At 37.2% G+C, this 72,089-nt stretch overlaps 2 long non-coding RNA genes across 3 annotated transcripts; one reads left to right on the plus strand and one right to left on the minus strand.

Annotated features, from left to right (window-relative positions):
* Positions 1-9,908: 9,908 nt before the first annotated feature.
* On the minus strand, positions 9,909-13,791 carry LOC128809490 (uncharacterized). Its single transcript, XR_008437743.1, has 4 exons — positions 13,686-13,791; positions 12,634-12,794; positions 11,419-11,510; positions 9,909-10,125 (listed from the first exon to the last, which is right to left on the minus strand). It is a non-coding gene; the product is annotated as an uncharacterized LOC128809490 (long non-coding RNA).
* An 862-nt stretch (positions 13,792-14,653) lies between these two features.
* On the plus strand, positions 14,654-29,564 carry LOC128809489 (uncharacterized). Of its 2 annotated transcripts, none has more exons than XR_008437742.1 (5): positions 14,654-14,776; positions 19,138-19,376; positions 28,182-28,221; positions 28,971-29,052; positions 29,393-29,564. It is a non-coding gene; the product is annotated as an uncharacterized LOC128809489 (long non-coding RNA). The 2 variants fall into 2 exon arrangements; XR_008437741.1 differs by having other exon boundaries at positions 19,159-19,376.
* Positions 29,565-72,089: the final 42,525 nt, after the last annotated feature.

Here is a 72,089-nt window from a genome sequence, read left to right on the forward strand (position 1 = left end):
AAACTGCTTTTCAAAATGTGGGAGTACAGTACTGTTGCTTTTCTGTCTATTTCTTATTTTAAACCAAGGGATTGTACCTCCTGGCTTCTCTAAATTAGGCTTGGAGCCTTCAGCTGTGATTGAAATGAAGATGAAGGCTTAAGTGCTGGGATTAGACAGCTAAGATGAGGGTTTAGAAATTACCCATTTTTGCCACGAGATAATTTTGTGATATTTCTGTAAAGAAGGCTCTTCAACAAAAGCTGGAAGGAATTCGGCCATGAGGAATTCCAGCAGTGAGAATTTGAGATGTTTGGGAAATCAGGAGCAAACTGAAACTGAGGTCTTAGAAATGGTGGTATTTTTTTTTCTGGTGCCAAAAGGCAAGCCAAGTTATTTTGTCCTGAACAATCTGTAGATTTAATCTCTCTTGAAGTGCCCAAGGGGTTCTCTGACAGAGTTTTGGAATCTGTGGTTCTCCTTGGTGCTGCTGTGTTTTACAGTTTCATAACAAAACATTGAAGCTGATTTCTGTAATGGATAAAGTGGAGTTCAGTATATATTTGATCTCTTTCAATAACTAGAAACCTTAACCATTTTGTAAACAAAGACTCAGCCCAGTGTGAATATGCCTAAAAAAAGAGAAATTTTATTGGATTGTGGAAGTAGTGTATCTTGTATCTTCTTCACTTATTAAAACATAAGGCCTTAATTTCAGAGTTAGGAATAAGAAAGATGACAAAGATTAGCACTAAATTGGAAACTATGAAGCCTGTGCCTAACTCCAGTGAAAACAGTTATGGCTGAGTCATTTTGATGAAAGCATGTACAGCCAATAAATTCAATGAATAGATATATGTAAACCCACGGAGACAATGATTATATGAGGAAACTTGAGAACAATATTTTAACGTGTATAACATTTTTTCATTTGCCATGAAGATGTCTACTATTGTATGGATTTCCTTTCTCTTTCCCACACTCTATGTAAAGCTGAGGACAGAAACAGCTTCAAGCTTGAACATAGTATATCTTTAAAATCCAGCCATTCTCATGCACATCTGCCAGTTGTGGACATTGACCTTTTCTTTCCTGCTCTGGGAAGATGTCATTCAATTCAGGAAATATCAGAGAAGTGACACAGCTCTGGCTTAGCACAACAGTGACCCTATGAAATGTGGCCTTGAAAATCTTATTGTGCTGGCAAGCCAGAATCTCTGAGCATTCCCACTGCATACAGTCTTTGGCATGGTTAGCAATGGTAGTGACAGGTTAATCTTTGCCCTTCTCCTTTAGCTATAGATATGACTAACAGTGGGAGAAGCTAATGAGCAGATGATCAGCAGATGTTTTGAACTTTCAGTATTTCTGAGATATTTAGGTAAAGTGAGGTAGGGCAAAGTTTTGTATAAAGAGGTAACGTCTTTTACTATGTGAAATGATAGAACTGGAAAGAAACAGCAACTCTCACTTGGTGAAAGCTTTTCACTTTTTCCCAACTTTAACATCAGTTGCTCCAGTGATGTCTGCAGCCAGGTAAAATCACTGTTTTTTTGTTACCATTAGTTATTTATTAAGTTTAAAGGCAGAAGACAAAATAACATAGCCATGTGCTTTGTGTGGATGTTGCAATGTGAAGCAATCCTGAGGAATATACTCTTGTGTAAACTGATACTGTCTTTTAATTTGTGTATCTATCATAAAAAGTATTTAGACTGAACATCAAAAAATTTGGAACTGTGATATTTTACTAGGAATATGTGTTCTCAAATGTATATTCAGGTGAGGATGAAACATATCAACAGTGTGATATTTTTATCAGGTTACCCTTATTGTGCAAACTACCTGAAGTTATGTTTCTCACCCCATCACTACCATGTGCCATCATAGAAATCCAGTTTCTCTGAAGTGTTAAGTTCTCTGCTATTCAGGAAACTGTTTCTTTGAATTCCCTTTTCTCTGTTTTTAATAAATCTTGGTTTTGGCTAAGATCACTCTTGCCTAGGTAATTTTACAGAAATGCCTGTAGAATGCTGAGAAGCTAATCAGCTTTATGAAGAAGACCTTCAGACTTTCTAGAACTTAAAAGTTCCTCTCAGTGCTAATCATTAGACAGGAAAGAGGTTATTCTGTTATTTTTTAGTAAATTTTGCCTGCTGTCAGGCTTCAGTGGACAAACAAACAAAATCATACAGAATCTTGAAGACTAAAAGAAGGCTAAAAATTGGTGTTGGTGGGTGGCCATATAATATTAAAAAAAAAGATGAAAACTGTTTAATTTATTCTTGGCTCTTGCAGTGCATGAGGAATGCCATCCCTTAGCCATTGTGTCATTTGGAGCATTAGTCACAAAAGGAGCTATGTTATTTGCTGATAATATCTGCATATGGGAAATCCTCAGAGGATTTGTTAGGACACATCCATGACTGGCTGGACTCTCATGAGCTGTCTGAGACAACCAAAGCATGTTGTGTGGACAGCTCTCTATCTGCACTAAGGTAATTTTGGCCTGTGAAAAAAGCTGCCAGACATGCTAGACTCCTGTGTTGCAGGTGGTGTTTCAAATGCTGCAGTACCTGGATGGCAAAGCCCTTAGAAGTGATTCAGTGGGTTAAACCCAGAAATCTGAGTTTGCCAAGTATTGTCACAGATGAATTCTTTCAGCAGTTGTTCTAAGACAGCTTATTAAAACATAAGGCCTTAATTTCAGAGTTAGGAATAAGAAAGATGACAAAGAATAGCACTGAATTGGAAACGGTGAAGCCTGTGCTTGACTCCAGTGAAAATAGTTACGGCTGAGTCATTTTGATGAAAGCATGTACAGTGCTAAGACAGTGGCTGAGACAGAAACTAATGGCTTCAGAAAATGAATTAAAAAGAATTCTTACTTCTATTAGAAAAAAGGCATTATGTCTGATGTCCTATCTGTAAAAAAATTCTCAGAATAAACACGGCTGTTTAATATCTTAAGGTAGAAAACCAATGTCTTCTTCATGTTTTCTGATCTATAAATTTAGTATTTCAGGCCCCTTGCATAGTAGCTCATAAGCATTTTCCACTAAGCCAGGTTGCATAGTGTACTTGAAGATGAAGTTTAAAGTATCTGTTCCAAAGGCAACTTTCAGCCTGTTTGACAGACATTTGTATGGGGTAAAACGCACAGCATAATTTCTGGCTGGTCTTTCAACAGTAAAAACCTAACATCAAATTCATAACTGTATTAACTTTAATTACTTTGTGGCCTAATCCTACTAGCTAGGACCAGGTTGGGTTCAGGCAGGGGACATGATGCACTGGTTATAGGACACATTGGCCACCTGATATCCACGTGTAATATGATGTGTGACGTGAGCTAGAATTATATATGTGAACACCACATTTGGGGAGAAGCACACTTCCTAAAACATGGAAAATGAGAAGTTAACCTTAATGTTTTTCTTCTGTAGATATACTTGGACTTAGTAACTTACTAAACTGAACTTAAATAAACAAATAAGATTTAATTTGTACTTGGTAGAAAGTTCCAGCCTCTTTTCAGTGAAAACTTTGCCATTAGGTCTCAATGAATAATTAATTTTCCCCTTTACTTTCTGAACTAAAAAAAAAACTAAGAAATTATTTCAGGTTGACTCATAGTGAAAAAAATTTGTTTATCTCACTGTTATGAAAAATCCAAATATAATGCAAATAAAATATTGTTTCTGCTTACATTAAACATTTTCTGCACCAAAATGCTTTATTTCATATACTTGTGGGATTTATCATTCTCCTTAGTTTTAAGTACATTTTTAAATAAAACAATTATTTTGAAAAGTCAAACCATTAAAAACAAACAAATATTTTCAAGGCTTTTATGTAGCTCTCTGCTATCATCCTAGCTACATTTTATAGCAAATAATCTACTAAGTGGGTTGTTTTTTTTTTTTTAGTGTTGATTTATAAATGATTCCTTTAGCTGTCCTGGTCATTTTCTGATGGCTGCTTGCCATGGTGTGATGTGTTTCGCAAAGTTTTCAGAGAATTGTGGTGCATACAGTTTGTGCACCTGAAAAATAAATATGGATAAATACATGTGAAGGCCCTTCCTTATCTGGGGTTGGTGCAGGCTGCAGGCTAGGCTTGTCTTAATCTTAAACATCTTTAATTTCCATGGGGTAAGTGAACCTTTAGGCTTCGTTTTCTGTGCTTGGAAGGGAATCAGACTAACACCGTGTTATCTAATTCTTCATCTCTACATTTCAGGTCTCCATTTAGTTGATTTTGGAAAGCATGAAGTGTTTGAGAGGATTAGAGACAGCAGAAGAGGAGGAATTCAGAGTATGTATTGAGTAAGGGATGTTGACTGTGGAGGGAGATTTTGGAGCTTGTTGTGTTTATGGACAGCTACATTGCAGAGTTCATTTGAATGCTCTGGGGTTCATAAACTTGTGTAGCCTGGAAGGCAGGGCCCATTGGAAGGAGTCAGAATTTCAGTGCAAATGATTTACTCAGCTGTTAAGATAACAATTAAAGAGTTAGTGGTAAGATAATTTTTTTTAAAAGGTCTAATTTAAATTGACAAACACACTGAAAACTGCAGATGGGCTCAAGCTGAAAAGTAGAGTGTGTGAATCCTTTCCAAGCTCAGGCAGGTTGTAATCCAAACCTTCTCCTACTGCTCTGGCTTTTGGTTGCTTTTAAATTCCTCTTTGGTTCTTTTTTTATGTCTTGTGTAAATCTAAGATGGTGGGAACATCTGGTTGCAAGGGATTTATAATTGTTTGGGTGGGTATGTAATGAGAATTCACTTTTTCTCAAGCAGAGCCCTGATTCCTGAGCCAAGATCAGTGTATCTAAGTAATGCCTAAAAGTGTATCTAAGTATCTAAGTGATGCCTACATTGATGCCTGAAAGTTTGCTGACTAGCTCACAGCTCCAGCTAGGACTAGTTCAGTTCTACTAAATTTTCAGTATCCAAAGTACTTGACTTTTCAAAGGTTTTGCTTCAGTCATTTCACTGCAGGGCTGGTCTGCTCTCAGCCCCAGTGTGATGGCTTGCAGTGAAGAGGCCTCAACAGTTGTTCTGTGTATTTTTGGACAGGGCAGAAATATTATTATTGTTAGACACATATAATGCCATTCAACTCTTCATGCTGCAGAATTGACAATTATCTGAGTGCTGCTTTTCTTCTTGAACAGTATTGAAGCAGTAACTAAAAGTTGGACCAGTAGCCAGGAAATCTGCAATTGATAGAGTGACAAATACAAAAGCCTGTTTTGATTTCATCATTCCTCACTTGACAAGTGTTTACCTAGACACTGTGTAGTCAAAATGAATTGTCATTTTTTGCCACCCCAAGTATTTGATGTGTCAAAACTCCTATGAAAATAGATAAACAAAATCTGAAATTTCCAGATGGACAGATGTACTGCAAGCAATCTACCCATGATTCAAGTTTGAGAATGATTTGAATCACTTGTTGCAATGCAAGCATATGTCTTAAAATATTAGGACTTGTATCATGGGAGACTTGCTGTAATAGTGAAAACAATCTTAGTTTCTATTCAAATAGGTTATGTGTTTTGATTTTGGTGGATCTGATTTTATGTACTTCTCCACATTTTCTTAGATGCCCTGCCAAAAGAAGGCAGTGGAAAATGTTCCCCAATAAGCCCAACACAGGCAGATAGACCAAAACTGCCCTTGGCAGTGGAGGTCTGCTGTATTCATGTTCTGGTGAAATTGTGAAGAATGCTGTCGAATATATTTCCTGTGACTTGTAAACTTCTTATACTTTTCGGTGATGAGTACCTTGAGAAGCAGCCTAAATGCCCAAAGCTTGATTTTTCAGAGGAAGTTACATGTGCCCTCTAGCAGTCTTTGAGATTTTACATACTTTAAAGTGCAATCTGAAGTTAAGTACTGTAGCTGTTCTGTATGTGGTTTGAGAAATGTGGTTTGCAGATATTTTAAATCTCATGTGTGGACCTTAAAAGTGTAGATGCCTGGAAGTGGAAAGTGTACTTAATTTCCAAATCTTTTTTTTCCTCCCTCCTTCATTCCTATTCACCTGTGTATGTCACATGTGCCTACCAAGTATAGATGCAGAAATACACATGTAATGTGCAAGTTCCATATTAGCTCTTTCTGAATGAGCCATACAAGCTCTGTAACTCTGCTCATTACCTGGAATGGGCAAGCTATTTTTTGTGTAGACTAGAGAGGAAGTTTACATCAAGATGATAATCTTGAGTTTAACTGAGGTCAGAAGGGCATTGGCTCAAGCACTGAGATTCTGATACTGGTCATGACATTGCAATAGTTTGTATTATTTTGTATATTACTAATGAAAAGTTCACCCAAACAGCTTCTTGAATTTTAGAGAAAATCTTCCCTGTTTCTCTATGAGCTCAACCTTGAAATTTCTTACAGTTATGCCAGTTTTACATAGCTTTCTTTGCTGAATTTGGTCCTCATATGTAGAGTATAAAGAAAGACTCATATTCTGTGTGAAAGGGAAACTACATCACACCGGAACCTCAATCCATACCTCATTTCTTGTCCTTATGCAACAAGAGCTACTACCCCTACAGTAAAGGAAAGTTGAAATATCTCAGCATCTGTCAAAATGAATAGCAGAAATTAAGAAATTATTTTCTGACCCCATACACTCAGACACTTATTTCCTGAAAAACGCAATTTTGACGGTGAGTTCATTGTTCTGTCTTGCACAGCTACAGAAATTTTTAGTGGCCATAAATGTTTCATTCCTTTTAAATGTCCACTGACTCAGTGACAGCAAGGAGCAGTTTGTTCCTCAGGTCCACCATAGATAACACAAAAAAAGTCTTCAGTGTTTTTAAGCTTTGTAACATTTGTGACAACAATATCTGAAAAAAACTTTACCCATACACAGCATTGTGTGTGGTATAGGATTTGCCTTTGAGCTAGAGGAGAAAGAAGCACATTATGTAGTGCATTATTCCCTTTTAAACATAGCCTAAATTATATGTGTCTAAGTTAACACCTATTTTCATCTCTGCTTTCTAAATGTGACCCTTTCTTTTTATTTAATGTCCATGTTTTAAACTGAAGGTAAGAGGAAGAAAGAATGAAAGAATGGACTGAAAAAATATAATCTCCATTGTAAAGAGAGTGGTATTTGATACTAGTTGGTGCTACATAGATTTTGCTCATATTTCCACATTTTCTGTAGTGTAGGTCTTGTGAATCTTACTATATGCAGTGCAAAAAAATTCTAACATATTAAACAATTTATATAAACATTTATATAAATCACTACAGCTTTGTACACTATGTAGAGGACTAAGTATTAAGTATATTGGGGGGTTGGAATAGGATCTCTAAAGTCCCTCCCAACCCAAACCATTCTATAATTCTGTGTGCTATATTATGCAGGTATTAATTTTTGTGTGTGAGTAGCTTGGTATCTATTGATGAAAATTTGCTTCTTAGATACACTTAATAATTTTATGTGGACTTTGAACAGGGGAAGGATTTTAGTGGATCATTATTTGGAGTCTTCTGCACTGGGGATGAACTGCATCATGTAGTCCCATCTCTGACCTCATTATCTTTCATCATTAATTTCATCAATTACTTTTTGCTCCTGCACTTCTTTCAAGGAGCTCTTTCAAGGCTTTGTGCATCTGATTGTAAGGAAACTTGTTATTTTTTTCTTTCCTAAATAAATTCAGGCCACTTTATTTCCCTCCCAACATAACCATGTAGTTAGTCCTCCAATTCTTACGTCATGCTAACACAATTCATAGAGAGCAGCCACATTTCATCTGTGCTCCCAGTTTTGTCTGTCCTCCCAAAGTAGACTCAGTTCCCTACAAGGATGACTGGACCTTCCTTCCACCTGTTCTGGTCTGAGTTCATCTTTGCACAGAGCATAACACACAGCACTGTCTTCAGTTTACTGTAATCTTTTATAATGATATTAATACATCCCAATTTCTATTGGAAATACTTTGCTTTTGCCATGGGCTAGTATCACATTGTGCTTTATCATCACTCTGGTGACTCACTGTAATCTTGTGATTAAATTCTATTCCCAGGTCTTCTGCTTGATCTTTCATTTCCAGCTGACCAGAACATTTTTTTGTAATGGTACCTATTAGTCACAGTACATTTAGTGAAGAAATATGTTTGCTATCACATTCAGGAATAAGTAGGTCCTACCATAATTGGTAGCATGTTTTTTCCAATATGTCTTGGAAATTTATGTGTCCACACAATTATACAATTTCTGATAGCCATTTTCCTTCCAATAAAATATTAATGAGGTCCTCATCCATGTTCAGATTTGATCCATGTGAGGCAATGGTAAACTTCTGACCCTAATTAATTTTAAAGTCCTTCATTCAAATTGATTTTGACCTTAAAAGCTATGGTTTTGTCCATGCTACTACAAAATTTTATTTGCAGAAACAGTCTTTATTAAACTATGGCAGTATTCTACTCCTGATTTTATTTCTAGCTTTCAGAAGATTATCATATATTTCCATATCCACTTTCCAGTAATGAATGTTAATCCACCAAGTCTTGTTATGGCTGTACTGTGTAATTCAGGTCCTCCCCTGTTAGTTTCACTTCCTATGGTTTGTAACCTTGCCACTTTTCATTGGTTTCCAAATATCAAAGTTGTCTCTGTGTTACCTCAACCATTTCAACTCAATCCTTTATAATTCTTTCAGTAACTGAACTGTCACCATGACTACTCCTATATTCTCTGCTTATATTTTTCTCTTTGCTGCTTCTGCTGATATTTTTTTCTTTTTACTGAACCTTTTCAACTGTTTTTCATTTGCCTATGTAGCAAAGTGGGATTTGGAGAGTTGAACATTACTTTTTTCCAGTTTCCTTCCTTGGGTCTCTTAGCTTCTGAATGGTGATGCTAGTTTGAATCTTACAAAATCAGTCCCTCAGGAACTCTGGTAGAGGATGTTTCATGTGAGCATTTTCTCCAAATGCTACCTTGTATATTTATTTTATTATATAATTTTATTTAAGGCATATGTCAGACCTGAATCATAACATTATTTGGTTCTTTTTTTTTCCCTGTGGAAAGAGGTTAGAATATTTGTAGAAATATTGTCATTTGCCATAAAGGGATGTAAACAATTTATTTCCCCCTGTTCAAGAAACAGGCCCTGAAGAGAGTGTACAAAGTCAAGAATCTTGATTTGGCAGCAGAGGTATTCAATGTAAATCTCATGTAAGCCACAAAGCCATTTTGGCTGCCACTTCTCAGAAAGCTGCTTGTGGATGTAGTGTACACACTGACAAATTTTCTCCTTCCTGTCATCCTGATTCAAAGAAATGTCCCTATGGAAATACTTCTAGAGAGATACATGATCTTCAACTGGCAATCCTTTTTTTCTTTGGATGCCTGGCTTTTTGCCAGGAAAGACCATTTCTTGATTAATCTGAAGGCAGTATGTATTTGTCCTATTTCTGATTTCTTCAGATGCCTCTCACTGCACATTCCAGCTGACTGGACAGCTGGCTTATTCTGAACAGAGCCAGGTAATGCTTCTTTGTGGAGCAGATGTCATTGAACACAATCAGTCCATTCCATTAAGTCTGCCAGATATCTCTGACTTAGTCAATAATTTTCTGTATCATTTAAGGAGTTTGGGAGGGTATAGGGGATCCACCAATGTAAGAATGCATTTTAAAAGAAATACAGTCATGTTTAGGTTCATCCCCTAAATCCAGTCAAGTCTCCAGACAATTCTAAAATCACAACTATTTGGTTGTCAGCCTTCCAATTAATTAGTTTCAAGAAGTCTTACTGGTTCCAGTAGATGCTACATCTCTCCCAATGTTTAGCAGTGGGTCATCAAGTTTTAGAAGAATTCTGGAGTAGAAGATTCTGACACTTTATGATCACTTTTTGCCCTCTGTCTTTAACGATTGGTTCATTAGGTCATACAAGAACTTGTGCTTACCTTTGAAAGTGCAACTATTATCACAAAACACAGAGATTATATTTCCTTATGTGCAAATTGCCAGAGCAGATGTAAGCTGAGAGTTTATATTGTGGATGAAATTTGCATAGATTTTCATTTCTTATATATTTGAAAGTTTTGACATCCAGAACACTGGAGAACAAAAAATTCCTCTTGTACTTCTTTCTGTGGAAAAAAAAAAAAAAAAAAAAAAGAAGAATAAAAAAGGAAAAAAAAAAAGTGGGGACTGAACATTTTCCACTGGTTTGTTTTCTGTCTTTGTTCCCATCTACTTACACTCAGACATTTTCATGTGGCACTTTGGCATATACAGGTGTATAATTCATGCTGATTCCTTTGTCTGCTTGAAACAGACTTCTGTCTTTGGAAAATTTAGCCCTATCTATTCATGGACATTTTTGACAACTCTATTTTTTTTTCCTGTTGTTTCAATAACCTCTCGGTTGGCCAAAGGGACACTGTGTTGACACTACATTGGCCAAAAAACCTCCTGCAGTTTCAATTGGCAGGGTTATTTTCCAATTCCTTCTCTTGATTCCTGGGACATGCAGCTAACTTTATGCAGCTTCTTTGTTTCAGCCAAAAGATGGGAATGTTTTGTGGAGAGAGAAAAGTGTGCCCTCTTTGCATTCTGTTTATTTTACATTTGAGGTGTCCTTGAGGGAGGATGTTCTACATCACTTCATATTTTTAATAAGGAAGCTGTCAGATTTTATTTAACTGAGCATTATTAAGTGAAAGGATACAAATACTTCAGTCCAAACATCTTTATACATATTTTCCAGCAGCTTGCTTCACCACATCAGTTTTTCAGAATCTCTAAATGTAACACATTTTAATGACACATAATGGGATCATAATGTGATGTAATGAAAAGCTTGTTAGTCTTCAGCACAAGTAAATAAAAGAAAGCAACTCAAAACCCTTGAATTTAATTTGTGTTTTTTACTTGCATGTTTTTCTGTGCATATCTTACCATCTACTGCATATTCCTCTCTTGCCTACTCCTATTTTTTTCAGTGGTGCTTTTCCTGATGTACTCTGTGAGCTTGGAAATAAATGGGTAGAGGGGAGAGGAGGTAAACTGGGAAGAAAGAGTTCCTGTCTTGTATTTACCACTTACGAAAGTGGAGACTGGCCCCTTTCTGATACACTGTTTTAATTTATTTTTTAATCTGCTTTCATGGTAATTTTTCTGAATAGCTTATTCCCTCCAGCTGAAACACTGAAGGCAACAACTTCAATGCTCTGAGAAATCACTTGGCACTGAGAAACGACCAATTACTTGTTAAAACAAGGACAGGCAGACCGTACTGGGGCAAATCCATTGCCATAACAATGAATTTTGGCTGATTAGAGTTTCGGCTTTTTTTCGTTGCATATATATTTTTGTAACAATATCTGCATCTATATTTTGTTAAAAGCTCAACACCCCTATCCTTGTCTTGTTTGTCTTACCTTCTAAAAGATCTGCTTTCTTCACATTCTGGTTTCTAAATCTTGTAAAAACTGTCTCAGCATAACATAAGTCTCACACATATGAAATGTTCCTGTTAATGTTCAAAAAACGAAATGCAGTTAAACAAGTCAAAAGTGGCTATCTAGCTACTTGCAGAGTAATAAATAAACTACACTACTTTGGTATAGGAAGTTTATTTTACCTATGAGAAGGGTAATGTGAATGTTAGCTAAATTCTAGGATTGCTGAAGACCACTCATTCCGATTCATAAAAATAAATACCTTTCATTCAATATCAAGCAGCTGAAATTGTTGACAGCAGATCCCTTTTAAGGTCAAAACAATGTATCTTTCTCCTCTCCTAGTTTTTAATGATATCAGGGATTTCAAAAGAACCTATGGGATTTAGCAACAATTTCCCTTTAAAGGGCACTTGGATTTGGAAGTCTAACTCTTCTAGGTTCTTTAAAAAATACAAGCTGTTATTAATAAACTATCATCCAATGCCTGTAACATTACATCAGACTTCAGATTTTTTTTAAGTCCAGGAGACCATATGGGTAATTTATTCTCAACCACTTCTAGGAACTTCTAGCTATCTTACCAAATATTTAAGAAAATTTGTTTAGGAGTGAGAGATCACTGGTAATTTGTCGTCCATTCGAGGAATTCAGACAGAGAGGGAGCACTCATTATTTACTGAACTGCTTTAATGAGCTGCTCACCACTGTAATGGTGATCTGATTTTACTGTGAAGGTGTTCTTATAAAGAGAGATTACATTGGTTTTAATTTATCTATTTCCTCATATCTAAATGATTTGAAAGGAAAGACCTACATCGTAAGTAAATGGGAGTAATTTTATAACAATATTTTCCATGAGTAACTGGGAAATCATGATACCTTTTGGAGATATTCAAAGACATCTTCCTAATGGTAATGTGCTAATATGAAATGTGCTAATATGAAACCATTATGAAATCCTATTTTACACCCCTCATATCACTTTTCTATGAGAAACTGCTTTTACCAGGTTGTGTCTAGATTTATTGAGGAGAAAAAGTGAAAGGGTTTCAAAAAAATCTGTCAAATAATTTTGCAGTTAAAACCTGATTGACACAATTTCAGGACTGATTCTTCAAGTGTATGCTTTGCACTTTAGAGGGATGATTCTTGAAATAGTAATCTTTCAATTAAAGAGAAAAAAATACTCACATTATTAGATTTCTTAGGTTAGGTCTCATGGACAGCAGTTGTGAATTCAGAGTCTCCTTCTGTATGATATTACTGTGATTGAGGCAATCATATTGTTGAGACAGGTCCTGCAAATGTTTCCTCACTGTGATTGCTACCAAATCCTAGCTGCCTGCTGCCTCCTAGAATAAACATATGGTAGGAAAGCTGCTGGTGGAAATTTTGTTTTATATTCAGTGTAACAGGGTAACAATGGTAACAGTTGCCACTGTTCAAAGGGAAACGACTTATTCAAAACAAAACCTTAACCTGGCAACCTGTCAGAGCGAGACAAGCAGTGATGCCAGTCAAAACAGCAAAGGCTGTACTGTTCCTCCTCCCTCGGTCTTTCTCCCACTATGAAAGGCTGTATTATGTTTACAGTGTTTATTTTATCTCTGAACCTTTTGCTGATGCAGTTCTCCAGTGCTTTTTTTATAGTCAGTTCCTGCTTAGGTGGAATTCTTGAAGAAGTTGTCAGTCTGTTCTGTCTGTTGCTGTCATGCCTGGGTTGCACTTCAGTACCTAAGGTTTTACTGCGTGTTACACAAAGCTTCTGCCTTGACTGGAATTGGAGAAGCTGCTCCAAGCAAGGGGTGGGATGTAGCTGTACCATGTTGGGAATAGGTAAGAGAAGGAGCTGTGACAGCCAACAGCTGCAGGGTGAACTATGGTAGGGCATCTGACAACATCTGGCAGCATCTGGTGAGGCATCTGACACAACCCCTCTCATCCCCTCTATCAAGTGGACAGAAGGAGGTTTTGGTTGGGTCAGGGTGGGACTGCACACCAGGCAGCTGAGTTCTTGACTAAGGCTGTTATAATCCAGCAGTATGGGCCCTCAGATCCCTCAGATCCTGCACTGTGGCAGAAGGAGGAGGAGCCAGGTGCCGCCCTGGGGCACCCCAGCTTTGAGGCAGAGAAGCAGATGACCAATGTTATAACTCGGCAGCCTAAGCATAGAGCAGCAACATGAAAATTAAACTTATCAATACCTCTTGTGTGGAAGGTCAGTCACCTTACAATGATACTACTTTCTGTGCATAGATTGGATAATGCCTTTACTGCCAAGGAGATCCTGAAGTGAAGCAGTCAGCTGCTGTCACCTGATCAGCATTCTGCACTGCAGTGTGCCGTGCTCCTTACAACACACTTCAGCAGTGACTATAGCCCAGAGCAGAATAAAAAGAGATGAGCATAAGTCAAATTGTCAGTCATTAACTCTTTGAAAATAAGGTCTTCCATGTTGGTAAGGGCAATAAACAAATTAATTACCCAAAAAAGAATCACAGATACTATCTGCATTCATTGGAGCCAGTAGTTCTGAAATAACCTTCTTAAGCCAGGAAGAAACTTAGCCAAAGTGCACCCAAAAGCCTGACCTTTGCCCAGCACCTCCCATACCTTGGTGAGTGACTTTGGCCAGGAATGAAGCAGAGAAACATTGGCATTTCTTCTGTCAAAATATTATTCTGCCTCCATGGATGTAGACAGTCTTTTCAAAATATATTCAATTTTTATCTGCAAAACAACAAAAAAATTTCCTCACAAGAAGAAACTTTAAAATCAACTACTCAGAAAAACAGTTTATTTGAACCAGACTATTTACAAATCCAAACAAATATGCTTGGCCAGAATACCAAGATGGAGGCAAATAAATATTTCTCCTACAACTGCAGGGTTTTAGATTTAATATCCTTATGCCTCGTTTGGTGAATTTTGTGGTTTCTTTTGCTGCTGCTGTTATCTTCTTGTCCAGTGCATTTGCTTGTTAGGGATGGACCATAAATTTGAATGGCCTGTGTAATGGAAGGGCAGGAGGAAGATGCCAGATGTAACCATATCAGTGAGGAAAAGATAATTGCAAAGTTAGTGTGGTACCTCCCTGAAGTACAAGTACAGCTTCATGTGGAACTCTCTCTGTTATGATGTCAGGGAATCGACCACTGGTGCAAGGCTACTGTCCCAAGTTCTCCACAGATGTCTTTTGATAAAAGCCTTTCACTTCATAGGGTCTGATGCCACCTGATAATACAGACCAAGAAAAACGTCAAGCCCTTGCAGCTGTACCAGTTTTTACCAGGAAAGAGTTGGTCATGAGTATTTAATGTGGCAGATAGAGACTGTGAGTGAAAGAGGCTATTTTCTGGATAGCCAGGGTCTCCCTCCTCCTATTCTCATTGCAGTCATTTTACTTATTAATTTTCAGCTGAAAATTTTTATTTGGAGCACAGTAATGCTGTGGTTACTTTCCCCACCAGCCTTCTTGTACCCATGCTAGGAGGGCCTGTCTCCTTGCTATAAAGACTTTTTCTAACATCTAATCTAAGTCATCTCTCACACATGAAGCTAATTATTTCTTGCCATCCTTTGATGGAAACAGGATATGTGATGAATTTAGAATTTTTAAAGTCAACATTGGCTGATATTTATAATTCTGTCTTCAGTCTTCTGTTTTTTTTCCTGATAGCTCACATTTTATAATTTTCCCCTTGTTCTTTGTTCTCCTCAGGACTCTTTCCAGTTTACCACATCTTTCTTAAAATTGAGAGACCAAAATAGATGTAGCAGAGGCTTTACCAGTCATTAGTAGAGTGGATAATTTCCTTCCATGTTTTATGTAGAGCTTTATTTTTAATAAACACAGAATTATATTATTCTGTTTTGAAACGTTCATCTACAGTTGACTCATTCACTCTGTGATCCAACTTACCCAGTTGTTTCTTTTCCAGCCTTCCCTTTTCGATACTGTATATTTGAGTTTTTTCTTTTATTGCAGAACTTTGAACTTCATAAAATTTCATCTAAGTGATTTCATTCCCCTCTCCCCACTAATTTATCACACTTACTTTGGATCTTCTCTTTCAAATTGCTTTCAGTCTCTTTCACTTCTCTTTGCCCAAGTTTTAGGACTATTTCCTGTTCCATCGAGTTATTAAGGACTTCAACTGTTCTGAGGCCTTCTCAAGCATAATCTAGTTTAAAAATGAGACATTGGCCTTCACTTTTTTCCATAGAATTGTATACTCAAATTATAGCAATAATATCTAGATAATGTTCCACTAGTTCTCTTAGTGAAGAAATTGTTTTTGAGAGAATATATATATATATTTATTTCCCTAAATTTATCCTTTCTATTTTTTTCCTGTAATATAGTTATTCTAAAATATTTAAAAATTGTTCTTTGCATTTCACTTATTTGCTTTCTAATCATCTTGGATCAAATTCTTCAGCTGGTGGTTAATTGAGTTCAGCTATAACACAAATAATTTTCTGGTGAATAAGATTCCTGGTTGGTGTTTGTTCTTTACACTTTGGCGAGCCAAGGGAACACTTTGTACAAAATGAAGTGCGTTGCTTCTAAAAGTACATGCCTGCCTATCACATTGTCATTCCTGTGCTCTTTCAGTTAGGACTATACAGTTTTCTCTGGTTTACAGTATTTTTTTAAATTGCATTTCTTTCATCTGATGTTTTTTGCTGCTTGCTTTCTTTTCCTACAAGCCTAGCTTTTGAACTACTTATTTTTAAAATGGCCACTGTAGATTGAAATGTTTAGATTATCATATTTATCAAAATAGACTCTGGATTTTCCTTGAATATGGGTGGGCTTAAATGTTTCAGTTTTTTTAACTGTCCATTTTATTTGTCTATCTACTTATTTAATTTAGTCACCTTGGATAATATGGGGCCCATATTGTATTTCTCCCCTAGCATCAATAAAGTTTCAGATTTCAGTAAAGTTCCACAAGTAAAGTGCAATATTAAAATATGTTAAATATAAAGAAATATATATATTGCTAATTTTCATAAATATTATTTTCCCTGGCTCCACTAAATCTTCTATATAAAGAACCATTGACTTCAATAGTGCTGGGGTATTTTCTAGTTACGTAGATAGATACATCTAGTAATTTTTGTGGTGATTTTGTAGAGCAAGGCTTTACTGTGTAAGAGTTTGAATATTGGGATATGACTGTTAATATAAATACAGTAATGCACAGATAATATAATGCATAGTACTTTTTCAGGTCCTAATTTTAATGAAGCTTTTCTGAGGCATTGAAAAATAACTTCCACAGTGGTTACATTGCTAACTCAGTGCAAATACACTTGGGCATTAGACAATGCTCTCTGTTGCGTGGGTTTTTTTTTTCAACATTATGTCTTCTTCAAATAAGATTTAGTGAGAAGAACTTTTGTACTACTGTGAGACCAAAGCCAATGTCTAGAATGTGTTCTATTTTTTGTTGAACACTGGCTTTTAAGAACTACTGCCTTTTATTAATGATAATAGCCTTCCTCAGGGGTCCAGATGGCACCAGTGCTGTCTGACATCTTCGTTGGTGACAGGGACAGTGGGATTGAGGGCACCCTCAGCAAATCTGAAGATGACATGAAGCTGTGTGGTGCAGCTGACATGTTGGAGGAAAGGGTTTCATCTCTCTTGTGAAGACAGGCTGAGAGAGTTGGGGATGCTCAGCCTGGAGAAGGGAAGGCTCCAGGGAGAACTTTTTGTACCTTCCAGTACCTAAAGGAGCCATAAGATAACAGGAGAGGGCTTATTTACAATGGCATGGAGTGATAAGAAAACAGGGAATGACATCAAATATGCTAAAGAGAGTAGATAGGAGATGTTTAGATCAGGTACGAGGAAGAAATTCTCTGCTGTGAGCCTGATGAGGTGCTGGCACAGGTCACCCAGAGAAGCTGTGGCTGCCCCATCCCTGGTAGTGTTGAAGCCCAGGCTGGATGGGGCTTTGAGCAACCTGGTTAAGTGGAAGGTGTTGGAACGAGGTGATCTTTAAGGTCCCTTCTAACCCAAACCATTCTGTGATTCTATGATAGTATATGATATGAAATAAAGGCAGTTAATTGAAAGTAATCTGCTGCATCAGACATTAAAAATCATGAATCAGATTAATCTCAGTATCAATTTGTTTGTCCCAACAAACAAATTATTATTATTTGGTTTTAATTGCATTCTGGTTTCTGATTTTTTAAAAAACATTTTCTTAATTTTGTAAAGCTTGTTTTTCAGTTGTGACAACTTGAGATCTAGTAATTTCATTTGAAATGAAATTTCCTATTCTTTAGGATTCTTAAGACCAGGAGATTGAAGGAAAAAACAAAATCATTGTAAACTATTCAATAATTTATTCCATTATTATCTTATTTTTAAGCTCCTGGTAGGAAATATTTGTATTAATACCTCTCTGTGTTTTACTTCTGTGTGTGCCACTTAGTTTCTGTTTGATTCTGAACAGTCATTATGTCTCTTGAGTATAAAAAAGTCTAGGCAAAATGAAACAAATCACATTTATGAGTTGTAACAAATATTTCACAAATAATAAGGGATAAGGGCTCACTTCAGTTTAAAATATCATATATCTCTAATGTCACATAGTTTAAAAATTACTCTTTCCATATTTAAGATGTATTGAGTTTATTGAAATCTCTGTTTTGCAGCAAAATAGGCTCTGTTGCAGGTTATCTACTGATTAACTGATTCACTAGATGGACTAGAATGGGACAAAAGGATTTGAAGAGCTAATATTTGTGTCATGGTTTCTAAAGTAACTGAGTCTCAGGCTGCAATCCAAATTAAAGACTCCTACTTTCTTGCAAAATTTCATATCAGTATTCAAAAATGTTGTATTTATACTCTCTAATAACTATCTTTTTCTTCAAAAATTTATAATACCCTTTTCTTTCCAGAAAGCCTATTATTTCAGTGGTGTCAAATAACTTATTTTTTAAGCTACATTATATGTTTTTATTTGAAGATTTGTTAGGTTAAGTGGTTTCTTCAGACTACATTTATTTTCTTTGATATGTGACATTATCCTAATGATAGCCTTTGTGTTGAAGTCCTATGTTTGACTAAGTGATTTTGCTGAAACTGTAAGCTAAGATCAGACAAGGTTTCTTCTCAAGCAATAATTCTAGTAATTGAATCTGTTTGTGTGACATGTATTGGCAGAACAGAATGACTAATCTTGCAATGAATAATTTAGTTGATAAATGTAGATTCTCACTTTATTTTACTACATTTTAAGAACAAAGCAGATATTTTTAATTATTCATTATTCAGATTTAACAAATTTTATAATTAAAAAAATATTCTTATTGATAATTTCCCTGGGAGTATTGATTCAGATAAATTTGAAATTCAAGTATAACTCTAAGTGTTTAATTTCTGGTGCATGTTAAAGATGGCTTCTGCTAAAAAATTGGATAAATTTTTGAGTGAACTTCATCATGAAGTTTTAAAATATGGTTTCTATGAATATTTGTGCATCAGTTCAGAAGCTCACTTATATATATAGTATTTGTGCCATATGATTGCCTGAGCATTTGTGGAAAGCACCTATAAACAATATTTGAGCATATCCAAGGTGTATTTGTTTATAAATACATGGGAAGGGAAACAAACGATTAATTTTATATTATTTTGGCTGACCTTAGAAATTATGTAATTTGTAGCTGCATTCTGTTGCATTTCAGACCTGCTGGCTTCAGTGGAGGAAGGCTTTGCACCAAGTGCAGAACTGGGGGACTATTGGATCCCTGGATGCTGAGATTTCTACAAGCGACAGGTGACAATATGGAAAGATCAGCCACAGCTTTCTACTCTTCCAGCTCAACCTTTTGGCTCTGGTTCTTCTCCTGAGTCTGTCTGCTTTGTGCTTCGTCAGTGGAAAACTCTCCCAGAGCTACTCCCGGTGAGGCATCCCAGTAACAGGTCTGTGCTTCTCCTTGCATGATCTACAGCTTAAGGAGATTCATCAAAAATCTCACTCACCTTGAAATTGGGCAGCAATTTACTGGAAGTGCCAGGATTTGTCTCCCAGGATGACAAATAAAAATTATATCTCTGCTTCCATCTTTTGCTTGTAGTTTACCAGAAGAAGGTGTGAAGATTTCAGGTCATGACAAAATCTTTCAGGAAGACAATGGGGTGTGAAGTGTTGGCCCTGGGAGTCTGTTTGCTGTAATTGGATTGGTGGGAGAGATTTTCGCTCCTGCAGTGCTTGTTTTCTGAAGGGAACTTTGTATATAGCAGATAAAAACAAATTATCTTAAAATAGGAATTTCTATCTGGAAAAGTTAGAAATGCAATTCAGTCTTCAGCTATTCAAATGCAGGTCAAATCAGAACATATTCAGAACTTTGTGGATAGAAAAGAATAAGTGCAAGGTCTCTATTATGCTAGAAATAATATTCCTGAAGAAAAGAAGAATTGATTTCCATCTAAACAGACAATACATACTGCACATATTTTTAGTATTTGTGGGAACATCAGGACTACTTCCAGCAAAAAAAGTTAATGTAATTTAGTGGCTCATTTTAGGTTTGTTTAGTTTGAGACAGACATGCTGATCCTCAGTAAAAACTTCAGTGCTAAAAACGGTAAATAATCGAACATATTTTGTGGTAAATATTTTAAGAATTTCATCTGAGTTCTTTAGACCTCACCTCAACTCTCAGTATTGTTAGTATCCTGATAAAAATGTGTTTTCAATCTCCAGCATTCCAAGTTTGTAAGTAAATAATTCTGTCCTTGAACCAGAGTGCAGATTAATTACTAGTTGGACATAGTTCCTCTTGACCAGAGAATATGAAAGTTTTTAACAAAGGGAATATTCATTAATCTTGTGAGATGTTTTTTTTGGAAGACAGATAAGTATTTCTGAGGGGAAAGAAACACTTACAAGGTTTAAACAAAGGGCCAAATTTTCTGTATACTTGTATATCACATGTTTCCCAAACAAGATGATATAATAGCTGTGTGTCCTTGTAATGTCAAGTGCAATGTCTGGCTACTATGAACCAGAATATTTATTTTGAGATATTAAAGGATTAAATATGTATTATCAGGCCAAATCAGACAGCCCTGTTTTAACAAGACGCTTGAAAAAAATCAATTGCTAACAGTCTGAAGAAAATGATTTAAAGAAAAACAATGAAAATATGTAGTAAAGTAGACAGACATGCATCACTGATGGGCTGTGTAATTAAAATCAGTAGCTTCTCTACAAGGAAGTTTAATCAATTTAGGAGGGGGATGGAAAAAAACCAGATGTATATATGGGTACCTTTATTAGAGTTTCCTACTTTTTAAAAAACTTCACTTAGTGTGTTTTAGTCATGTTACTTCAGCATTAGGTGGAGCACTGTCAGTGTAGCTCTGGCTTGCTTGCAACATGAGGAATGTTGCTCCAGAATGTTGCCTTATCTGAGGGAATGCCCTGGGTTCTCTTTAACTTGCTTTATTATTTAATTCCTATGAGGTACTATGGTGTGTGTGTATTATATGTATGTTCCTTTGATCCACAGCATATCTGAATCTGTTATAAGTTGTAGGTGGCAAGTTTGGTTCAAAACCTTTAATTTTAGAGCACTACATTGGTCATAGGAATCCTCAGAGCAGTTTCTCTTATCTACAAAAGTAGTGAATGCTTCACAAATACTAAGGAACTTTTGAACTGTAGACTAATCTAAATTTTTCCACTGCTCATTTCTCAATGGAGTAAAATTAGATAATTTTCCTGTGTAGTGGCAAACCCCACTTTTCATTCGAATTTAAAGGGCAGAAATTCCTTCTGACACAGAATAATTAGAAATACACAAAATCTTTCTTGAACAGCTCTAAAGCTGGTACTTTGGATCAGATAAGTTGTAAAACATCAGAGGTTGAAAAAATCTAAAAAAAAAAAAAAAAAGATAGAAATTTTCAGGACCACTAAAGACTCTAGATCCTAAAAGCTAAAATTATGAGAAAGGAAAAATATCACAATAGGAAAGAGTAGAAATAAAGGGCCACTTAATAAAGTGAGACTTAATGAATGAGTTTGGCACTGATTTATGTCCACTAGAAGGGCTGTGCTTGACACTCCTTAACAACGCTGTTTGCCATAGAAGTATTTTTGTGTACAGTTGTGTATGCAGTACAATAAATATTTGGTCATTATGACTAGAGCCAACAGCAGAGTTCAGGGCCATGGGTATTAGGAGAACATTGTGAGAGCAGGAGTGTTTTTGGATGCCATCAAGTGCTCACAATAACCAAGCCCACAAACCCATATCTTTAACAGTTCCTGCCAGGTAATGCTGAGCAGTAATACTGGCAGCAAATGCTTGAAATGAATTTCTTGCTGCCATCTTGTGTCTAAAGGCTAAATGGCAAGGAAATTTCTGGAGTTCCAAGTACTGATTTTACATTCAACATCAGGTTGTTCCTCTTATTTCTCTTAACGCCAAAGCATGGACAGAGGCTTGTCCTAAAATTAAAGTTTTCAAGGTTTGTTCTTATGAAGAATGGGAAAGTGCAATTTAGCTTATGTAAGAGATTTTGTGAATTTTTTGTGAGAAATATTTACTAGAGTGGCAGTTCAGGTGTTAAAAGTTGCTTTCCCCAAACGTATTCCCAGCAGAACAGAATTATGAGGTGCCAGAAGAAATAATTAATAATATTACTTCCATGATAGACAGGGTGGAGACTGTGTTTGCAATATTGGCCTCCGTATTCATTTTCTTCTTGAACCCATACATGGGACACCTTCTAGCAGCGTTCTGCGGTGCTCCAGAAAGACCCCAAAGGGCTATTACACTGGTATATGTAAAATCTAAAAGAACAACATTGTAGCATACAATAGTGCTTTTCAGGAGTATCCACAAAACTTTGATGAAGATGACATTACCTGTTACATAATTTTTTAATTAATTCCTCTCATGGTTTTTTTCTTCGTTCCAACTATTGTTCATGAACCTTTGCTTCCCTGTGTTCCCTCTCTTATATCCCATCCAAACTTTAACTGCAAGTCCCATCCAAACTTTAACTCTTTCCCTTCTCAGCTGTACTGGAGCTTTTGGCTGATGTGAAGGGCTGTTACTCTGTGCTTGTTTACAGGAAAGCAGTGCCATTTCCATTTGTTTGCTAGAAGGCCATCTGTGAGAGACAAGCAGAAGCTGACTGCATCTGTGGCAGTTTTGGAGTTAGGATTGTTTGCAGTAACTGCTGACTGCAATGATGATGAACCCACCCCACAGAGACATTCACTGCAACAGCTTTATTGCAAACATCTGGCAAGAAATTATTGAAGACAATTCAAAATCAGTTCACCTGAGTTAGTAGGTTGGTGGGAAGACATTTCCAAAGCAGAAGAACGGGATGATCTTACATTGAGATCAACCACCCTCTGTGTTCCTTAGTCCATGCTAAACTTATTATCTAGATCATTCAGTTCTTTAGCAAATGCTTGACTTTCTTTCCAAGCTGTATCTGCCCCATCATGAGTTTTTTTGTCAACAATGTATGACTATGCCTTTTTGGGTAATTTTTTGAGGATTCGTATTTTCCCTGCTGTCTGCACACCCAAGCATCCTCAGTCCTTTTCCAATTGAAACAGTTCAGCATAAGAAATTGGTCCACCTCTTCCTACTCCCTGTCAAACAAGTAAACATCTTAGGGATTCTTGGTGTGAGAAAAAAATTTGACTATATTAAAAGTAAATACAGTCAGTGAAACTTAAAGTTTCTGGCTTAAATCAGTGATGACTGAGGTCTGTTGACTTTAATGAATTTCTGTCGGCAAAGATGAGAGCTGGAATTATATAAGTGCAAAAAATATCTCTTCATTCTGTAGGCTCTGGAAATACTGTTGGCGTAAACCACTGGAACAAACTACGCAGAATTGAATTCTTTCTCTCTTGACATTTCTAAATAAGACAAAATGCCTTTATGGAGGATATATTTTGTTCAAACAGAAATTATATGGCTCAGTGCAAAAGTACCTGGATGAAACTCTGTGGCCTCTGTTATACAATCAGATGTCTTTTTGGATCTCAGATCTAGTGATCTTCAAAGTTTTCTTTGTCTTGCTTGTTGCAGTCTCATGTTGTTGGTTATATTTCCTGCTTTTTAGCTAAGACTGTAGGCTTTTGGGGAGCCAAAGCCTTTCTGGAAAATTGCCTACAGAAGGACTGTAGAGAAGCTAGTATGTGGTTGAGGGCTACTGTCCCACTCTCAGTAATTCTGAATAGTTATTGACATTGAGTGACTGAAATAAGAAGTAATTCTCAAAAGAATATGGAAATCACTCTAACATGCTTAAGACGTAGAATATATACATAAAACATATGTGAAATAGCAGACATTCACTAGACATGGGCTGTTATTAGGGTTCAGTGCTGACTTGGTTTGAGGTGACTTTCAGGTTCTACTTCTCAAAAGCTGTTTGCATTTTTAAAGTTGTGGTTTTTTTGGTTTGTTTTTTTTTTTTTTTTTTAATTTTTTTATTTGCAGCTTCAGTCATGCATTGGAAAGTCAGATAATATTTGATTCTGAATTTATAACTTATCCTTACAACTCTGAACCTTGGACATTCGCATATTTTTTGGAGCGCAAAGCTGGCATAGAAGAAAACAATCTCCGGAAAAAAATGTCTGGACTTGAAATCCATTCTCAAATTGGATCAGTTTAACATTGGCAAGTGGCCATTGGTAATCAATCTTCTGATGAAACAGGGATAGAGTGTCTCCTTTCCTTGGGTTAAATAACTCAAACCAAGATTTGGTATCAGTCCCTTGGTGCATAAGTATCAATCTGTAAATAGAGTTGGCCACATTTCTACGAGGAGGTATTTTGACAAATACAGTGTTGTCTGCAGATCTAAATAGAGTCTGAGGGGAAGGGCAGAATTTACATTTCAGCTGACCTTAAGGAAAGAATTTATGTCACACAGGATACAGATAACTTAATGCTCCAGGAATGCACTTGCTAGGGATGCACTTTCTGATGAAAGATTGTCATGGAGTACAAATGGAGACAGCTAGATGCCCTAGGGCATGTATTCTTCACTGATATAATTTCAGCATAGTGAGGTAAACGCTTTGCTAATGTAATGCTTAGATGTGTCCTCTGTCAGAGTACAAAATCCTAAACTTTTGTGCTGAACTGTGGGGGCTGTTATTATTACATTTTAATGTATTTCAGAAAAAAACCTCAGTGACCTAAGAGGAACTGTAATGTGCTAAACAATCATGTTGTAAAAGCAGTACATAATAAACACAGTTTCCATACAAACTCAAATCCATGGGAACTCACAAGGTTTTTAGTGACATTATGATGACATATAATAGCAATAATAGTTCCTGTGTCATCCTTATGCATGCTGTACATGTTTTGATTTCCTGATATTGTTTTTCAGAATGAAATCTGGAATATATTTCTTCATGTCAGAAATGAAGGAGTACTCTTTGTATACACTTCCTTGAATTTCTGCAAATTTATTCTTATTATTCAAAGAAAATTTCCTTAAAAAGAAGTACAGACTAAAAAGTTTGGGATTAATTTGTAATTAATCCCAAAGGATTAATTCTTGGAAATCTTCTTGCTGCAGGTTCCAGTTTTAATCCAGGCCAGACCAGTAGTGAAAGTCTTTTAGAGCTAGTAAGAAAATATCTTTCATAGCTGAAAAGACAATAGCAGATGTTCTGAGAAGAAATTGGACACATTGGATCATGGAACCATGGTCACCCTGCAGTGAGGGTGACCTTTCCTAATCTCCTTTTACTGATCTGAGGGTGACTTGACAACATCCCTGTATTTGGTTCCTACTCACGCTGGACAACTCCTGATATCTAGGTTGCACTCAGTAAGCTGGCAATCCCTCTTCCCTCTGCTGGAATCTGCATGATATCACAATTTGCAACCTGTGTTACTGTGCTGATTATTTTGATGTGACCAAAGCAGGCAGGAGTGAAAAAACCCTTGAAGGTTGTCCAGCCTTCTAGGAGAGGATGGACTGATGCATCTTTAGTATTGGGAGCTGCTCTGGAATATGATCTTCTGGCCCAGTCAAGCCTCTTGCAAGGGTAAATGTCCCTGTTTGCCTGCCTAAATTTCTTCTCGCTCTTCCTTTACCTTATGTGTGCAGATGGCTCTATCTGGAGTATGTATCTACATTATTGACATATTTATTAATAAGTGCATTTTTCCTCAGTGTTGTATTTAAGGAATGCATAAGGATCACTTGTATGTCTCTCCATCCACAGCAGTGCACAAAGTCATATGTTGCTCTTCAGGTAATGGACCTTACCTGACTTGTAAACCAGTTCTTTAACAGAATAACAGAATTGATTCTCAAATATAATTTTGAAGTCTTTGTCTCCTAATGGGGTAGATTTCCTTTGAGACTTCCCCTTAAAGAGAAATCCTTTGTTTTCTCAGTGTGACAGACCCATTTGATAATATGTGTCAATGAAAATAAACATCATGTACTTTATTTGTGTTTCTACGCATTTAACTGTGGAGGGAGGTGAGGTCAGACATTGAATATACAAGGCAACAATTGGCAATGTAATGTACAGCATTTGCTTAGTGTCCAGCCAAGGATTTGCAATGTTTTTAAAATGGTACAGTACATAGCAACTATTTGATGTGCCAAACCACAGAAGATGGTTGATGATGCTTATGGAGTGGAAGATACTCTGTAAGTAGTCCCTGTAGTGTATTTACTATACTGTACATTTTGCACGTGCTATTTGTTATACTGCTTGTTTGTAGTAATTTTTTTTTTTTCCTGATAGTATATATTATCATGATCAGGGACCCATTGGGAGAGTTTTACTTACTGTGAAATAGGAATTGTGCTTCTTACTGCCTCCTTCTTCCATAAAATAATTTTCAGGAATGGACAATGCCGAAGCATTTGACTACCATATAGAAGAGTGTACTGGAAGCAAAATTAGATGTAACAATATCAAAAAACCCCAAACAGCCCACACAAAAAACCCAGAGTAACATGCCAAACACAAAGAGAATTGTAGTCTTCAGGGAAAGGGAAAAACATAAGGGAAAGCTCATGTTTTAAACATCTTTTATTCTCCATAAATTACCTTTCTTATTTCCCCATTAATTTTTCACTCCCCATCCCATCCCATCCCATCCCATCCCATCCCATCCCATCCCATCCCATCCCTCCCCACATTTCTTTTGTATTGACTTTTCTCATCCTGACATGTCTACACTTCAGTCTTCTGCTGCAATGAAGACGTGATCTGGCTAGATGTGAACTCACCAACTCACTTGCCATGAGCAATGCCAGAACCCAGCATATGCTGGACAACCTGGAGGTGGTCCTCACACAGGGGAGTGCAACTGCTGTGTTCTAATAATGTCTACACTGGATGCTACATCCCAATGGTGTGAAAACATCTGAAAGCTTCCAAGGGGCTGCCAGTGTGATTTGTTGTCCAAATTTGTCAGATCCTTGGGACAAGAGGTGACTTGGCTTTTGTTTTGTCTGTGGCCAGATACCCTGGAGCAGAACTGAGTGCTTGCCATATAAATCTGATCCTCCATAAAAACTCTGTGAGAAATCCTAAATTTTTCAATTTTTTTCCCTGTAAGTTATCCTGAATGATTCCTTAAGTTCTGTTCTGTTTTCACTTGCACTGGTAGACCTAAGCAAATCAGTTGAATTCTATTACAGGGGAGCTAATGTGTTTTTAATGTTACCCTCAAAACCAATTAAAACCAAAAAAGTTTGTTTGGTGTTGCCTGATTTGAATTATTGCAGAAATATCTAAGGTCTACATGTGGGTTAGTTTTCAGTATGAAAAAAACCTACAGGACTGAGACTTCTGTTCTTCAAGTTCTTAGGCAACTACTTACCGTTAACCATGTGAGTGTCCAGTTTGAAGGTGGAACTCTTGCTTAATATTAAACAGTTATGTAAGAGTTTGTCAGGCTGAAGTCTGCAACTACCTTCTTCTCCATGGGTTACTCTGTGTGTTTGCTAAGCAACTTAGCAATGCACCTTTATTCTGTTTACATCAGCTATGGATCCATTTCCCTCTGTTTGTGGAAATCCACATGTGGCATTATCAGAAATGTCTGAGCCAAGTTCAAACCTCAGTGTTTGGATATAGGGTGATGGTAGACACATGTCTTGTCAGTTCCCCAGTTTTGTTATTTTTTAAAATGTATTTGATTATGCACTGGGTTTATATAATGAAAACAAAACTTTCATTATTCTGGTTTGAGAGGGACTCCGGTTGAAAATGGGAAAGAGAAAAGGATCATGGGGAGGGAGGGAGGGAAGGTTGAGGGAAGACAAACAACCAATGGTGTTACAGCCAGTGAGGGGAAAAAGTCTGGAGCAGCATTTCAGAGATTGTTCAAGGGCTGGGTCCCTCCAGCTCCCTTGGAGAAGTGAACTGGTATGCAGATGTGTTTCTGAGTCTGGGCTGCAGTTTCCTTTGTGTCTCTCCATGAGACACCCTGAGACACCTCAGGCTTTGGAAGCCTGAGAATCCTAGAGCTGTACCTTTTAAAGGCTCCTTTCCTCTTACGCTTGCAACTTCCCTGTGGTCAGAAGAACATACCCGATCCCTGCTGTAGCTGGGCTCCTCTGTTTTTCAGGGAGCTAGAAGGATCAAACTGAATGGGAAATAGTAGTACGTTCAAGACTGCATTTTAGATTAAATTAAAATTATTTCATTTTGATACTAAGATTTTTATAGATTTGATGGCGCCGTGGGACCTGATCAATGGACAGCTGGGGTGAGCAAAACCTGTCCATATTTATTGTTGCTAAAGACAGAACTGAAACACTGAGTAATTAAAATATGTGGATCTTAGCCAGACAGGCTTGGACAGAGTGGCTGACCAGTCACATCTGTTCTGTGCCTTCTCCACAATACCTCTTCTGAGGTTAGGAGAAGTAATGAACTTAAACCAAAACGGATTATTTATGGTGATATGCAGAGCATGAAAGGAAAGTAGGTTGTGGTTTTCCTAAGCCTAGAAAGACAGAGAAACTAAACTGTAGGTGAAATCTCTCTCTCTGAAGATGAAGGGCAAGATTCTCAATTGATGTACATCTCTGCAACTTGGCATCAGTGAAGCTATGTTGATTTGCACCAGCTGAAAAATCTGGAAGGGAACAATGCACTTTTTGTTTAATTTTTATGTGATCGTCAGACCATCCGTCACATTCACTTGAAGAGGAATAACATTTGGTAGATGTTTAGTCTTGATTTTTTTTTTCCCTGAAATGGGAAGTGAATTAAATGAAGTGAAGACAGAATAAGGCATTTTTATTATTTGAGCTAGCTGAACAGTCTGAAAAATATTAAATTAAAAAAATCATCAAATAAAGTATTTGACATCACAGCAAAATACAGTTAAATGAATTATTTCTTAAAAGAATTGTTAATAGGAATTTAGAGAAATCAGTTGTGCTGGACATGACTGGATTTACAAAGAGTTGGCTGTATGAAACTGTCTGGCTAAATCCATCTCTTTCACAGCATATGTTATATAGCCCCTGACTGTTGCACATGTATCATCCACTGGCATCACTCAGTGCTGAATGTCATCAGAAGACCCAAGGTACAAGTATTATCAGTTCTGTTTTAGGGACTGGAATGAGATTTGGACAGGTGTCTGTGTCTACCTGCTGAGCTCATTTTGCCATGGTGGTGGGAGCCGTGCATGTGTTGCTGCGTACCCTTTGCAAAGGGCTTGCCCTGAAGGGAGGGTGGTACAATGGTGGCTTAGTCAGACAGAGGCACGGTGCCAAGGCATCAGAAATGATTTATGGACTAAGGTCCCAGCTCACCCAAAGAAACAAGTGATTGTAAGGGGCTGCTATCTCTTTCTGCCTAAGCCTGTTGTCAAAGGTGATAGGGATGAACAGGCACTGCCAAACTGCTCTCTGTCTCCTGTACAGGTAATGTTTGACTGTAAACAACACTGAAGACCTGGCAGACTTTTTGTCCATCACTAGACGTGCATCAATTTTGGCACAGACCAGGAAAGGATTGGTGCAGCAAAAGTTTTGGAGCAGGTCATTTCCCTGTTTCATTGAATTGAAACTCTGGGAGTTCCCATTTGGGACTTGTTCTGCTGCTGGGGAATACATATATTAAATTACCATTATTCCAACCTGATGCTAGGTTACAGTCCTACCTCTATTACCTTAAAAAAACCAGTTTTTTTAGGGTGCTGCAGTTTAATATGGAAAAAATATTCCTCATGTATTACTCTCAAGGCTACCAGCCAAGCTGTGTAAACCCTTGCAGTCAATGGCAAGTAGTAGTGTGGGAAATGTACTTCCTCTTTCATAGACAATTTTGTAATTTCTAATAATGATAATGTGCATCCAAAACCAGAAAAGAATACAAGTATGTGGTGTTTTCAGTAAGGCATATGTTAAAAATCCCCAAATCTGATCTGGGAAAATCTCAGTGGATTTGGAAACACTGAAAAAGCCAGGCCTACCTCCGAAGCAGCATGGCTAGGACAAAGAGCTGGGGAGTCCAGGAACAGACCACCTTACTACTTAGCAAGGCAGGTGGGGCAGGGTAATAGTGAACCATCCACCAACCAGCCTTCATATCAGGTTCTTCATTTCAGATTCTCAATCTGAAAGAAATTTACCCTCTGTGAACATGAGGTTAACCCAGTGTGAACTGTAGTGGGAGAGGAAATGCCAGTGAGAACAAACCCCTTTTCTTCAGCACAGGGAACTGATGCTAGAAAAACAAGGAGATTTTTCTGGCAAATTCCTTCTTGAAGAAAATGGAGGATAAATGTTCTTCTCTGGCTTCTCATGATAGGTGAGCAAAATTTTAGTGTGCACCTTATTTGACCTACAAACTGCATGTGGAATGTGTATTTTCTTGTGCAAGTGTGGAAGGAAATTTAATGTTATGCCCTTTACCAAGAGAGGCAGTTCATCTGGGTTGAAAGTGGAGAGTTTCTTCATGTAATATAGCAGCTGAAGTGAGTGAATATTATGTGGGTTGTGCTGGTACACATTAGTACACCAAATGTTGCTCACACAGCTTTAGAGGTGTTCAGTCTAATTCAGTGGCTGCCCAACAGGTTTAGTGCCAGAGACCTATATAAGAATATCCTGCTCTTGGACACATAGTTCCTGAAAACATAAGAATTGTAATCCTGTGTGTGGTTACTGCACAACCAGCATCTGACTCATTGCTTCGCAAAGCACTTTTAGTTGCTTGGGAAACATGAGGATATGCACTATACAAACCCAGTAACTGCAGTACTCATGTAGCAGTCTACAATCTTGGAGCTGTCAAGAAAACTTTGTTCTCTGTTACCCACACCACAGCCACTAGGAACTTCATGTGACAACCTACACAGAGCCCTGTATCTCCAGCCCTGTATCTCCAGCCACTCTGAATCCATCCCCTTGGTGTTCCAGCTGATGGGGAGCCCTCAAGAGGTGTTAGTAGCACAGTCCACATCTATTGCACAGTTTTCTTTCCATACAGCAGGGGGTAGTAAAATACTCAGAGACTACATGTGCAAGAAAAGAGCATCAAATAGTAGAGCAACTGAATGGAAAACAAACAAAATGTCTATTTTTAAGCTGAGCTAAATCCATATAATTTACAATAGGGAACCTTTTGAGTCCTTGTAAAACAAGTTCCTTAAGGGCTTGAATGATGCTATTTAAATGTGTAATGACTTGGCCTGTTAAAAACCCAACATATTGATTGCTGCACTTTGAGGATGAAAGTATTAAACATTTTAATCGTGCTGTGCATGTTTAGGATGCAAACAAAAGTCCTCATTGTGAACCTGCCAATTAAAGTAGCTGCCAATAGGGAAAGGAGACATGCCTGTGGCTTTCTTTGGGTTAGCTGAGGTCATGGCTACAACTAATGCAAAGGTTCTTAAAGAAGTTTGGCATCTGAATGCATGAAAATCCCAAGCAATATTCCTCTCTTTCTATTAAAGATTTTGGAGCTGTTTTGGACTGACAACAATGTTTACAGAACAAGATCAAGGTTTTTTTTTTTTTTTTTCCCTTATATTATTAAGAAATAGACTACACTTAAGAATGCAAAAGACAGTCTGAGATGTTAGTGCTAGAAACCCAGTTACAGGACTGCTCTTGAACTTCAGAATACTGTACATGCTCATTATATTGTCCAACAGGGAGCTCATAAACCATTGAGAAACCCAGGGGAAGCTGGTGGGAATAGTTATGTACTTCTAGTCAAGGAGTGTTTTTGAACTTCACTTAGAGTTTTGAAGTAACAATTTAATATCTATTAAGTCATTGCCTCCATATTTCTACAGTACCATTTAGCAGTACACAGAGTAACATCACATTTCTCTTCCAAACTGTGCAGAAAAAAAATCAAACTTCTTGTTTCCTTAAGGATTTCATAGAAATGCATAACCTGTGAAGTTGGTTCCTAGTCACATTCTTACACCAATTTAGCCTGATAAGATCTAAATACCAACACACCTATTCCAGTGTATGTTAAGAGCAATCTGAATAACAAACACCCATGGTACACTGGTGGAGAGAGCTGTGAACAGCTGAGTCTGTCTCAGTGTTCTCTGTTGCAAGAGGAGAGCTGTACTTAAATCCATGTAGGACATGGGATACGTTTATTTTACATTTCTGCAAAGGTTTTAAAATTTACACCTAAATTTTTGTCTGTATTTTTGTCTCAGCTGATGTGGCTTCATAGGAAGATTCTGAGGAAGACACAAAAGCCCTTTGGTGAATGTATACTGAATTTGTGTTATATAATGATTTGAACTATTACTAACTACTCTGAAGTAAGTTTAAAAAAACAACCTGTAAGCCAAATTGACTTTATTTTCAAGAATCTCCAGCTATCACTCACATATCCTTGCCAAATGTGTCATTTCTCTTAGCAACAGTTTAGATGACTTTAACAAGTATTTTTAACCTGTAAAAGAAAGTCATAGAGCTCACTTCTGAAATCTGAAGTTCTGTGCAGATAGCTAAGGGTAGAATTCAGTGATGAATTGCTTCCACTCCTGACAAGACCATGGAAGCTTTTGTTGCAGGAATGCTTAGTAATCCAGTGAAAGCGGTTTGGATGGATTTTTGTCTTTCCAGTTGAATCTGGCTTTACTTTCTTTCTAGTATTATAAATTATTGTATATGTAATAAAACATGTGCACCTCCTGAGAAAAATGTCAATTCTACAGAGAAAGAGGCTGATTCAAAGATAACTTTAGCTGTAGATGTATTTGTCTGTAATTTATCCACACTTTAAATTATCACCTAGGTTATCTTGAAGCAATGGCATCTTGGTAGCCATGGTTTTACATAAAATGTCCAAAATTTCACTTGCAGTTTTGCCTGCAGACTTTAGTGCTGCAGACTGTAGTGCAGTCTTTAATGCTCTTTTAGATCCCTTTAAAAACAGATATTTCTGGAATGACAGATGCATTGGAGATAGTTGGTATTAACCTGTCAAAGTAAAAAACTGTCCAGTCTTTTGATTCCACCTTGTCAGTGGTTTCTGTCATCCCTGTGGGTTGTATAATGCAGAGTGATGTGGCAACAGCTGAATCTGGTTGAATGTGTGCCAGAACCACAAATATGTTGCTGAATATAATGTACCTTTTTTCCATCTAATGAGCAAAAGCACAGATGATACACAGGGGTTCTCACATCCCACTCTATCTCTCATTCCCATCTTTGGATTGCCTACCAAGTGCTTCAAGTGCAAACTAACCTCTGAATTTGATATACCAGATGCTGCTATCTCATTTAAACTTGTGTCTTTTTAAGACATATTAATACTTAACAATATCAGTTAAATAATCTCTTTACTCTTAACATTTATTTAATCAGATGGGTCAAGCACATTCTTAATGTCCACTTCTAACATTCTACAGCATCCTGTCCTCTTCAATGCTCTCTTTTAGATGCTGAGTTTCATGGGGCAGGCATTATTTATTGCTTGTTCAATGCTAAACACTCTTTCACTGTTTTAAGTTTAGTTATAAACTTCCAAAAATGTACTTATTATAAGAGTTTTACATGACCCACTGCCTTATTATTGTTCTGTAACTGTTTTTTGATCTTTTGAAGAAGTCCTTTTAATACCACTGTGGTTTAATTCACCAGTTCTTGAACTTTATTCTGGATTAATAATTTTCTAACAGTAGGTTTGGATTTAAATTTAAAACAAGTTTTCAGAAGGTCATCTTATAATGAGATACTTGTGTAGCCATCAAGAATGAAAAAGGGAATGGATATGTTCTGTTGTTCCAGAAGGCTCCTGGTGTAGGTAACTTATAGGTTAGATTTGAAATAAAATTAAAAAAAAAAAAAAAAGGGAGAAGGCTTGAGAACCTATTTTTGTGTCAGATCCACATGACTGGCAGGAATAAGAGTGTTGATATCACTGGGGGTGAATATCTTTAATTTTTTGGTTAGGAACTGGGGAAAGATGAGGTATCAGAAAGGAAGGCTGTAGCAAGTCTGATTTTTGCTGGATTTGGAAGAGTTTAGAAGGAAGCTAGAGTAGTCATAAGCAAATATTTTATTTTCAGTATTCCTGGACACATCTTCCATTTAAGGAAGGCTTGGGATAAGGCTGAGGAACTGGAAAAAAAACATGTCAGAGAGAGTACTATGGCGTAGGCAGGAGCATATGCTTCATATTAGGTATTCCAGTACAGATTCTTCCTCTCTCTACAGTACATGATAATTTTAGGGCTAGGACTGGAATCAGGTTTTCAGAAAAAAAGGTAGAAAGCCTTTTTATTCTTGCATTCTGCAAGACTGGCAGAGATAGGATGAAAGTTTGCATAATTGGGAACAAATGCCTTATAATTGGATTTACTATACAAATTGGTCACTTTAAATTAAAAAAAAAAAAAAAAAAGAAAAGAAAAAAAAAAAAGAAAAGAAAAGAAAATTAGGTTTAGGATTAGGGTGGCATTATGACCTAAAAGAGGGAATCTTCTTTTTCTGCCAAGCTCACTGTTGGATTGTTTAGGATCAACAAAAATTAGAAAGAATGTTGTTTTCTAATGAATCTCAATTTTTCTTAATGAGATGTTCACTCAGTTTAATTTTATTTTTTTGGCTTAAAAGCAGGATTTAAGAAGAAATTGCCCATTGAGCCTGCCTTGTCACTGGGTCTGGAATGGATGTGGTAGCTTCAGTGGTAGGAATGCAGGTTAGCATCATGAAGGGCGAATCCTGTTATTCCAATACCTTATGGAATACCTTGTTCACTGGAGTGGGAAGGGTGGATATTTGGAGAGACTATTGGTGACTATACAGTTACTCTCTTTAATGCATTTTACCTGTGAGAACTAGTTCATTGCCCATATAATAAGTAGGATTATGGTTGGGGTTTATATCATATCTGGAAAGGAAAAGGTTTGACCTGGAAATTTGGGATGACAAGTTATATCAATAGCTGATGTTTCATGTTTAAATATTCCTGCAGGGATTAGTTCTACAGTTGTTTTTCAGGCTCAGTTAGAGCTAATTTAAGTTTTGAGTGTAGAAAATAAGTCTTGAAGAAGTCAAGGTCCTATTGCATTCTTTATGTTCACAAGTGATAATATCCATTTCTCTGCATGCCAATAATTTGTGCTGGATTTCACTCTAGCTGTTGGTTACCTGGCTATAACCATAACCTTGTGATTGTGTAAGGAGTGGGAAACTCAAATGCACATTGTTTCCAAGAAGTTATTAAACTTCCTAGTTCTGTAGAAGTGCTTACAGATTAAATTGTTAATAATGAATAGCAATATATGATGTTCATCCAAGGTTTCTAGAGAAGCTTGGAAGCTGGATTACTGTAAATAACTGTTTTGAAGAACCAGTGAAGAGAAACTGATATTGTTGGCAGAGAGTCAATATGGATTTTTAAGGGTAGGTCATGCCTCACAAATGTAGTAGCATTCTTCAGAGAAGTCAATAAGCTTGTGGATAAAGGAATAATGATTGATTTAACCTATTAGGTTATATCTTTTAAAGAACCTAAGTCAGAGTATAAATGAAAGAGACAGAAGTCAGCAACAAATAGTCAGTTGTCACAGCGAGAGGAGGTTACCAGTGAAGTATCCATGGGATTTGTCCTGGAGCCTCCAATGTTCCCAATATTAATAAATGGTCTAGAAATGAATAGGAGAAATTTTTGAGGTATCTTAGTTTGCTGACAATACTAAGTTATTCTGAATAGAATGATAGAATCATAGAATAGTTTTGATTGAAAGTGACCACTAAAGATCATCCTGTTCAAACTCCCTACAGTGGGCAGGGGCACCTTCAACTAGATCAGATTGCTCAGAGACACATCCAACCTGACCTTGAATGGGAAAGTTGTTCCAGTGTTTCACCATCCTCATTGTAAAAATTGTCTTCTTTGTATCTACTGTAAATCTACCTTCTTTAAGTTTAAAACAAATACCCTTTGTCCTAAGTCAACAAGCCCTACTAAAATGTTTGTCTCCATCTTTAAGTCATCTTTAAGTACTGAAAGACTGCAATACGTCTCCCCAAAGCCTTCTCTTCTACAGGCTGAAAAACTCCAAGTCTTTCAGCCTGTCTTCATAGCAGAGGTGCTCCATCCCTGTAATCACCTTTGTGGCCCTTCTCTGGACTTGCTCCAACAGCTCCATGTCCTTCCTGTGCTGAGGATCACACAGCAGGGTGCAGTGTTCCAGGTGGGGTCTCACCTGAGCAGAGCCGAGGGGCAGAATCCCCTCCCTCCCCTGCTGCCCCTGGTGCTATGGCTGCAGCCCCACACACAGGTGGTTTCTGGCTGCCAGGGCCCATGGCTGGGTCATGTCCAGCCTCTCATCCACCAGCACCCCAAAGCCTTCTCAGCAGGGCTGCTCTCCCTCTGTTCATCCCCAGCCTGGATTGATACCAGAGCTGCCTGGACCCTGGTGCAGCATCAGCGCTTGGCCTTTTTGAGGTTTATGAGCGTGGCACAGGCCCCCTTTTCCAGGTTATAAACTTGTCCAGGTTCCTCTGGATGGCATTCCATCCCTCAGGCATGTCAAACTGCACCATCCAGCTTGGTGGTGTCTGTACATTTTCTTAGGGTGAGCTCAGTCCCACTGTTTCTGTCTTTGCTGAAGATATCAAACAGTACTTTTCCCAGTACAATCCTCTCAAGGACATCATGTGTCACTGATCTCCATTTAGACACTGAACATCCATTATATCATTGAGCTGTTGACCACTACCCTCCGGTTTGGAGTACCCAACCAATTCCTTGTCTACCAAACAGTTCATCCATCAAATCCATTCCTCTTCAGTTTTGAGATAAGTTTTTTTGGGGGAGACCATGTCAAAGGCCTTACAGAAATAGATGGCATCTGTAGCCCTTTCCTTGTCCACTGATGTGGTCACGCCATTGCAGAAGGCCATAATCACTCCATGTACCTTAGCACAGCTTCTAGGAGGATCTGTTCCATTAGCTTTGCAGGCAAAGAAGTGAATATGTAACGTAATTTTTCCGTGAAGAGTTACAGAAAGGAATAGTATATGTAAAGTGAAACCAGAAAGTGTCAATTTCAAAACAGGAAAAAAGATGTACTTTTGCCTCAAATTGCATTTTTAAGCTGTCAAGATTCTTGCAACAAGATGCTGTGGACAGTGAGAAAACTCTCAGATGTGAAAAGTCCTAGAAGAAACCATTAAGGACTATTAAAGATAGAATTGCTACATCTGGTTAGTTGCTGCATCAGCCACAAATCCCAGGAGGCTGAAAAATATTCTGGAGAATTAATGTTATATATTACACTGTTCTCACACTCTTTCCTGGGATCTGTCTTGGACACCATCAAGAATGGCTGCTGGGTAAATTGGAAGCTTGATCTGGTACAATAAAATACAGGAGGGTCTTTATGAATTAATCTTATAAAAAAAGAACCACATATTCAGTGTATCTGATTATGCATAGGTATTATTTGAATTTTTCAAATACTGCCGCTATCAGTGCAAAACACTTGCTATCCTTGTCATATTTCTATATGTTTAAAAAGACAATACAATTGTTTTAGTAAGATTAATTTGGCACTCTGCACTCTGAGAACCTTTTCATATCACTTTATTTGGAATCAAATAAATGGTGTATTTTTTTTGTTTTGCGTGACTGTCCTCTGTTTCTAAGTCAAAACTGAAAATAGAAAATTAGTTAATTAAAAGCATAATATATGTTACACATCATGAGTTGCCTTGCAAAATGAATTGTACAGTTGCTAATCAAGCAAGCCCACATCTACTAAGCAAAGACTACTCAGGTATAAAGAGCTGCTCTCTCAGTTTTCTTTTTCTGCTTTTGCTGTGAAAATAGTAAATTTACCACAGTGCCATCACTCATGCTTTAGGACAGGACCCTCACTGGCTGAAATCAGCAATAGTTCTGTTTAGGCATTTAAAATAGTATCAGAGAGTCATGAAGGAATATTTGGTCTGTTTAGTTGCATGACAAACCTAATAAAAATACTGTATTGCTCAGAAATAAATCAAAAGATTTTGCAAAATGTCAGATGCAGAGAAACTTGTAGGAGATGAGATCCCCTTTGAAGCAACATGCTGTATACTGCTGGTGATAGGCTTTCATTAGCTTTATTAGCTTCAGCTTCTTAATTTGTACTCCCGCCATCAAGTCCTTGTCTCCATTCTCTCACAGACACTCTTTATAGTCTGGGTGCATGAAGCTTTGTTGCTGTATTTTGCAAACACAGTAGAAAGTGGCAATATTGTTAGATGTGTCCTTGGATGCCCTGTGACTTGCAGCAGCAACAGGAGTGATGATCTTGTATTTAGTATCAAACAATAGCTTACTATAGAATTTTCTAAACTAGAGTTGGCTTCTCACTGTGTCCCTGTACCAAGCTGGCATTTCACAATAGAGGAATCAAATGTCTTTTGGCAGCATCTGATGTCATCATTGCTTAGGGCCTGATCTCAGAATTTGGCTGTCACGAGTCACTTCATCTACTCAGTTGTGTAAAACAGAAAAAATGTGGGCATCAGCAGTGTTGTGACCTTTATGCAGTTTTCAACAGCTTGAAAGAAGGCAGAACTGTTATTACTAATTTTAAACTGCTAATATACATTGGGCTTTTTCAATCGATGAAGCTAATGAAAGTCTGTCACCAGAAGTATGCACCATATTACTTAAAAGGAAATCTCATTTGAACCCAAGAACTCACAAGCAAAATGGCAGTGGAATGTGCTTGGAGAGAATTGTTGCACCTCATTTTGTGCTGTCCTGTCATGGATGGTGTATTTGCTGGCCTGAGGGAAGGACAACTCTTGTCTTCCTTTTGGCATATTAGCTAGAGTTGCATTGAGAAGAAAAAACAAAGATGACTTCTGGGTGCAAACATCACATTTGGTATTCAAAGTATAGTTTATGCTGAAGATCTGCTGAAATTCTTCAGAAGAAAATATTCTGTATAATATGCATGTATTATTAATCTGCCAAACCTCTGAGGCAGTTGGGATAAAACTGGGGTTTCTTTCACAGCTTGTGATCTGGCCAATCTGGTCTGTTTGTAATATACAATATCACTTGTGGAGCTTGACTGGTATAATAATTGGGTGCTACTTAAATAATATTTGAACAGGAGTTAAGCTCTAAGTGAATTATGGGATGATTTCATATGGTGGTCATCAGCCACAGATAGTTATGTGAGGAAAATGGACCAGAGCTTCATATCCTGATCCTTTCCTATATTCTTCTACCTTTAGTAAAGGTATGTTGCTCCTGTTTCCTGTCTTATACAGCTACTGATTGAAGACTAGAATAAAGTGTTTGTATAAGAAACAAGATTTTTAAATATAAACATTAAATCAGTAAACAGTAGGTGTTAAAATATTACCAAATTAAACTAGGCAGAACAAGTTTAAGATTTCAGAGGTATCTTCATTGTGAGTTGTGTGTTGATGCCTGAAAGTCCATTATTTTGGGAACATGCATAACATAAAGGCCTTTCTTTTAATGTTATCTTTCTGACTATGATAGTTACATAATATTAAAATGTGCTGTTTAAGGACTACAGCAGGAAAAGATTTGACATACTAGCAGTTTGATCACAGTCTGCTAGTTGTGCCAGGCTTTCAGTTTCCAAATAAAACTTTTTGTCTGTGTCCTTCTGATGGTCTTTCTTGGAGAAATTGGAGTGGTGTAGTTGGACCATGGAGTTTCATCAGTGAAACTGGGTAGGTTTGTTCTGATCTGTTCCCAGCTAAAGCTGAGGTTGATGAAATCTGCAGTCTCCCTCTGTTACAAAGATCACAGTCATTTCTGCACACCTCATGCTGCATTGTATGCACTCAGAACCAGAATTTATCTCTGGCAAGAGCTGTGCTTCCTGAATTATGTTTGGCATGCCTGTTCTCAGTTGTGAAGTATTTATGCATTTCCTGGTGTCAGCTACTGAATCCAAAGGGATTATTGTCCTTTTAAATAAAATCCAATCTTGTCATCTGCTACTGAATCCGAAAATTATTATTACTTGTTTCATGGGCTTCTTATCAACAGCTTATTTTGGCCTATTGGTTTTGAAACATTTTCATAACACCTCATCAGCACCTGCTTTTACTAATTCATGATGTGGCTGAAGTTGAAGTGAAGGTGGCTCAGCCATCTAGTTTGATTTAGATCTATTGCTGACTTAATAATATGAGCAAAAATGGCAGCTGAGCGTCTGTCTGCCTTTTTCTGTAATAAATGTACATAAAGAATCTCTGCATCTGCTAACTGATGCTGCAGATTGCTTTCCCTTCAGTGGAAGGCTTTCCAAATGGTCTCAGAAGCAGCAAGAATAGATGTTTGTGGTTGTTTTTCCTGGCATATCAGTGGTGTATGGAGATACATAGTTTCTGCTTCCTCTGTTTCTGTCACTGCACTTTATAGGTTGGCCATTAATTTTTCTGTCAAATTGCAGTCTGGAGCATATGTGTTAGATGGCATCTACAATACATGGCACCTGCATGCTCCATACTGTTTGCTTAGTTCTGTATCAATACATTATCATTATATTTCTTTCACTGATTGCTTCAGTTGCTGTTTTGATGAGTATCATATTTAGATTAGGTCTATTGCTTTAAAAATGTAGGACTTATTTGCTTCCATTCTTTCTGAGATTAATTGTGGGTGCCAAAAATGAGAACTCTGTAGTATAAACATTTTTTTTTTAATTATTCAGGTAAATTTCAGCATTTTTTAATCTGCTGTTCATTCTATTGGGCTCCTTGAATATGTTGATGATCTGTTTCAGCATTTGGGGGCATTATTCCAACAGGATTGTCCTGTTCATCTTCCCCCCACTATAGCCCCTCAGTGTTATACGAATGATTTTTTTCTCCTTCCATTATAAATTCCTCAGGGAGACTTAGTTCTGGTGTTCAGTTTTACTGCCTGGACACAGATTTTGTTTGGAAATCCACCATACCTGGCATCACTCCATGTTGATGATTTCCTTTGTTTCTCACCCTTATTTTGTCTCTTTGTAAATTGTATTTTCTATATTGTTGTGGAACTCACAAGATCGACCTCTGCTGTCGTCTTCCATATGCCACATGCTGAGTAGTAACATAAGAAACAACACATTTCTTAAGGCTTTAAACTGAGAGAACTGTAACAGAACTGAAGCCTTGTGGCAAGCCAGCGTTCCCAGATGGGAAAGACTACATGTAAGGCCTTTGGTGCTATTAATTTTTAAAGGCTGCAAAGAAAGAATAATGTGTGAGTGAGGCCTGATGGCTGACAGGGATGGAGGGGCCTGAGCTGAGTCAGTGCCCCTGACTTCTCCCCAGCTTCATTTTGGAGTAGTGTCGACATGAGGTCAGGGAGGCATTTCCAGTGGGAATTGACCTGCCAAAACAGGCCTTTACACTCTAGTGCTGTGCTGGCAGTAACGTGATGCTCAGCAGGTGAAGGGGAGGGGTTGTAACAGAGATGTTTACACTGGGAGAGGGAGGATTCAGGTGCAAGGCTGATGAGCTATTTTGAGTGTTTTTTACTCTTTTTAGCCCATTTTGATTAGCTGGTATCTGAGTGCAATATTTTTAAAAATTTATGATGAAATATAATCATTCTTTGTTGCAGTTCTGTCTATATTTACAAACTTCCAGTTCCCTGAATGTCAGAAGTAAACATGAGAGGCTCATTGCTTTAACAGTCTCCTCAGATAATTGTCTACCCTCAGCCCCTCTTTCTTGCTTCATTTCTTTATCAAAATCATCCTACATGTTCTCTAGTTGTCTCTGGGGCTTTCCTGCTGCCTGCTCTATCTGTGCCTGTATTTTTGCCCTTTCTCATCCTTGGTGAACTCAACTGAACAACATTCATTGCCCTGAGTTTGAACTTGGTCCCTAAGGAAAATTGCAGTGGTTGGTTCTTTTACTAGGCCTCTGTTTTGGGTGCTGACCTTCAGTGTTTTTTCTCTTCCATGTAAGTGTTGTAACCAGCTTTTTACATTTAGCCTACTACGTTATATTCAATAAAATGTGACCCCTAAATTCAACTCTACTATCAGACAGATTTGCTATTCCTGTTTATAAATGTCACTGTTTTTTTTGGTGTGCTGTCAAACTGCAGTTCTCCTTTTCCCCACATCAAATTTTACTTGTTTTGCATAGACCCCATGTTTCAGAATAGAAAATAATTGACTTTTAGGGTCACTCAGGGAAGATATTTTGTTTTCCCAGGTTTCTGGGTGGGGAACTTCAGCCAATCACATTTGTTGAAGAAGATCTCTCAGACATTTGAACTTGACCATATTTCCTGCCAATAACACCTGGCAAGAGAGCTACATAAGTTAAATTGCAAATATATTAAAGATTTATTTTAGGTAAAGCGTATTTGTAAGATGTTTGTGTGCCAAGTTATGTCTGGAGTAAACTTTTATAGCAAGCACTAAATCAGAGGCAAGCAGTACAGAAAGAATTGTAAAGGGGAGTGAAACAGAAAGGCTGACAGATCTGTAACTATAATAAAAATGGTTGTGGAGAATTCTATGGCATTAACTTAGATAATTGCCAGAGTCATAAAATCCAGATTTTTCTGTCTTCAAGACTCCTGGGAGCTGCTGGAGAAGAATAAAATTAAATGTAATGGTTCATATATAATTCAGAATTTTGTTGCTTTTTATCATTCTCAAAAGAGTAAAAGTGACCTACTTTCTATATGTTGTAGTTTAGTGGGAAATTCCCCCGACTCCCAGTGTTAGCATGCTTGTTCTCCTCTTAAGCAGGTGCTAACTCCCATCTCTGCTTTACTACTGCTGGCATAGTATGTGCTAAATGTGTTGTGACATTCTTTCCTCTCAGTGTATGGTGGAGATGGTTGTGCTCCTTCCCAAATTCCAGTTTTGTTAAGCTTCTGGGATTAATGCAGGATCTAAATTAATTTTCTGTATGTTAGTTGTCAACCACAGTAGAAGTAATTAAATAACAAGCTCTCCTCTAAGACTGATGTTTTTAGAATCAGTAAATTATATGTAATGATGACTTAAAAGAGAAAAAAATAGATAAAGCTCAAAGACATGGATAAAAAGGCACCACTTCTTCTTTATTTGTTACAATATATATTTGGAATAAAGTGTGAAAGAATAATTAGAATTGTTCTTGGAACTCAGACAAGAGTCAATATTAGCTCCATTGTAAGGATGGATTAGAACTGATTCAATCCAGAAGGCTTCTTCCATTCCATGTTTACAAAATCCAAGAAGGACAGTCTAAAAAATCTGGGCAAGGAAAACTACGAAATTAGACTTAAGGTTACACATCAAGGCTGTCTCCATTTACAGTACGATACTTCAGAAGTATGCTAGAGAGAGTATGCAGCCAATCAGTTCTGATCGTGCCCTCCAGGAAAAGCCAATATTTAGTTTTCTGGATCTAGCTCTGTGTGGAGGAAAAGGAGATAAATTTAATGAATTATACTTTTCCATCATGTTGCTGAACTTATCCATTATTGAGGAAATTCTTCAACTTTTCACTTCTTTTCCTGTTCCCTTCATAGATAGAGACAGATAAGAGACCATGTTAATCCTCTTTTGCTGAAAAAGGAACTTGATTGACCAATAAGGGATTCCGGGTTGTAGGATGGACAGTGCTCTAGTTACTTTTCCAAAGAGAATTTGCTACACAGTTTGATTCTCAGGTGTACGTACAAGAAGCAAAACAAAATAATGCTTTTCATTAAATGAAATGTATCCTTTAGACCTGTTTGTGGGGAAATATTTGAAAAACAATCATGGTTTTCTTTAGCCATGTTCTATTTAGTTATTTATTTGAAGTAAGCAGTTTCCTCCAGCTATGGATATTAGACCAGTTAGCAAGAGGACTTGTTCATATATTTTTACTTTTTTAATCCAAGTCTTAGGAGTTGGGAGTTCGGTTCCAAAGGGAATGAATTTACATATGCAGGACACGTTGTTCAAGGAGCTAATACTTACAGTAAACAGAGGTTGCTTAACTGTTGGGTAATGCTACAATAGTTATTTCCAATATTTTGCAAGAAACAATGTTCATGCAATGTTTTACCACTAGCAATTTGTTAGTGGTTTTAATTTAATGCCAAAAAATTTTTTTAAGTGCTGTAATTTAAAAAACATGGAGCATCACATATTGGGAACTATACCCTCTTTATATTTTTGTAAGATAAGACATATGTGAAAGAGGCACAGTTTTTTTTTCTCCCATTAATGGTTCTTTAAAATCTAAATAGTGTAGGAACACTCTTGTGGCATCACAAATAGTAAATTATATCCATTGAAAGGAGATGCATGTGTGTGCAACTTATGTTACAGGTTTAAAAGAAAGTCTTTAAAAAATGATTAAAGGAAGTCTTTCTCCAATGAATTACATCAGGAAGGCACATACAATATGAAATGGCTTTATTTTGTCTTCTGTTTTTGGAGAAGTGATGTGTTTACATTATAGTCAGGTCAAAACTAGCAGTACTACAAGTCTATATGCAATTAATTTTTTGTCCAGTGTATTACATTTATTGTGATTAATATTTGAATAGAAAAAGTTATAAAGTGAATGAAAATAATTTATCTGTAAAGTGTCCCTGGATCTCCCTCACTCCAGATCCTATAAACACTCAGAATACTGCTCTACTTAGTATATTTCTTTGTATCTCAACAGTATTGCTAGAAGTTTTCCTTTCCACTGGAAATAGGAGGCAATGTCCTAGTGTAGGTCAGCTTTAACAAACAGTCCTATTAATGCAATTTTCAACAAGTTCTTCCCTTTGAGATAGAAGCAAGTTCTTATATTAAAGAGGGATAACTAAAGGATAAAGTGGATGAAATTCTTTTGAAATGTCTTACTCTTGTTAAGTCGCAGAGAGAAGCAAAAGGTTTTATCTCCCATGCTTTTGCTTTCTCTACTGCTGTGACATTTATGTAGGTATGCATGTCTATATAGGTATACACATATTCATATGTCTATATTGAATAGAGATATAGTCATCAGCTAGATTTGATTAAAACTTACATTTCTCTAATTAGACATTTGAGTCCGAAATACTAGAGACTAAGCATGAATATTCTGAAGGGAAACTAGGACTTTCCCAACATTTCTTCCACTAGTTTAACAACTGTTTATTTGCCGGTGCAATCCTATCATTATCACCTTCTTTAAAAATAGCAACATAATTGTTGGCCTGAAGTTAATAAATTGATGTGTATTTTTTCATGTGGTATAACACTGTGCATACCTACATATACCCTATTTTTCTCACAAATGTATCTACATTGCATTAGCTGTTGTGGGTTTTCATTCAGTTCCAAGCTGATTGGTCTTTGCCTGCTTCATTTTGTTAAAATCTGAATAAAACTTTAGGTGGCACTTTGGAAGGCTTGCCTTCAATGAGGACCTAGAACTTAAAATATGAGATATATTAACTGATTATTATTTCCATCAAACTCACTCCCAATTAACATCCACTTGTGGAAGTCCAACTATAAAAGTAGGTTTCTCTGTAATTTCTTTTCTCGTTTCTCTAATCATTAGTTTTTTAACAACTAGGAGCAGAACCTGTATCAGGGAGTCTGTGTGACCTGTACCTTTTAATACAGAAGACCCAGGAAATACTTAGGTATTCACACTAATGTCACCCTCTAGATCTTACTTTGCAGATAATCTGTTCCTTTAAAATACTCCACATATTCTTTGATGAAGCATCCACAGAAGAAGACTGGCTTTCCATACACATGCTGGTACATGGAAAAATATCTGTAATGGTTTATCAGACACCTCATGAAATTTTTGATGGAATGCTAGCTTGTTAGCTTAAAGGCAAAGTATGAATTAATGTCTTGTAACATGGAGAAAGAGCACAGTACTAATACAATCACATGAGGGAAGGAAGCCTGTGCAGGAAACCTGTGAATTTAGCTAAAGAGGCAGGTTAATTGTGATGAAGTTGCTGGCAAAGACTGTGCTTTGGGGTGGAAAAGTGAGCATACAGTTTTCTGGAAAATGACTGTGAGAAGGAGATGAGGACTTGCTGAGCAGGACAGGTTCCAACCACCCAAATGCACATCAGGGGTGTGAGTGCTTGGGAAGATATCTGCAGCAGTGCAAGACATGATGTAATCACAGATGCAGAATGAAATATCTGTTCTTTGTTGTGAAAAATGGTCCAACATCCTTTCTTTGGTGTTGTTAAAAGAGCTTAAATAGAAAGCAAAGGAAGATACAAAATAAAAGAGCAGAAATTAGTGCAAAAAATGGTGAAGAGGAGCTAATGAGGTGGATTGAGAGGTGGAAATGGCATTAATGAAATGAAAATAGTACTTCTGTAGAAATTATATATGAGAATGAAGGGAGTGAAATGAGAAAGCTGAATGTCATTCCATTACTGTGGAACTTAATAGCATGAAAGGAAAAATGAAGGAAATGTCAAGGAGGCAGCAGATAAAAGAAAGGTTGTGTTAGGGTGGTATGTCACTGAGGAAATTATTTTCACACTGATTGATGTATTTTTTCCAGTGTGTTTCACTGCTTATTGCATTTCAGAATGGATAGCTTTCTGATATTGGATGTCAGAATATTTTGTTTCAGAAAGGAAAGATTTGCTGATGGGATTTCATATGCTTGTTTTGTGTGCCATTTCTTGTTATTAACCATGTCTTCTTACTACTGCCCTTTAAACTTGATGTAATGTTGGTTTATACATCTCCTCTTAAAGAAGCACTCAACATGAGCATGTTATAAAAGTATGTTACAGGGTTTGCCAACACTTGAGGGCAGGAACACACAGACATTTTTGTATACTTTGGTTCTAATTTAGCACTAACTGGGACATACCTCATCTCCACAGTGTTATTTTCTTTAGAAAAGAACATTGGTTTCATATACAGAACAAAAGGATGATCATTAAAACCCATCTGTGGGCCTCTTTAATAAGCAGAAGCATGAGATAACCCAGACAGCTTTTGCACAGCAGTACATTGAAACTTCACGTTGGGGAAGTTTGCAATGTTCAGAGATTGTTGGGAAGTAAGAAAGTAGAAATCCTTAACTATTAACCAACTGAACCAGTAACCAACTAAAACAGTCCACACTCTAGCAGATATGAATTTGTGTCCTTTGATTCCTAGAGTCCCTGACCAGTAGCAGGAAATTGTTCCTATTTGTATATATAAACACTTATGAGGAACTTCTTCCTCTAGAGGTGTAGAAATAGTGAAGCCTTTTCAATATCCACTTGACACACACATATTTTCCACCAGTGGACATTGCTTGGACCAGTACAGCTGTGAAATACACAGAGAAAAGCTGGTCAAGAAAAGGAAAAAATTACCAAGCAGGAATACAAATTTTGGAGTGTGAATTATCAAAAATTCTTATCTTCCATATGAGGGGATGCTAGAAAATGTTATTATTTTAGATTTAGTTGCATAGGAATTGGTAAAAATTCAGATTTCGATATTAGGGACACATATAAATACTTTACCATATGATAAAAAATTGTACTTGATATATGAACTATTATTAGTAAAATTAAAAAGAGCTGGTCACCCTGTTTTTCTGAGTTGTCTGTAAGGTTAAAAGAAGTCCAGAACTGCACCATTTTGCTGTTGAAAATGAGTGACCTTCACATTTCTTTTCGTGAAGGTAAGTGTATATGAAAGAGATAAGCTAGAATGTCAACTAGCAATATGTCATCTATGGCATGTGGGTTGTTCATATCCAGGCTGTTGCCAAGCAGAAAATGCAAACTAAATGAAAAGCCACTTCTCCATGGTGAAAGGTGGAGAATGTACCTTGCATTTGTGGCAGGACTAGATTATGTACTGTAAACGACTGCTGTATTTTACCCCTTGATCTCTAGAATACTGTAAGAGGGAAGAAAATATGGAGAACCTTGAAATTCAGAGCCAATTATTCTTCCCAAGTTTTGCATGGTTCTCATGATGGTGAGTAATGGGTTGCTGTTCTACACAGCAGCACAGCTGTACAGCTACTGGATTTGCTTCAACAAAACATCAACTTTTTAGTAAAAAATTGGCTGCAAGAAGATAACAGATGTACAAAAGAAAATAGGGAAAGAATAATTCTTAACATTTTTATATTTTGTTTACTAGAGATTTTTAAAGGGAGAAAAAGCTTAACTGTTATGGCAAGTTGATATTTTTGCCCTTATAAACTATTTTTATTGTACTAATTTGTTCATATTATTGTACCACAGATAAGAGCACTGTTGTTGCAGCTTGGCAGGTTCATATTCAACCTTTCTTTTCCAAGTACTTGTGTCTTTGGTACTATTTAAGTGGCAACAGAAGTTGGCAAGAATCTATGGCTACACTTGTTCTTTTAAACTATGAAAAACATTCTGGTTAACTCTTGTCTTTGTTTAGTCTATTGTTTCAGTTTCTTTAAAAAGACAATGACAGAGATTTTATGGGAGAGATTATGGTTCAGTCTCTAAGAAGTTTATTTCTGTTTGCCAACAAACTAGTCTTTTGGAGGCTTTGTATTTCTTATAGTAGCAGTCATGGACACTAATTCCCAAATATGGGCTTGTAATTCCTGTTTGGGGTTATAGTTAGAGAAATATAAAAGGCACAGGAACTAGGAATAATGACATAATCTCAGAAGAGTTATAGAAAGAGAAGTAATTATGCCCTTTAAGTGAAGCTGTGACTGGAAACGTTCAGGACTTACTGTCCCAGTAAATCTATTGTCCTCATTATATGAACTCTTTGTGGGCACCATACAAACACTTAACAAAAAAGCTGTCTTCTGCCCAGAAAAGCTTATTTTCTAATTTACAGCTTCTTTAAGCAGCTACTGTCCACAATAAATCTCAAAAGGTTGCTTTCTCTTAACAATGCATTAGAGTTTTCACTGAAGCAAGTGCTGAACTCGGGCAGCGCTGACCTGCACGCGCTCCCGAGTGTTTACACTAGAGTGGCTCTGGTGCTCACACTCCATCCTCTTCCTGCCAGTGACATAAAAGCTGGTGTTTGCAGGGGCATGGAAGGGCAGGGAAGCAGGCAGTGATACTTCCTGAGAACAGCTTCCCAGTTCTGCAACACTTTGAAAGTCAGGGACGTCTTGAACCAGAAATAATGATGTGGGTTTGAGGTGTCCTTGCCTCAGTGGATTTCTCTTCCATGAACTTTTCTGTTGAACCCATGTCATCTACAACTGGGGCACAGTGTTTTAGTCCAAAATTGCATATTATTGTGAATATGCCTTGTTTTGCTTGTTTAGAGGCTGGTACCTGTGAAGTTTCCAGGGTAGGAAAGTAGTGCTTGTTAGGACAAGCAGTACTTTATTGGGATGGCCCCAGATAAAAGATGTAAACAAATGCACATTTTTTTTTACAGCAAAAAAATGATGAATATTATGATACTGTAGATAACAATGCTTTAAAAAATATGTATTTTAATAATTAAAAGCTTCTGTAGGTGATAGCTAACCAATATAATGAGTGATGGGAAAAAACTCAAAGAAAAGCAAGGAAGAGCCTCTAAACTATTGTTCTGCCTAGAAGACCCTGTGTACAGATAGTCTAATTGTTCACAGCCTTAGAAGACAAGACAAGTTTGTCTTTTGTTTATGCGTCACTGGATTTTTTACATATAGTGGTTCAGGAATTACGTCACACAAGGTTTTTATTCTCTATCTCTTTTTACAATTCACTTTTAGATATGGTATGTCTACAGCATAGTTACAAAAATGATTTAAATTAACCTAGCCAGAACATCATTCTGCTGCAGCTAAACTGTGCAACTGGACTCTCAGTTTGCTGCCAGCAGCAGTGTTTCGTCTCCACTGTGGTAAACTGCCAAGTAAACACACATCTTAACTTCCAAAAGTGACCACAGGAGTCTTCATTTCCTACTCTTTTTTTAAATGTAATTTTCCCTACTTGAAAATTTGAATGAACAATTGATCAGAAAGAGGACATGTATTGAAACATTTGCATATCTTACAAGTAAAGTTTTGCATGTTGCACAAACAGAAATTCACTCTATAGTTTCACATGAATGCTTAAAATAATGATTAAACAAGTCTTTGTTTTCATGCTGGGCTGAGGTTTCCTTCCACATCTGTAGTAAATTGTCTTAAGGAACATTGATTCAAAAGAACTAGATTGTCTTTTAGTAGCATGGTTAGCATAGGCAGATGAGTCATGAAGAAGATTACTGTTATAGTTGATGTCAGGAAAAAAAACCCAGTTTTATGTATTATATTTCAGCAAGTAAAATACATAAAAAATTTGGTCTCTTTAGCAAGATCATCTGGTTTCACTAAGTCTTATGCCACCCTTTGAGCAGTCTACCTTCTATGTCTGAGGGATGAAATGCCAGAATATAAAAAAAATGTTAGAAGTTTATCTGCCAGTATTATTGCCACTTGACAATTTTCCAGCATGTGATTGATGGTTAAGGTTTCTGCATCATACATAATAATTCCAGGTGACTTTTGCAGACTGCATTTGAGTTGAATGGCATCTGATGTAATTTAATGAGCAAATTGTCCTTTATCTGAGCAGTGGTTCCCGTACTACCAGTTCTTGCAGGCTTTCTCTCCAAGCAGCATAAATAATTGTCATTTCTGAGGTATTCCTTTGCCTTTTTTGGGGGAGTATTAGACTTCATCTATTTTCCTGATAGTGAGCGGGAGCTGTGTTACACTGTTAGAAATTAAGACAATCTATGTTACAAAACAATGCTTTTCTTCATAGCACTATTTTGCAAAGTATGCATGTGTGGCAGGAGAACTACTTTTATTTTTTTAACTCTAGGCAGATAGTGTATAAAGGGAAAGTTCAGTGGAAGCCCAATTTAACACTGGATTATACACTAGGATTTGAAGAAATTATATTAGTATGATATAGGAGGAAAACCCAGTGTGAACCAGCCTTCTTGAGAAGAGATAAAAAAATACATTAATTTGTGATAATACGTATTTTTAGGGACTAGGAAATGAGCCAAAGTAGAAATGATATTAGTCTGTGCAGTCTTGCAAAGAAGAGTGATGTATATAAAAGAGCAGCAAAATAATTGTCGAAGTTATGCTTTGACATATGTGTTCTTCTCAATTCTACATATGGACACATGTAACTATGGCAGGTGAAGTCAACTTTTTGGAAACAACTCTAAAAAGTTCTGGTTTCAGCTGCAAATGTCAAAAATCATCCTACTGCTGTTTCTGATTTCTGTCTTGCATAGTAAATGGGCATTGGCAAAAATCCAGAGAGTAATAATGTAAACTTGATTTTCAGTTATGAATTAGACACATAAGGAAAAAATTTCTGATCTATAATATAATTTGAAAACCCAACTTAGACAAGAATTAAATATTCTTTCCATATCTGATTTGCTTTTTATTGATGATCTATAGATGATGTGGCCATTAGTTCTGTGAAAAAACTGCTCAGTTTTCTTCAAGCATTTCTCCCTATGCTGTTTTACCATCTGTTGATGAATATAAGTAAATATTGTTATTGTAAAGATACTCTCTAGTCTGGTCTGTAACGTGTGATCCAAATTAAATTTTGGCTCTCTGGGGAGTTGGTGATTTTTAGTGGTTCTGAGTATATGTGACTGAGAGTGTGTATAAAAACCACAAACCACCAAGGTAATTTTTATTTATTTATTTATTTGTTTTGGAGACCCTGCCCCTACTTGGGGAGGGGGTGCTAGAAATCTGGGTGCATGAGGTAAGTCCTCCTTACATATGGAGTGAATTAGGAAAGGCTGAGAGAGAAAAATACTGCATTTTCCAGTGTCCATCATTATGAAACTGGAATATGTGTTAAGCAGCTGCCAAATTTACATGCTGAGCAGAATACTGACAGTAAGCTTGTCATCTTTAAGTTGCTCATTTTACCAGTATGTTTCTCTTTGGTCTTGATGGAGGGAAAAACTTAGGCAATCTCAAATATATTAAGTAGTGAAGCACACCAAGTTAGAATTGTTTAAATGGAAAATTTAGCCACATTAATAGTGCATCATCTTTTTTTCTATTAAGAAAAAAATAGCAAAGGTTACAGGACAAAATTTAAATAAAACCAAGTTAAATAAAGACAGAGTGGCCCCATGGTGGGAAAAGAATTAGCCTAAAACAGCTTGAGAGGAAACAAACACATAGCAGATCTTTTTTCTGTATCTGTAAATAAATACAAAATTAAACACTGAAAATTGACCTAAGAGGCTGTCCTTGATTTTGGAGGAGATAAATCATTGGAAATGTCAGAATAACAACAGGCATATGTCAGGTGTAGGTGAAAAAAGAACTAAATTCGTAAATACTATTCAGAAAAGTATTTAAAATAACACCAACAGTGTGTGGAATGATATTCTTTTGGGTTATAGTTGTCTACACGATATAATTCTCAGTAACTAAAGGAAAACAAGGGAAGGTCTTACTTTTCTGCATATTTTTACAATGTGAAATTAGGCCATTTTTCCAGATGTCTCTGTACAGAGATATATCCAGTTGGGCAAGCCAAAAGAGTATTCTGCTCTTTCATTGAATAGAGCTCTTTGTAAATTTAGCACACTACATTTTTATAGTATTTGGCTAAGCAGCTACCTGAACTGATGCAGAGAAAGTGATGCTTTCACTCGTGCTGAGAAATATTTTTCTCACTGAAATTTGAGATGCTAGTGTGAACTGAAATTAAAACTTAAGAGTAGGAAAACATCTAGGACTTCATTTTCAGAGATATAGAAAAAAAAAGAGTGCAAAACATATTCTGTGAATCAACCATATAATTCCAATATGAATAATGAAATAAATTTTAATGGAATTACTAGAGGGTGAATTAAGCAGCTCCCAACTGATTAAAATGACATTGTGCACTTTGCAACAACACTGAATAAAGCATCAGATTGGAAACCTTGTGAAACCTTGTGATCAGAGAAATATTCACAAGTTCTGATCAAGTATATAGTAAAGACAGGCCTGAATCAATGTCCTTTGTACCCTTATCCAAAGGAAACCAAAATGCTGAGGTATGTGACGTTCCTGTTGTTCGTGTATCATTCAGAATAACTTCCATGATTCAAAATAATGCAATATGAAAATAGCTGGCTTCTATTAGGAACTCCGTGTCCCCTCCTCTGGACAGCAGAAATGGTTTCAACTACATACCCTGCATGCTGGCATAAAGAAACATTTTCACTTACTCTCCCAGTTCCGCAGTTTAACTCAAAGCGTTAAAAGTGTTTCTGCTAAATATAAACCAGGTTTTCCACTAGGTCTTTTATAGTTTTGATTTCTCAATATTTCTCAGTATTTCTCTTGATTTGGCAGGTCAGTCTGTTTATGGAGGCACTGACCACGATTACCTTCCGTTGGTTTTGCTTTTGCAGGAGGCAAACGTAACTTTGTAGAATCAGGGCTTTTTCTTAAATTTCCAGAGTTCTGAGAGATGAAGAGAGACAGGAGACAGAAAACTTGATGGCTTTTTAACAAACACATTTTTAAAGTGTATTTGCATAATGGCAACATTCTTAATTGAAATTTTTTAAAGAAACATCAAATTTGTCCTAATCTGCTAAAGTCCTATAAAAAACAACACTCTAAGAGCTAGTAGTCTAAACATGCTAATATAGAATGGTTCTAGCTTAGGAATATAAAGCTGGTGAGGTTCAGACTCAGGTTGCTTCTTGAGTCACTGTTGTGATCTACAAAATAGCTACCATTTGATGTTTCTGGTTTCAGCTTTATCTGAAGCATTTTGGTGTAAGGATTGTGTGGGAAAAGTACAGTTCTTCTAATAAGACAAAAACTGACAGAACTGATTTCACTCAAAAGTAAGCAAAAATTGCTGTGAATTGGAATGAAATTTAAGTATTGGCACTAGCACAGCTTGTTTTAGTACTACAATTAGAACGAGTCTGCAGCCTTCATATATCCAAATTGACATCAGTCTGGAATGACTTTTCCAGAAGGAGTAGTATGGTGAAGAACAGAGTAATGTGTAGGCATCCTCAGCAGTGGCATGCCAAACAATGAACCATGTGGTTTACTTGTTCAGTTTTTAAAAAAGAAACTGCTACAACATGACTGTATTTCCCCTACATCGATCCAGACGTCTGGACACCATGCAAAAATGGATAATTTAAGTGTGTAAAGTGGGATATATGTTTAAGAAAGATCTATCTTACACCATGGTATGAAATGATCTCATGATTTGTAAATAGTTTTCCCAGATTAATTATAATCCTGAAATTCAGGAATATTTTAAATCACCCTGATTATAAAGATAGATTATAGTCTTTACATGTATACACATGATATACATAATTAGAGAAATGTGCTTCATTCAAACCAACTGCAATCATGAAATTACTTTTTCCCATTAAACTTCACAGGAGGCTGTGATTACATCCTTTTTATTTTTAATATCAGTTCCCTGCAATTCCCAAGCTCTCAAATGTTTCAAACCAGCTGTAGTAGTAGGACTTTTAATTATACTCTTGCTTAGTGAGTGACATATAGCTCTTTCTCAGTTTGAATTAGCCCTGGAAAAACAGATAGGAGTAATGTGAACTAAAAAACTAAATGCAGAACAGCTGTGGACAGAAATGAATGCCTTGATTGAAAACACTCCCCTGGTAGTTTTCTTGAATGTTGCTATGGTACAAAAATTATGTTTTTATTATAGGTTTTCTAAAGTGACAGGTGTCCTTTAGAGCACCTTTCCTGTGCTTTTACCTTTAATTTTGAAAACTAAGTTGTTTGCAATTTACTCCTATATATTGAAAAAGACAGCACATTATTTTTCCTGCAGTGACTGTGTGTAAATTTACTATATGTAAAATGCATCTGGACAGAATCTTTTCTGGGGAAGGGTCTAGCCCGCATTGGCTATAATTTGGGATGATTTAGAGGTTATTAATAAGATTCCTGTAATTGAAAAATAAACAAACTATGAAATTATTGAACTGAGACATCAATTAAAAGTGTATTTTTGATAAATTGTATTTCTTCTCCTTTTAAAATTTTTTAATTTTGAAAATATGAACATTTTGTTTTAAAAATATAACCTGTGCCACTATGAATATACTGATTTTTAATTGAAAACTTAATAGTTGATGCATTTTTACTTAGGGTAGAGCAGGTTAATAGTATCAGAAAAGTGACCTGAGCCGTATTTCCATCACAGTAGCAATTCTTCAGTGCCATGGGAGTTTTTAGAAAATAAACAGGAAAAGTGTAACAAAGCCACCAAAACAAGTCTGTCTTCAAGTATGGTCTTTGGAAATGACACTTCCACTTTTCCAGGTGCAGTTGGATTGTTAACTGTGTCAGCAATAGCTCAGAATCCAACAGATTGGATTGGTGCTTCTCAGGTTTGGTGCTTCTCAGCTCAGTAGCACTTTGTGTAACCAGCCACACAACTTTGAAACAAACAACAACTCAGGGCAAGAATTCAGAACAGTTGCAAAAGCATAGATTTTTCTCTTTGTCTTGAAATAGTTGTTTCATTGCTGAGCATGACTTTTTATAACCAGCTGTGTTTCTAAATTCACTTTCTATCGACTTTGTCTTGGTCATACTCAGGATTTAGCTAAGTGTTCAAATAGACATCTCAAATCTCTGTTGACTTCCATAGCTAACCACTGAACATGAACTGAAATTTAGAGACTTGCTTTTATTATCAGCATGGTATTAGCCTGAGATAAGTGTTACAATGCTTTCTGGGGACTCGGTATGATTTAGAGACATGCCCCTGCAGAGTCAGCTTACAGAAACTGTGGCAGCATGTGGCAGAAAACCTCAAGTTCTTTGGAATGGCAGTATTTTGGAGGAGTGATAATACTTGTTTCAGCTCAAAACCTCTTAAGGATGTCCCTTACTTTGGGAGGTTGAAAGTATGTACCAAACTCTCCCTGTGGAAGAGAGAGTTTTTTTCAAGTGGGAAAAATTTCTCCTGGAGGAATTCAATCAAAAAAATCTAACTCACATATGTTGATTCTCTCCTCTGCTGGAGGAGCATGTCTTTCTTAACCAGTTACAGAAGGTGTCACAGGTTTAGGTACCTAACTCTGATACTTGGCTTGGGAATATGTGTAAAATACCCAGAGCAGTATTTCAAAGACATTTTGAATGGTGTAATTTTTGTCCATCTCACATGACATACTACCAGAAGAAAATACACCAAACTCCTTTTGAAATCTCTGACTTAATGCTTGAACATGTAGCAGTCAGTGCTAGTGCTGAATACCCTCTTTGCATTTTTTTTTTTTTTTTTGCATAAGAAAAAAGCTTTCTATAAGCCTATGTAGTTCTCTTGGATCAAACAATATCACTACTCAGAGATTAAATTCTGGATTCGTGGCCAGATTTTCAATTCTATGAAAGGTTATTGCAGTCTTCTAGCTGGTATTAATAAATAAATCTAATATTTTCCACTAGAAAAAATAGCTAAAGTCAGAAAATTTCAGTTCATGCAGCATATATGGCTGACATTTCTGTCACCTGCAGCAGATTGATACATTTGGGGTTTTTATATTGCAAGAGAGGTTTCATGGAGCTATACTAGAGAAAGAATGGAGAAATGAAGGCAAATGTGGATTTTGCAATTACATCTGAGCATAAATCGATTTGCTTCATATTGCTTCCAAGTTTTCTGTTCTCTTATTTTGGATTAAAATGAACTAGTTAAAACACAAACTAGTGCAATTATGAAGAAAAATTATTGTTCTTTGATTTTTGTGATTTGATAAAATCTTAAAAATCTGATTTTCTTAAAAATCTGATTTTCAACCTGAATGCTTAGGCTATTTCAATCGAATATACAACAGTTTACCTTTCACCACCAGAATTTAAACTTGAAGTAATACCCTCTGTCCAGACTGTCTGAATGTGAATTGACCATATGTTAAAAGATCCTAAAAGTAGGCTACAAAAATGCTGCTTTCCTAGCTCTGTTTGATTGAAATGGATTCCTAAGTAGTATTTTCAGAATCCCTCACCACAGTTAGTTTTTCTCTGGAATCCTATAGCTATTTGCTTTTTCAGCTGAAGCAAAACAAAATAAACAATGCAAAATTGTCCTGGAAATGAACATGGCCAATAAAAGTCCAGCTGCTGTAAGAAGAAGCTGTTAATTCTTACTGGTGTAGGGGTATATCGCAAACTCTAAGGGGCTTTCCTAGGATACATCCAGAGAGGAGTGGGAGGACAGTCATTGCCTTTACTTAGGCAGCATGAGAAGGACAGCTCAGCCAGATCTTGGACATGAAATTTCTTCCCACTAATGAGAACTATTTTTAAAGCACTTAGAATGTTTTGTTAGCTATAGTAATAATAATGGAGTTATTAATATAGCTTCACTCTGTCTAGACAGATCTATATCTAGCTGAAAATGATGAGAACAAAAAGAAGAGAAACAGATTTATTTCTGAATTCAAACATCTCTAATTCCAAAAGTTTCACTGAGTTCCCACCACCCACCATGCTGAAATGACAGTAGTGTACAACAAGTTGGCAGAACATGATGCTTATGGCAAGCATGCACCGTTACTTTTTTGGATTGCACCAAGCACTCACTGTCATGTTTAGCAGCGAGGGCTCAAAGGTTGCTCAAAGGCCAGAGCTGATACCAAAAGTCAGGTGGCCCAGTTACACAAATAGAACTAGAATTTGGTGTGAACCAAACAGATGGGTGCCCAAATGTGAGAAATGGATTTGTAAAGGATTCTCAAAACCTGACTGAAAGCTTACACAGTCTTGTACATCTGTATGTAAACTCTGAGGTAAGGTGTGCTGACTCAGAAAGGCCATGGAATAGAGATGACATTGTTGAGAGAGAGATTGAACTAGAAACAAGTTTCAAACTAGGGCCTTGCAAAAAGACCATATATTTTGGAGAATTAGAACTGTGAAAGATGCATTATAGCAAGACTACGTGGGGTTAAAAAAGAAGTGATTGGTGTTAGAAGTGTTAGCAGCATTGTGTGGCAAAAGCTTATAGGCTGAAAAACATTTATAAGGTATTGTAACCAGGAAATAGGTTGGCTTGTGATAGAATGGCATTGAGTTTTACATCTCTTATGTCTCACCCTTCTCCGAGACTGATGATGGAATAAAATTCTTCAAAATGCCTCTCAGTTGCCCCGTCTCTGTAGAGCTGGGAGTTTCCAACACCCACATTCCTGTAGATGAACACAACTCACCTGTCCTGTCCCCGCTAGAAACCTATGGCCCTGTACCTTTGCACCACAGGCCAAGAAGCCTTGCAACCTTTCATCCTTCCAGTGCAGGCAAGTGCTCGGTTCCCCCTGCAGCAGCCACGTTCCCTCCAGCTGCAGGTGATCTCCTACAAGCCTGTGCCATATGTGACTGCCCACCCCCAGAGAAGCTGTCCACTTCCTTTCTTTGCTCCAGAAGAAGCTCTTCCTCTGGGGGAAGCTCCCTCAAGTCAAGCAGCTGCCTCAAACTTTTCTGTAGAGCAAACTGCCCTCTTCTTGCCTAAGGTGCTATTTGCCTCCTACCACCTACCAGGTGGTAGGTTTGTGGTTTAACACCTATACAGGATAAATTATAGCTCTCACGTAGTAACAGTATTCTGCAGTTTTTATACCATGTATTGTCTGGCTCTGGGAATTTGGGTAGCTCCTGAATGACAAAAATTATTCCCCAGACTAACTCTCACGCACTGAACTTTTCATTCTTTTCCTAATGTTAAAATGTGCATTTCAACATTGTTTCAGGATTTTGTGGGTCTTCCATTTTTTTCTGCTATTATCAAATGCTTCAACTCCACTGAAAGTAAAGAGCATGACTACAATACTGACTGTTTTTCTTTTAGTGGTTCATAACCCTCCTCAGGCACAGTGCAACTCTCTGGAAATATTCAGTGGTTTTCCATATTTCTGGATGTTTTAAACTCTGCTTATTACTGTAATTTAGAACTCTTGTATTTCCATCAGTGAAAAAAGTCTTGAGAAAAGTCTTGCAGACCTCCTCATTTGGAGGGGAAGAAAGGGGGGAAATACTGGGTATCAGTAGGAGTGGCAGTGTTTTACTGTGGTGAAAGCATCATGCTATTGTTATATCCTTAATGCCAAACTGGGAAACTACACAAGGGTCCTCTGCTAGCTCAGCCCAAGTTACCAAATCCTTAAATCTCCCAAATCTGTATCCCACCAGATATCACCCAGGCAGTAATCTCATCTTCCCTGATCTCTATGTACCAAGACCTTTCCATCTATGATAAGTCTACTCCAGTACTATTGATGCTTTTTCTTTGCCAGGTCACCCCAGACTCCTGAGATTATGTCTTGAAGCTCTCTCCTCCACTGTGTCCTGGATACTCATCTGTAAGTTCCCTATTTCTGTCTACATTCAAATCCTTTTCTACCTGTGCATTCTCCCTGTTAACCTCCCTCCCCATTCCAAGTCTCTATGTCTGTAGGAACAATTACTGACAAGCCCATTTCTGTTTTTAAAGCTATGGATTTATGAACCTTCCCCACGTCCTCTTTCATTCCCTTGGATGCTAGCGCCTGCTAGCTGGCTGAACATATTCCCTTTCTTGGATCTGCCCTCAGAAATAAACATGCCCCAGCTCTTGTTTCTGGCAGAACTCTAAGAAAACCTGGACACTTGCTGCAGTAATCAAAAATGTGCTCAGATGGCAAAGAAAAACAAGAGAAGTTTGGGATGAAGAGTCCATATAGAGCCCTGTATGAGCTGCTGTCCTTCAGTTCTTGATTTATTTTACCCCTGGTACACTTTGCTCTTGGTTCTGTAATCACTCAGGGCAAGAAGGCCAGCTCCTAAAGGCCCATTTAAATCAGCATCTGTGGTCTAACTGATCAGCGTTACATAAGATGAGCTTCAGCATAACATAACCGGTCCCAACTGAAAGGTACATTGCTGCACAACATATGCAAAATACATGAACATGTGAAGGATGAACAAATTGCTTGGCTTCATTCTCCAATTCTGTAATCTCTTCCATGTGGGAACATCCCTGCACCCATTCAGAGCCCTCATGGCCATGGAGTTCTGCCCTCCCCTGCTGTGGCTCTGGCCATGAAGCAGCAGCATTTGACACGATCCTTGAAATTACTTTTCTGAAGCTCTTGTTTCCATAGGTTGTTTTGTGGGGCTTTAATGAGGCTGAGGGAGAAGCAGAATGAACAGAGAGAGAAGAAACCTGGGTTTGGGCCAGAACATGTGGTGGATAGTAGTAGTCTGATTTCTAAAATGGAGGTGTTGCAGCCAATGAACTCAGTATTTCCCATATTAATGAATTTTAAGGTTGGCAAGAAACTGCTTAGACAAACACAAGAAGCGTAACTAGGAAGGATAAGAAACACTCTGTTGCTATTACTTTCCCCACCCATATTTGTATGTACACAAATCCCCCTCTGTTTATTTTAAATTCTACTCAGATTAAACAGTGAGATGACTTTAAATGACCAGTTTGGCAACAGTTTGGAAATATTATATCCAGAGATAATTTTATTCCCAAACTGAATTGTATGTAGCAAACTGCAAGTTAATAATTTGGCCATGAAAGAAATAATAAGATAAAAAGTATTTCTTATTATCAGTCAGCCATACGTATTCCAGAACAATTAGTGGTTTTGGATATTTGGATGCGGTTTTTGTGTTGGCACTTGCTGGGAAGACAACAAAGTGACAGTGAAAAAGAGTAGTATAAAATTTTAATTCTCTTGATACTCTCCAGAGTAGCAATATTTTTCCCCTGAGTTATTGACCTAAACATCCATTTTGATTTTATTCAATCCTGAAAGGGATGATGCTTTAGGGTTTTTTTCTTTTTTAATTAAAAACTAGTTGAAACACTTATTTTCCCAGGTTTCTTAGCTTTTCAAAGCCTGCTGAAAGGAGACAGTATTTGTTTATAACAGACTCTTAAATTTTTTGAAGGTTTCCTTTGGAACTACTGTGGAAAGATAAAATGTTTTGCACATTTACTATCGTATATTCTGTTGTAGTTCTAACTTCAACCCCAATATATTTCCTTTGCATTTCTGCTTTGAATTGGTTTCACTGATGAAGACACAATAAATTATACATAAAAGAAAGTGATCTTCTAAGATGATGTTCATTAAGCAGTTCTAACTTGTAATGCATCAGAAAACATATGCTTTGTGCATTGGCTCACAGCTGTAAAACTGACTTGAAATTACCAAATGAAGGCTTGGTGCCAATTTTCAGTGAAACCAATGACAAAACTTCATTTATTTTGATAGTTCAGAGTGAACCGTGCAATATTCACAACTACAAATTAAAAGTTTTTGGTTTTGAGCCAAAGTCTCATTTTTCCTTCTGCAGGTTTGTAATGCTGAAAATGTAGGCCAACCCCCTCCCCCTTTTTTTAGTGTATGAAGATATTAAAAAATCTAGTCTGTTTTTCAGTCATTTTAGTCCCTTCTGTTTATTCACTGCAAACCAAGGTTTAGTAACTCAGGGCAGTCAGGCTATAAGGAAAAGGAGACTGAAATGTCAAGTGTTTCTGGTCACACCTCAAGTGATAAAGAGCCTATGTGAGCCCTCATGGCCTCTCAGGGGGTTGGAGGTGCAGGTGCTGTCCATCAGTGTCCATGACATTGCCAGATGTACCATTCCACTGCAGATTCCATTCGTTATCTGATCCTGAGCTCAGGTAGTAAAAGGAGAGACCATTTAGTTTGTGGGGAGAGGGCTGTTCAAGCACCAAAGGGACATTTTGGGAAATGTTCCCACCCTTTGTTAAAAATCAATGTAATTTATTATTATTATTGCTCTATACTGTATGGAACTGCCTATCATCTGCACTAGGACAAAACTTGTAACATGCCTCCAAATTAATGAAGGAAGACTTCCAAACTATTGAAGGCATTTCTGAATATAGATCTCCTTGAAAGAAAAGTGCATGACTGGTATCTCTTTCACGCTTCTCTTTTTTACTTCCTGAAGTGCTTTTCCAGCTTTTAAAAGCTTTCCGCCCCTTTTAACCTTGGAAAAGAGGCTAGGCTTGTGTCTTGTGGACCAAAAGTGTTCACTGTCTAAGGAAGTTTGTGCCTCTTAGCAGGGAGTTTATGCTGGTCTTTGAGCAAAAACCTATCTGTAATCCTGGAATCATCATGAAGCTGAGCATGTTTGAGTCATTTACAGCTGCCTGGCATTGTAGCTGAGGGACAAATTGAAATGGCTGATCTGCCAGGCTTGTCAACACCTTTGAAATGTACTGCCTAGCCTGGTCCTCTGAAAGACACCTTGGAGAGAGACAGGGAGCCAAAGTGACAGACAAAGCCAGAGTCTGCCTACTTGTCGCATTTTCTCCCTTGGTTTCCTTTCCTCTTTTATAATTGTCTTTCCTTTTGCTTGTTCTTATCCCAACACTAATGTTGTAATATTGGTAAGTGGTTTAATTAGAAGATTTATTAACTTGTGTTTTTAATCTTTTTACTGAGAAAAAGTACCAAAAACTTAACATCAGAATAAAAGCTATTATGAAATCCAATAGTTGGGTGCAGTCTGTCCCCTTTGAATTCCATTGGCTTTCATGGGAGCCTATTAAGGAACTAGCTAATGTTATTTTGTAATACGTATGCCACATGGGGTCTCAATTTAGTCACTTAACTAAAGGCACCCAAACAAGTGGCCTTCTTTTCTGTTGATGTGAATGACTCAAGTAATTAAAGGGGGAATGCAAGTGCCTAATTTTAGTACAGTTGAATCCACAGTTGAATACGGTAACCACAGTCCAGTACCATAACTTCATCTATATGGGTTGGCATTTATCAGTCACACTGGGAATGGCTTAATAAAGAGTGCTTCAAAAACACTTCTGTTGTGTATATCCCATCTAAATCTAAAGTAAAAGCAGATAGCAAAGGAGAGAAGTAAATATGAAGCAAAAATCTGGGATTAGCTTGACAAAAATAAATTAATAGCTGTCTGAGGCTTTGCTTCATTTTAGTAATTAATCACCTTTTTCAGTTAATTTCTAATATTTCAAATAATTAATGTTTTAAAAATATAAAGCAATTTAAACCATCATCAGAGCTGGGATAGAGTTTGTCCGAAGCCACATTTTGCAATTGGTGAAGATCCAAGTGCTTAATTTAGAGCAGAAAGAGTTCAATTCACTTTGTTATTAAATGCCAAAATATAAACAAGTGCTTCAATATTTGGGATATCATGACCTCCAACATCACCCAATTTTTAAAAATTATGTTTCCAAGTCACAGTAATATAAACTAAGACTCTTAGAATTTACAAAGCCGTTGTTTGCTCTTTTCATAGGATCAATATGAAAATTTCTCTTGTCTGTTTGAGGATTAAGGTCAACTCTGATTTTTTGTTACACCTTTGTAAAGAAGAATTGCAAGTTCCACTAGTTTTAAAAAACTGCATATATTCAGAAAATATGGTCTTTATAAGAATGGATCCATAAGTATCTCCTGGCTTTAAGTGTTAATCAACATAGGTATCACACAGAGCATGTGAATAAACCCTGTCTCTTGAGACCACATATTTTATTCCTTCAGCACTTTGGCATGTGATCTTTGTGATTTATGCACATATATATAATGAGAAAAGTCTCATAATGTTTCCCTTCTCAGTGACACAACTGAGCTGGAGTTCTTTGCTTTTTGACAGCTTTCAGTGTGTGATTATGGGTGAGACTTCTTTTGGTAAACCCTGAACTATTCTTCATTTCCCCTGAGGAGCTGTGTACAGCTTCTGCATGTTTATCTCAGTTCTCCATTTTTTATTTGGATCTTCTCAAGAAAGTGACAGAATTACTTCTGGCTTCTAGTTACTGGTGTGCAAGATGCCTTTATTGTTTAGGAGAAAAGCATATTCCAGCCTTTTCTAAAGTGTCCACTTTTCAAGCCTCAATCTTACAGGATGGGAGATCCTAATCTTCAGAATTATCTCTGCCAGTGGTCTTGCTTTGACCTTGTTTGGGTCTTCAAAAACCACATATGCTTGGTCAAATTGTGTCATCCTACTTCAGCAGATTTCGTCCACCAAAATTTAGTAGGGCTTGAAAAGATGCTCCTTCACCCTGAAACACTTTGTTGTACTCTTCCTTGGTTTTTTTGGATGCTAACCCCAGAATCAAGGCACCAGTTAAATTTGCCAGGAAAAGAATTCCAATAAAAAAGGTACTTACCATATTCTATGTCTTTATTCCAGGAGACCTCTGGGTCCTAGCAGGTTGACTGTGTCACTCTTGTCACAGTAGCAAGTCCACTCTGAGTAATGCAGTCTTTATGGACAGTGCCAAGTGGTTGGATAGTGTGAGTAGCACAATCTTTTGGGATAGTGCAAGTGATTAGCAGCAGTCTCTGCATTGTCACGGTTGCTGGGACATGACACAAACTCAGGCCCTTCATCACTGACACGGTGAGTGTCCTCAACCCTTTGGGCTGCTATCTCCTTCCCCAACTGTCTGAACTTGACGTGTTAAGAGCACATTTCCCTCATTAGCCCTGAGATCCAAACCAAGATTTCAGTACCAGCAGAAGTTCTTTTGTTTCTCCTCTGAATAAAGAGTGCATTTTATGAGAGGCAATGAATTCAAACAACCATGGGTGGGCAGATTGTCTGTTGGAAGCTGCAGCTCATTCTTCAGCAGAGACAATGCCTTTCTGCATTGCTGCTGCGTCTTTTGATAGGCTTCAGAGAGAGCAGAAGAAAAGGAGTCCTTGGCCCTTAGTGATAACTGCCTAAATTTCATTCCTAGAAATATGTGGAGTGTATCAGGATGCATACTTACACTTTCAGACACCAGCTTGACATGTTCGGCTTCTGTGGCTGTTTTGTTATCTTTTGTCTTTCTCCAGGAACAAGTCAAACCCTGGATGTTATTGAAAAGACTAGAGTGCCTTTTCATAATTGATTAATTGAGTAAGACTTGAAACTGGTGCTAATGACCCTCACTTACATCCTTTCTGTGAACCTGCAACTTCCTCACTGACGTGTCTGTTGAAGATGTATTTATTATTGAATATTGCTTCCTTTGGAAGGATAAGAGAATGTTTTTCTATCATATCCATTCTTCATGGGATGTTTCTTTCAAGGGCTGTCCTCATTTCTAGCTCAGAATTCCATCTCAGTCAGAAACTTAAATTTTGTCAATTATTCATGTCTTTCCTCCACACATTGAATGCTTGTAAAGCTCTACCTTATTTCTTGTTTCTCTTCTTATTTCTGATTTCTGACAGGATAAGAAATTCCAGGTGTTTTCTGAGGCTCTTTCTGTCAGCAGCTTAATGATCTGGGGATGCTGTCATCTTTGTGTGCAGACTATTCAAATAGATGAGAGGCTGTCATGGCCTGCTTTGAGACTGCAGTCAGGACTGCACTCATGATTGGAGAGAATGCCACTAGCGCTTCAGCTAAGTGGGTGGTAATGCTGAGAAATTTCACCTTCCCTGTCATCTGATAAGCATTCATGTGGTGCTCTTTTCAATTTCATGAGATCCTTGGCCATCCGGGAGCATGTGGGAATGGTACTGCACTTGGCAATGTTCTTACAATTTTTATTGCTATGAAGAGCTTCCATTACCTCTCTAGGGTAAATATGCAGCCTTCCTCTGGGCTCATGTTGTGTCAATATACATGTGTGCAACCACTATGAAATAGAACAGCTTATTTAAAAGTAAGACATTTTTTTCAAAGTATGCGTATAGATTTTCTGCTTGCAGTGGACATAAAGAAAGACAAAGAATAACTTTTTCCTCTTGTCAAAAGAGTGGAAAGAAAAATAATGTAGAAAGAAAAATTACATGGTAGAGACAGGAGGATATTTTCCCTACTTTCTTCCGTGGCATGACTGTATTTGTGTACTACATACATTTGCTGGTAAGTTGCCTCCCTTCCTTTTCAAAATCTGCATATCAGAAATGCTAACAGAACTATTAGCACATTGAATGGGCCATCATACTGCTTTTGGGAAAGCATTACCCAGGGATGCTAAACTTCACTTCTTGCTTTCAAAGTCTACCACATGAATGAATATCACTAATCATCACTGTTAGTCATTAGCAAGTAACCAGTTGCAACTACTGGGATCTAGAGGCAATTTTTTTTCTGAACTTGCTTTTCATGCTGACATTTGCTTAATTAGTGGCAATAAGGCAGCTATGCTTGCTACTGGGGTGAGAAAAATCTGACACCTGCTGCATCATGGGTATAAATATTTCATAAGATCCTATCTTTTCAAGTGATGGCCAGTTGTTCAGGGTTTGACTATTAGCATGAGGGAGCTATTGTGGACTGCTTGTATTAATTGTCCTGTTGCGTGCCTTCTTCCAGTGTCCTTAGGAAACTTGCTTCACTTTCACCCCAGTTTTATGGCTGTCTCCCTTTTTGCATCATAGATAAGAAACATTTTGTGATGCCTTTCTGTAATATGTTTAGAATCTTAAATTCAAAACCTGGATTTCTCAAATTCAAAGTTACTCAGGATCTCCCAGGATCTGTCTCCCAGTAAGAACAGAGAAAAAGGAAGCCACTGCAGTAGTTGAAGGACAGAGTAATACAAAAGGTTACTAAACTGCCCTGCCACCCACCTTCTTGCTGAGCCAGAAGCAAATTTGAAAAAGAAACTGCTGTGCATCACTTCCCTAGCAGAACATGCTGCAGACAAAAGGAATCGAAACTACAACTAGAGAATTGGATTTCCCCTGCTTTCTCCAAAAAAAATATTTGTTTGTGACAAAAGCAGCCGGAAGAATGAGTCATGTACCTTTGACACTAAAACCTTGTGTGTTTGTGCCAGCTGCAGTAGAGGTATGATCGTACACTGAGTGCTACCTAAGGTCAGGCTGAGCTCCATCTCCCCTAGCTTGTGAATTCACATCTTCGGCTACTTGTACTAAACAGAGTCCAGGGAGTCCTCCAGCAGGAATCTATAGCAAGTGAAAAGCAAAATGAGCAGTGGGGCTGCCTCTTGGAGTTGCTCCCTGCACTGCTTCTTCCAAACAGCATCATCATTTCCTCCAAAGCCATTGTGTAGCAGCCTCATGTGCTGGCTTTTGGAATGAGCTCCAAAGGGACAACATTGATACAAAAGTATAGGGGCCCAAGCCCAGCAGGCAGCTCACAGCCATTATCTGGATAAGCAACTCCAGGAGATGGTTAGCAAAAAAGAGAGGCAATGAAGGTGAGCTCTTCGGAGTACAAGGATGCTGCCTTTGAAAGGATCCATGCACCCCTTAGCAGGGCTCATTCTTTAAACAAACCCATTACTACAGATCTGTGCTTTGAGCAGTAGCTTAGCAGTTAGAAGCTTTAACTAGAAAGTAGACAACACTGGTCACAACACCCTTCCCCTCATGGTTTGAGTGGGTTTACACACCAGTTCTCCATTTTCTCAAAGGCGGCCCAAAAGAACATATTCCTTCTGTGAGTGGTTGGAAGGGCAACAGATTAGTAGTAGAGGAGATAGCAGAGCACTGTTGTTAGCTGATGGAGTCAGCTGGAAAAGCCTTTTCTGAGCTTTGGAGAGCTGTTCATCAAGCCTGCTCATAGGGAGGCTGTGCATGTGACAGATATTCTTGTACTTTGAAAATTGAGTGCCCCATAACTTGGTTTTTCTTTGTTTTTCTTGTACTTTATGCTTCACTTTTTGTGTAAAGGCGCAATAAAGAAAATATATGGGACAGAGATTTGCCATTAAAGAGTCAATTTTTATAAGCAGTTACCACATGAGATTATCTGGAGCACCACAATTATGGCCTTTCGCAAGCTGAGGGAAATGTTGTGGTGTCTCATATGGCACCATTTGCTAACACTTAGCCAGAAGAGATTTTTATGGCCAGCAAGTACTCTAAATTCATAATGTTTAGCTTCACTTTTTTTTTCTCTTGTCCACTTTTCCAATTCTCATTTTCAGCTGTTACCTGGCATGAATTTGCACAGAAGAACCTCCCCTGTCATCTAAAAGCCAGAAAAATCCATTCAGATTAGGAGACAGAAGGAGATTTAGAAAGAGTCTCTCTTGGATCATGCTTTTACCTTCACAAAAGCCATATTTTTATTATGCCCTTACATAACCTGTCCCCTGTTTCAAATACTACTTGAAAAAAAACCTCCCTCGTACAAGAACATGACCAGCTGAGTAAATAAAAAAAACCTGTTGAACTTGTGGATTGTACTTGCTGAGGTCCTAACTATTTTGATACATGTGCCTGCATAGCAATACTTTGGAGAGAAATAGTGATATTGAGACACATGAAAACAGTTGGTAAAGGCTACAAGTTAACCTGAAAGCATATTCTTGGTAACACAGTTAAAGGAAAAGGAGAGGTGCTCAAAGGTAAATTCAGGTCAGTTGGCATCTTCAAAAACAAGACTTGGATGACTTATAAAAGAAAGTCATATGCAAAGAGGGAACAAGTCACAGAAACACCAAATTTACCACAGTGTCATGAGAGTGGAAAGGAGGAAAAAAAAAAGACAAAAAAGAACTCAGCAGTAAAATGAATATATTCATGCAGTGTCAGTCTCTCCAGACAAGAAATGGTGCCAAGCAGAACCGCATCAGCGTGTGGCCGCTTCTTGCACTGACACTAAAAACATCTGTTGAGGTACAGCATTTATACTGTCTGCCAAACAAGAGTTTTTTAATCTTAAAACATATGCTGGAAATAGGAAAATTTGGACAAGAACAAAAAGAAAAAAGAGGGGTGGGTGGCCAATAAATTAAAAGTGAGAAGTGGGGAAGGACAGATTTGAGACAATGTTTTCCACATAGTGCATCATACTTAATTCAAGTCATCTCAGGTCACCAAGGAAAGCAAAGCTCATGAAGGAATTCTCAGATTGCTCAGAGAAGTTGAAAGAAACAAAGTCTTCATGTCAGGCTTCATCCTTCAAAAATTGGGTTTTGAACAGTTAACCATAAAACACAGGTTTTAACAAAAGTTTGGGAATACTTCTAATTTGAGATGCAAGAACTGATACTGACAGCAATACTCTTATTTTTCAGGCATGTATTTCTCACATTTTTTGCAGAAAGCATGTATTTAAGACCCCTGGCTGAGCCAGGGCCTAATATTGGCTCTTCAGAAATTGTGCCTCCAGCCTATTTGGTTAAACACTTATCAAGCAAATTTTAGATATATACAATGAGTAAATTATTTAAAGATTATCACCTCTCCATTTATTTCTCTAGTTGAAGAAGCTAGAGTACAGGATTCAGAAATATTTCAGTGAGAGTAATTGTCAGATAGGACCAAAGAAGTTTTTCAACTATGTCTAGGATATTTTTCAAATAAAGTCTCTAAGTATTCCTTATTATAAAATACTCTCGTAACAGGGAGCTTATTTTAATTTCTGAAATAAACTATATATCTTCAAGTACATTATTCGGTGAAGTTACTTAAGTGATCAATTTCCTGAATATCATAAACATGTATGAATAGATTTGATTTTGTGTCACAGACCCTTTGAAGTCAAGAAATTCTGTCTTTCAAATTAGTGTCTCTTTGGTACCATCTCAGGTTTGCAGTATGTGGTACATGTCTAAAGACAGAAACAGATAATGAACCCACTTTAATACAATTTGTCCATTCAAATAATTCCATGCGAATTGTGCTTTTAAAAAGGAAAATGTGCCTAGAGTATAATGCAGGCCCCTAGAAATCAAAGAGGCAACTCCCACTCTCTTCAACAGATTTGAGATTTCATCTCTAGAATACTTGACTTTCAAGAACAAAAGATTTATGCTTAGTGAGTCAGTGGGTATGGTAAATTGCATGTTTTTAAAATCTACATAAAAATAATTGTGCTTTATATCTTTCAAGATTTGCTTTATTTTCGTTCTGTTCCATTTATTAAATGTTATATTTTTGAAAAACACCATAAAAATGTTCAGCTGAATGGACTATGCACACCATGGATTATAGAAATTTTTGGTCCTTCTAATATGGCAAAAGGGGCAATTTAGACTTTGGATTGTGGTAGATTGCATCAACTGTAGACAATTTATTTCTGATATAAAACACATTGGACAATATGAAAATCAAATTCTAAAATGAGGTGATGGGATGAAATGGGAGATATTTCCTAAGGGCAGCACTCAGAGCTACCTAATTTTCTGCCCTATTTGATAGCTTTTGGCTTTGACTGAGTTCTATATATTAGGTCAGTATGTAGCTGAATTTTACTGGACATTTATGTCCTTGTAAAAATACAGAGATTTTGTGTGCCCAGATAACAAGTTATTTTCAAATGTATTTGTTTCTTCCTGAATCCTAAGATAATATTTTCTATGATCATCAAAAAGCGAAAGGCAGTTTAAGCCTATGGATATCTCTCCCTTTGTTGTCAATGCATCACAGTTGCAAAAGGTGAAATTAGCACAGTCACTGACAAAAAATCTCATTGATTCTTCTGTTAAAATGCTGGTAACAAATTGCAGTTATTTCTTCAGGATTAGAAGACAACAATGTTTTGAAAGACCACTAGGAAATAAAATATTCTAGGCTGAATTTTCAAATCAGATAATTTCTGTTAAAGTTCAAGATCATTCTGAGGTTTCAGAGCTTTTTTTCCTCCCAGTAGGAGACTTTCCAGTGATCTGCAACAAGTGGCAACATAGAGCATGTGGAAATGCATCTTGCAATATCCTTCTTCCAGTGAATGTTAAGTTTCTTGTGAGACCAAAGCTTTGGCTGAATCTTTGGTATTTTTTAACATATCCTCACTTTTAGGTCTGTGAACTAAATTTGCAGATTATTTCCACTTTAATTTGCATTATTATTTCTCAAAGAAAGCTGACTAACCCTTTCTTCCTTGCTCAACGTCTGTTTGTCATCTTTAGTGAGAATCTACACACTGCTCATTGCAATATGGAAGCCTGACATGTCAGTGAAATTTTGGTGACTAATAACTGTTGACCGTCATGTTCAGAAAAATTTCATACATAGTGGATTAAATAAATACATATATTAACATGTGATTAGAAAATTCATCCTCTGATACTTGTCTGGACTCAATTGACCATAATCAATGACTGATTTAGATCTTTGATTCTGTAAAAAAGCCCCAAAACTCCCCAACTGGTGGCATTTATATTTTTTCAAAACTTTAGGCAACATAAAGAAAAGCAGTTCAAGGTTTCACCAAACTGTTGAGTTTTGAAAAAACATTTTTCCCCTTAATTTGAACCATCATTTTCTCAAAGAAAATTAAATTAAAAAAACAACTAACATGTTTTTGTAATTAACCGGAGTATTGAGCTATGCAAACAATAAAGATCCTTGTTTGAAATTAATTCTTGTCCTGCTTCTGGGATTACCAGGGGAATAAAATTATAGCAAAACAAAACTGGAAAACCTGCTACAGCCTAGAACTTGCACATTACCAGAAGCAAAAGGAAATTTAGACTCAATAGTTTAGAGTTCTATTCTGTTTCCAAAAAGCATGATTCTAGAGTTTGTTATAAATTTGACAAAATGAAAAATCTCATCACTCCTGTCATCAGAAGCCGAAGTTGTACCTCTAGTTTTTATTCTTTATAGCTCACCTGTTTACTTTTCCTCCTCTGTACTGAAGGAACATATTGAGGTGATTCTCAGGAGTGTGGAAATAAGACTAGTGCATCAAGTCAAGAGATACTAATTTTCTAAATTTTAGAGGAAAGGATTCCTCCTAGGGCAGGAAGCTTGCCTGGAGGTGGAAAAGGTCTCACAGAAAAGTCTGAAAACTTTTAGCTTGACTGTATTCTTCTTTTATATTTATTTGAAAATTAAAAAACACACAAACTAAACCACAAGAGGCAATATCTGACCTGTGATACTGTGTTTAAAAACCCCATAAGCTGTTTTTAGAAACAGGTCATATTTCCGTGAGGAAACATTGCTTGTCAATTAACATAGTGAAACACTCAAATTGGCTTCAGAAGGTTAAGCTTTGTAGGATATCATGGTATTAAATAGATCAGTTTTGGGGTCTCAGTCTTCTGAGGGTGTCTGTCTGCTGTAACTACCCATCAGTCCTTCGCTCTGTTGAAATCTAACCATCTATTTTGTGTTGAGCCTCTTGAATAAACTACTGCCCCCCTTACTCTTTGTGTACTGAGATGCTTTTTGGAATACAATATTTGGTAAAGTTCCTTGGCCCACAGATTTCTTCTTCTTATCCAGTTGTTGTGCCC

This window comes from Vidua macroura, chromosome 6 (assembly GCF_024509145.1).
Source record: "Vidua macroura isolate BioBank_ID:100142 chromosome 6, ASM2450914v1, whole genome shotgun sequence".
NCBI lineage: Eukaryota > Metazoa > Chordata > Aves > Passeriformes > Viduidae > Vidua > Vidua macroura.